The sequence below is a fragment of the Emydura macquarii genome, unplaced genomic scaffold, assembly GCF_026122565.2.
Source record: "Emydura macquarii macquarii isolate MOO-44397 ecotype Brisbane River unplaced genomic scaffold, CSIRO-AGI_Emac_v2 contig_2406, whole genome shotgun sequence".
Taxonomy (NCBI): domain Eukaryota; kingdom Metazoa; phylum Chordata; order Testudines; family Chelidae; genus Emydura; species Emydura macquarii.
This window is the reverse complement of record NW_027132543.1, coordinates 294,663-366,751: the sequence shown is the minus strand read 5'-3', so window position 1 is coordinate 366,751 and position 72,089 is coordinate 294,663. Positions and strand designations below refer to the sequence as shown.

Here is a 72,089-nt window from a genome sequence, read left to right as displayed (position 1 = left end):
AAGTAATATGTTCTCAGTTCATTTTATGTCCATCAAATTGCATTGTCTGTTATGGATGAACTTTCAGTTGAATCTTAGCACAGGGTTCGTATTTAACTCCATATCTATTAGACCTTCCTTGTGTTTCATTCTACTTCATATTTAAATGATTATGTGAAAGCTAAGCACTTGACCGGGGCCCACACAGGTGATTTTTAATCACTAACCATCATAATATACTTCTTCACACCAATTCACTCAACATCCCATCACTTTTGCGTTTGGTGGAAAGAGGATTTTAATAATAGAAAGCACTTAAATCATACTTTCGCCATTATAATTCAGTCATGCACAGGACAAAAGGGCAGAAAACTGTGCTAACAACAGGTATACTTGCTTCTCACTAACAGCAGACTCCTATCCTAAAAAGCAAACTTTCAAATGCATGAGAAAAAATTGATTTATTTTAGAACACTAACTTTTACTATATCCTTATCCCAGGTGGATGTCATTTAAGTATGGTTATCCTCTGTACAGTTTTATAGTAAGGTATTCTCACTTTTCTAACATACTAATGCTTTATGAAAGTTTATATGCTAAGTTATTTTTAGTTTTATTATTGGAGACAAATCTGAACCAAATCCACAGATCCAATCGCTTTCAAACTTCAGCGTCTAAATCTGGATCTGGAACTTACTGGCAGCCCCTATCTTTAAAAAGGGCAAATACACAAATTAGGTCCAAACACTTTTGAGTTATGGTATGTTTAATATATATAATTCCAGATCACTAGAAACAAATAAGGTGCTATTTTTTTACTAAAGTAATTGACCATTGGAGTGACTTACCTAGCGATGTAGTGAAATCTCGATCATTTGAAGTCTTCAAATCAAGATTGAATATCTCTCTAAAAGGTGGAGACTCTGGCTCTATACTATATCTTGTATCATCCCTTCCCTCCCCCTCCATCATATTTACATGGACAACTTCAAACACTCAGAACAGCCCATATGATTCATAATGTTAAGTTGAGTGAATACTGGTGGAGGAGGGGGTGGGAGAGAATTGTCAAATATGGTGTTGAATATTTCTGATCAATTCATTATGAGCACGCCCTGGTTGTGTTCATTCCTATAAACTTATACATTACTGAATTTTACTAGAGGAATGTTAACTTCAAAGTCTCCTGCTCAAATATTTTTAAAAACAGAGTTTTAAATGTACATGTATAAGTATTTGCACCAGAAGTATTTGCTGATTCCCATCCAGTCAAAGAATGAAAACAACTACCTGTGACTTGGGCTCTTTTTCTAACATGGACCATATGAACACAATCTTCTCAGTCCATCACCAGTCCAGAAAAAAATTAATTGAATCTATAGTGAAAAATAAGAGTTGTAGGGGAAAAAAAACCAGAGGAGACCAGAAGGAAAAGACAGGATCTCAGAATGGAAGGCTTCCCAGAGGCTGATTTTCATCGGGCCCAGGCCCTGGAGATCTATGACAACTGCAAGTGTTAGACTCTAGTTAGGAAGGCAATTTGGGAGGAGAGAAAAACTGTCATGAGTTTTTGCCTGAAATTTGAGATGAAAATGGGTGCTGAATTGTACCAAATTAAGAGAAAGTATTCTCCCACTAGGTGCAAAGATAAAACCACAAGATTGTTTTATGTTATGAACTAATCTGGATTTTGCAGAAGTGAAAGGCTAAAGTCAGTTGAATTTTTTGCAAAAGGACAAAACTGCACTTTGATTTAGATAAAAGACAAACTTTCAAAGCAGTAGCCCTGCTGAAGAACTGGATTACTATACAGGTCTATTTCATGTGGGATGCAGCCAACAAGCACTCCCTCATTAAATTATGACTCAGGTTTTCAGTGAGCCATTATGAGTAATTAAATCATCAGAACTATTTATGCATAGCTGCAGTCCTCAACACCTTTTTCATACCATTGTCTATTTTTGTAGATGGGATGTGTTTGCGTATTTTTGTGTGCGTATGTGTATATTATGTGATATATTAATCACAGTCATGCAATGTTTATGAGGAACCTCAGACCCTGGAAGCCAGCTGGATAGGTGATATTAAAATGTGTCTCACTTACTTTGACTCTATAGCAGCTGGTAAAGCTGTTCTTTGACTCATGGGGTGACATGATTACCTAAATACTGTGCTTTACACCAGGGGAATTAATGCTAATGAATTTAACATTAAAAATATTTCTTTTCATATTTACTTTAATGTCTTAAGTATCCTAAGGCATAGGACTTGATCCTGCAAGGTTTTGAGAGCTGTCCACTACAGATGACACACTTCAAAAGAGTGCTCAACTCTTTGCAGCCTGGAGCCCATAGTGTATATTTCCAGGGCAGCCACCTTAGTATTCTGGTTTGCTCACAGTAAATCATATCACTTCATGGGAAAATAATGAACTCTTTCCCTAAAAGCAAGGATACATAAAGAAAAGACAAATTTTAAAGTGAAACCTTAATAAGACCAAAGCTTAGAGCAGTACTGAAAGAATGCTTTATCAAAGTAATCAGAAATAGGTGATTGTTTTCTTCTAGGCATAAGCCTATGTCTTTAAATTAGATATTGAGAACAGTAGTTGAAGTGGATGGATAAATTATCTGTGCCACGGCTTTTTTATTTTTTTAAAAAAAGTCCTTCCTCCATTAACTTAAATGAAAGTATGAAACAACCATTATATTGGTGACTTAATTCATCCTAAGTGAGAACATTTCCACACACCTTGGATCACTGATAACAACCAGGGCCCCTCTCCCTCTAGATTGGAATTTAGAGCAGCCTCAGAGTTGCTGTAAGTTGCACCTAATTGTAACAGACCCATAGAAAGTGGTATGCTGGTGGGGATTGCAAAACAGATTGTGCTCTAGCCATAACTCTTCCCCCAGCAGGCATCCCCTTGACATGCCTTCTATATCTAGGCAAAGGCTGGAAAGAGGCAGCAAAAAGCAGCTATGCCTGCCCTGCTTCAGCTGGGGTTCCGTCACACAGGAAGAATCCCCAGTTGTCCACTTGGGCAGTTTTAAGTCACTACTAAAGAAGAAAATTAGAAGGGATAATTATCTGTGTTACCTTTGTGTTTGTGCCACTGACTTAAATGGGAGCATAGATTTCTTCTTTAGTGGAAACAATATATTTTATATCTAAGTATATGATTCAGTATGTCACCCAAATTACTCCAATACATAGCCCAAATAATCTCTCTCTCCAATTTAAACAGTACACTTTTTACTAACCAAAATAAAGATGATTATCTTTTTGAGATGCCTTTCTGTCTGTAGTATGATAAATAGACTGGGGGGGGGGGAAAGACTGGGTTCCAGGAGAAACCCAAATTGGTAAGGACCAGAGATTCAGCAAAGCATGCCGGGACACAAACAGAAAAGCCTCTCAGCAGGTTTAATAAAATTCTGTTTCTGCCTGCTTGTCAAAGCACTCATTGCTAGTTAAACACCCATAAAAAGTCTCCAGCAGACCTGAGGGAATCCTGTCCTATGAATAAGTGAAATTAACAGAAACTCCTCCTGCTAAATATACAATAAACAATCTCTGAAAGTTACAAAAGAAATATAGAACCAGTTTCTGTTACCCTTACTCATTCTTGGACATATAAAGTGCCATATAAATGCAATAAATAACTAAACAAATATGTTTATGATTTATTGACATTTCTGCATCTTAGAACGAGCCTTATTTAACAAGCACTCTCAATGATTTTGCTATGTACTGAAATAATATTTTTGCATTGCATTATATGCTTAAATGTCAGAGCCTCCATTCATTTAAATCAGTGTGTCTCCATTGTCTTAATTTTTGTATGCTGATTGAGACCAGCTGAAGATCTGGTGCATGGTATATACTATAATCAGTGGAATAAAAGAAAATTGTTAGTCCAATGAGTTCCTTCAGACCAGGAACTGCATTTCAGAACAAGACAGTCACTAGCTCTGAACCTATGAGTGATCTCTACCTCAGGCAGGAACATGAAAAGATTAATCTGTTTTAAGAAAAAAACTAACTTGACCTCAGTCTGCCATAAGAGACAAACTCCAGTCTAATATAGTATTAAGGTCTTGCATGATAAGTTTGATACCTTTTGTGAGGAAAGCTGCAATAAAAGCATAAGCAGGAGTAAAAGACAAAGTTTAAAGCTCAGGTATGATACACATGATTTTTAAATTCCCAGTCTTTCAGCACTATCTTCAGCAAGTGAATTTATTCTGTATTGCCGAACCCTGGCATACTTGCACAAAAGACACAGAGATACAGTAAATGCAAATAATTGTTCTCCTGGGGCTAATCCACAGTGCAGGTTTCTAACTTCATGTTTCTAACTTCTAACTTTCATCTAATGGATGAAAACTGTGTACAGTCTACTAGGAGATCCTCTTGTCCATTCATTTGTTTCAGTTTAAAAAGGAATCTTGAAAGAATCTTGCCACTTAAAACAATCTTAAAATATTAACAGGATGGGGATTGCTGCTTTTAGAATCCCGACTTGATAGGAACACAGCTCTCCATATTTGTTCCATTAATTCAGACATGACTTCCACGTGATATTAGAACATTCTATTTTCTAAGGGCTAGGCTGAGCCTTTAGATTCAACCTTGTCTATGTGGGTGGCACACAGCTGTGCAGCCCTATGAGAAGCAGCTGGAAGGGATTGTGACTCAGAGTCACAAATCCTCCACTGTGCCTCTCTTTCTCTGCAGTTATGGGGAATTAAATTACCTTATCCTTTTTCTCGGTGCAGCTTTCCCCACTAGTGCCTGGCCAACATGTATGGGGGAGGAGTAATACAGCTGCCTCAACTACTATTTCCCACTCCTCCTCCTTCCTCTACTTTGTATGGAATGGTCTCCTCCTTCAATTTACAATCTGGGCAGCCCTAATGCAGCTGTCTGTGGTGAGGGGACCTTACTGCCTTGCTGCCCCTACATGGCTGTATTATGGCTCAGGATAATCCACTCTCAAATATAAATGAAACTTCTGCCTGGCACAACATAATGTTTTAGGGTCTAACTCACTGGCACTCTCTTTAGAAAAAAATCCCACCCGAATCATACCATTTCTCCATCTTATTTTTTCCTTTCTTTTTCTATTACATATCAGTCCATACTGAACAAGAAGAAAAATTTAGCTCATCATTGTTTCAAGTTAAAACCAGTAATGTAACAAGCAGGGTATGGTCAGAAAATGGGAGTCAATTGGGTGTAACAAAAAATTGTCAGATAAGTTTTGTTTTTATGGGGTGGATTACATTTTATCAAACCTTCTAGATCTCTTTTGCAAACCTGGGTGCTTACAGATAGGCTCCTAAATCCATATTTAGACAGTCCAAGAGCAGCAAGCAGTTAACATACCCAGAGCAGATGACTAATGAATACTTTTCTCTAATTTAATTTTCCATTTGGAACATTAGTCTAGAAAAGAGAAAGTTTGTTAAGGAATTCATGCTCATAATTCAGGGCCCATATTCCTTTCATCTTGATTGGTAGTACTTCAAGAAAAGAGTCCTACTGATTTCAAGATGCTGTTCTACAATACATATGGACAAGTAGTTCTAAACATTTTTCACAAAGTGAACCCGTATTACAATTTTAAAAAGTTTGGAAACCCCCTCCCATCTAGCCATAGTGAAAGACAGGGTAGCTATTTGACTCACTGAAATCTGTTCATAACCCCTAGGTTGTAAACCCATGATATAACATACTGAGTTCTTATTTCAGTGAACATCATGATTATTATCCCTGACGGTCAATATTTAAATTTTGTCTCCATTATTCATGATGTTCACTTCAGTTTAAGTGGCCATACAGCAGGAGTAAGGAGACTCTGTTCTGAGAAGCCAGCTAAGGGCTTACTGATAGCAACTGATACAGAAGGGGTAAGAAGGTAAGTGGGTCTGTGAGATCCACTCCCACCCCATTTCCAACACACTGGCCAGCAGATCTAGGAATCCCCAATGCTAGGAGTATATGAAACAGCCTTTAAAGGTGTTGTAGCAAATTACATCCCTACCCCAAACCTAGCAGAACAGTGATTTTTTTTCTGATCCTCCACACAACATCCATCACAGGGCCATCCTGTTCTAATCCATAATAAATATTTAGCTATTATTAAATGGGGAAAAAATCTACTTGTAGGGAATAACATTTATTTTGATATCAAATTCATTAGTAAGGTTAGAGAAATATAAAATGCATATTGAAAGCCATTACTATCTTGACATCCATGATATCTAATATGCACCTGAAACCATTTTTTTGTCTACACATGACTATATCTACCAAGATTGAATTGGAGTTAAAAAACCAAGGGGAAATAGGTTCTTTAAAAAAATTCTATTCATAGGGTTAGATTGTCAGGTTCTAATTTGTAATTCTCCTTTTGAGAATGTCAGAAGCTTTTATTGCATCAGAAAACTTTAATTACTACAGTCGCAAGGGTCATCACTCACTCACTGCAGGGAAGATGAAAAGTAAGGAGCTGCTAAATAAAGGATGTATGTTGGAATTATTTTTAAAAGGAGAATTATGACAAAAGTACTACTGTTCTTTAGGGTGAAATCTTCATGTCTCATCTGAATCTCTCCTTTCATTCAGAATGAAATGTTCTCCTATCTATTTTCTGTACTTAACATCTTTTGAAATAGTCCCATAATTCAAAGTCTTTGTTACCCGCAGTTCAGCTCTAGCTGGACTTTCTGAACTGAGAGACTGAAAATGTGGAAATTCTATACCATTATTTTAAATTAGAGCTGAACAAATAATGGAAAAAGACAAATATTCAATCATATTCAAACATGAATTTCAGTTTGGCCTTATTCACAACCCTTTCCTATTTCATTTCTATGAACATTTAGGTTCTCAAGCATTGCTAGCACACAAGCTCATAAAAATGAATAAAATTTTCACCAGAATTTTCACCAAAAGTAAATTTAGGCTAGTGTATACAGTTGGAGAACTCATAAAAATGAATAAGATTTTCACCAAAATTTTAACCAAAAGTAAATTTAGGTTAGTGTATTCAGTTGGCGAACTCACAGTTCATGCTGTGTTGGTTATTTACATAAGCTCTCCAGTCACGGAACAGCCACAATAGAATATGACTTATGTAACTAACACAAACAATTCAAATTATAAACAAATCTATAATATAAAGTGAGCTCTGGCTGCTGCTGGGTTAAGTAGTAGCTGAACTCTGCACCTTCACCAATATGGAAGTTTGGTCAATCAGTACAGTCAATGGCTGATGATAATAAGGAACAAACACGTAGATTACAAAACATAGGATACACTACTGTAGGTATACCAAGTTAGCAGCAAGTAAGTAACAGTTTATGACTGCTCAGGAGAATGACTCAAATAGATCATCTGATATACAATTAGATTTCAGCACAATTCAATATTTGATGTGCCTTCTAATCATGCAATGCAAATAATCAGCATTAAAGGATAAATGGGTTAGACTATTATATATATCATCAAGCATAAGTCAAATCACAGTTGTCAGAGTGACAACTTCAAATGTGATCCTGGCTAATAGCAAGATTCTTGTTTTTCATGTTGCAAATAGTAATTTCAAGGTTAAACAATTTAGTAAATTAGTTGATCAGATCACCATTAAGTAATCTTTCAGCTAAGGCAGACTAGCTGTGCATCTCAATCTTACAGAAAGTGTTTCATTGGTCTCAAAGAGTCCATAACAAACTGCTGGAAGACGATACCAGGGCTGTGGAGAAGATAAATCCTCTGTCTTTATTATTCTTCGAAGGGTTCAACTTCATACTTTGCAGACCAAGGTTGTCAATGATCCCCCAGAGCTGTGAGATCCTTGTGGTCTTCAGCCTCCTGATTCTGCAAGATACAAGCACCTTCTAAGAGATGATGAGCATCCTCAAATCTCGTTAAGTTCATCTAGCTTTAAAGAGAGTTAAGAATGCTGTCCGGGACCAAGTTCTTAGGCCCAGATCCATATGATGCATAGGTACCTAAACACCAGACATAGGCATCTAAACCCCAGTTTTAGGCTCCACTGCAGTCCATAAAACTCTCTCTCAGCTGCCCTCTAATCCTCTAGACACCTGAACACACATGGAACCTATATTTTCACTGTTAATGTTTCCTAGGTAACTACATTTTTGCATCTGAGCACATGGACTCATACCTCACTCTAGGTGTCCAGATGCGTATCTCCTGCTTAAGTCCCACTGTGATCCATGAACTGGGGAGGAGTGTCTATTTCACCTGTGGGGCCTGATCCAGTAGATTTGCTTGCCAGATTGAGGTTGCTTGCCATATTGAGTCTCATTCAAACTCTGGTTACCAGAGGAGGTGGTTGCAGCAACCTTCTTATAATTTTTAGCCCAGTGGTTAGGGCACTCCCTTGGGATGTGCATAGAACTTCCAACAGCATAAAAAGTAGATTCAGGCATAGCAGTTGTCTGTTCCTAAAAAGGACCTGCAGTATGATTCCACATTGACGTCCATAAACTGTACTATAATCCATGTCAGTTGTTTTGGGAATGCATGCCACTGGAGCACAGGTGAATAGGTGAGAGAATGTGGATAGTGTGACACAAGCCATCACCACTGGAAAAAATTATGATGGAGGGAAGTTTTACAGTGATGGGTGAGTGGCAAAGGGAAAGGTGTGGTGATACTAGTGGTCATAGTCACAGATCTTTATGGAGGCAGCTCACAACAACAATTACAATAGTTTCAGGGAATGCTAGGACTCTATGCAACAGCCCTACCACCTGCTGACCTGAGAAAGGCATAACACTTGTTGCAAGACAACTGGACATGTAAAAGGCTGACATTGCTCCAGTCATTGAAACCAGACTCTCTGACAAACGGAACTTGCAGAGACTGGTGCAGGGTTCACAGTCTTCTGGCAAGGTTGCCCAACTTCAGAGCTAAGACAATTGGATTTTGATTTTGCCACTAGAAACTCATTGCTTCCAAGCTCAAAAGTCTACCTAAAGGTGTAAGTTATTGTCTTCTGGTTCTACAGTTGCCACTGAAACACGTGTGTTATGTTACCATCATCACGCTTATGCTCCTACCATGACAATTGCCAACAATGAAAAAGAAAAGTTCTATAGTGATTTAGACAAACTTATCATGTCTACATTGACGTCAGATAAACTGATTATCATGGGGACTTTAATGCAAGAATTTGCATTGTTTAGCAATGTACCAATTACTACAGCCATACATAGGGAAGACTGCTGGACAAACCATTGCATGATCTCTGCCAAACTGTTATTAGTAATTCAAATAGTGTGTCACAAATCATCATCTAAACCAATCAAACAGCCCAACATAAAGGGATTACAAGATGAAGCTACATAAGCTTGTGTAATAACATTACAGCAGCTTTGTCTGACCATGCTGGCTTGACTGCTAGTGCTAATATAAACAACAAGTGGGCAACTCTTCATATCATGGTATATCAAGTTGCTCTTGCCATCTTGTGTATAACAAAATGACATAATGAAGACTGGTTTGGTGAGAATGATCTAGAAATTCAACAGCTACTCATTAAAAAATATGATCTGTAGTTAAAATCTTGTATCTAATGTCTCTGTAAGCATAGTTATAACATATAGGAATCTGTAATGACATCCAATCTATACTTGCAGTAATGCAGAATCAATTGTGGAAAGCCAAAGAAAAAGCAGATGAAATCCAGGGCTATGCTGACTGTTATGATAACAAAGGTTTCTGTGCTGCTTTGAAAGGTATATTTGATCCTACACAAACCACTACAGTGCCTTTGAAGAGTACTGATGGCCTTACGCTGTAAATTGAAAAAAAAAATCTTGCAGAGGTGGTGACAACATTTCAGTGATCATTTGAACACACCATCCAGCATCACAGATGAGGCACTAATAAGAATAGTGCATCAGCCAATATGTAATGACATCATGGATGCAGCCCCATTCCTTGACAAAGTCTGCACTGCAATAAGTGTCAGGAAGAACTTCAGGGCTCCCATATTTGATGGCTTTCCTGCAGAAATATTCAAGTATGGAGGTGATATTCTGCAGAGGCAACTGCCTGAACTATTTCTCAAAATATGGAGTACCAAAGAGATACCTTAGACATCAAAGACACCACCATTGCCACCATATACAAGAGGAAAGGTGAAAAGTCCAGTTGTAGAAACTTTACTACTACCATTGTGTAGTATCTATTTGTGCAGTATCTCATCTCACCATCACCAGAAAGGTTCTCACTGGTATCTTTGATCATCTGCTACCCAAGATTGCTAATTGTGTGCACTGGAGTAGCAATGCAGTTTTAGGCCAATTCGAGGACAGGAAGACATGATATTTGTAGCCACTTAGATGCAGGAGAAATTCAAACTACAGCAACAGGACCTTTACACTGTCTTTATTGACCTGGCTAACGCATTTGACTGGGCTTTTGCAATTATTACGTATCTTTGGCTGTCCAGAAAAATTCACATTCTGAGGCTATTTCATGATGGAATGCTTGGACAAGTATTCATAGGTGGTTTTGTCTGACCCACTTCAGCAACAGATAGAGCAGTCTGGCAAGCAGTGTCAATGTTGAGGTTACCCAGTTCAAGAGGCAGGCACAGACCCTCATCCCTTCTTTGGCATCAAGCTACCTATGCACTTCATGAGGAAAGGACTGCCACTCTTGCATTGGTCTTTTTAGCCACAACTGTATTCACAAGATGTAAAACCGTCATCAGCATCATCTTCAGTCATAAAGTACAACAACCACCATCAGCACAAAGGGGTCTTCTTAATAGCATTGGCAATGGAATAACTTCATACCATTGGCAACCCCCAGTGCACTCTGCAACAGGATGTGCTGCAGTGAGCTGGGGGAGGAAGTAATATATCTGGTGAGTGAGGGGCAGGAGGGTGCAGAGTGCTATCATGATTCTAGGTTGACAAACAGTCTTATGGGAACGGTTGCAACCACAGTGTACATTGGAACAGATCTTGTGGCTGTTCTTATTTACATAATGGGGCAGTTCAACCTTGAAAGCCCCACCATCCAGAAGATGGAGTGAAGCTCAATAAGGTTGCAGTCCAAAATCAAGGCCAAATAGTAGAAATTGCTGACCTGAAATAATTCAGTTGTCCCTCTGAAACAAACTATTGCTCTCGCTTAACTAGCAAATTAGAATTGTATTTCTCCCAGTCATGTTCCTAGGCACAGATGGGGGAAGTTAATTTTAAGCATACTGTACATTCTTCTTTATTTAATGTTGATTAATTGGCACTAATTCCTTAATTCTTGTAATGAGGTTGAAAAGGATAAGGGAATTGAATAAACAGGTAAGGATAATTATGGATAATGGTTAAAGTAAAAGGGCTGAATAATTCAATCTGTAATTTTAAAATTTCATGAGTCTAAGTGGAGGTTTAAAAAATTTCTATTCAGAAACAGCTTAGTAGTAAAATACTTTGATGTATTTCTATTCATATTAGCAGGTACCAATTACACTGATATTTTTCTTTCAGCCCAATAAAAATGGGCAAGTGCAAAAACCTTGGTGGTGTAGTATAAAGTTATTTGAATACATTCATTTATTATTGTTGTTTATTGTGAGTCTTGCTGTGTATGGTGCTGTAGAAACACATTTGCTTTCACTAAAATATTAGCCCATTAGGAAAATGTTCTCTGAAAGATCATTATATCTTTAATTTAAAATAAAAAAATCCAGTCTCGAAATGTATAGAGTTATGGACTGAATACATAAAGGATCAGATTGTGTCTGTTCAGCACAGCCGTTGTTTGGGGGGATTGCAGCACATACACACACACAGGGAGAGTCCCAAGGAGAGCGCTGAAGCCTTCTACCTGAGAGATACAGAATGCATATTGGAATGTACTGTGTGGGCAGCCCAGGCTTTAAGGGGTACATTCACATCCCCTTTCTCCTCCTTGATTAAATGCATCCTTGTATTCACACCCAAAACACTATTGTAATAATCCTTGTACAAGGTGTACTTTGTGAGGTATCATTTGAAAACTCATAATTTTCTGTTCAGTGTTATTTCGATAAAATATGTGTGGCAACATTGTTTGTGAAATTATAAGATTTCCCTATACGATGTTTCAAACCACACAGTTCTGCCCAAAAAGAAGTCAGCTACCAGGTCTGTCCTAAACAAAGGAATATGTGCTTGTCTTAATTTGCATTTAAGCAATAAACAAAGTCGACAAGCAGGAAGGGAAACAAAGAACACTCAAAGAGGTGAAAAAAGCCAGCAGGAAATATCCTTCCACACAGACCCTTTGTATCTCAGTCCACTGCTGGAAATGTTTTTCAACAGGGAGCTGGAACTATAAAATGTGTCAAACACACCGGCATCTCTCTCCTTGCCCACTGCATTCTCTATGCCTGAGAAGACAAAAGGAAAGAGCTGTTGGACTTTTTGTGGTGGGGTTCTGACCTGAAAGTTTCATCAGTAATTTTCTAGAGCATGTGGTGAGAAAATTAGCTGTGCAATAAAATAGTTTCTTAAGTAGATTCTAGAAAGCATTTTATCTTTATTTTTCTTGTCACCATTTCTGACTTTTATGCCGCATTACTTGTACTTACTTAAAATCTATCTCTTTGTAGTTAATATACTTTACTGCTTTATCTAATCCAGTGTGTTTAAATGGAAGTGTCTGGGATAACAAACTGGCATATTATTCTCTTAAAGGAAAAGAGACTTAATATGTTTGCCCTTTTCAGGGAAGGGCTGGACAGTTCAGGATATACATTTCTGGGGGAAAATCTGGGACTGGCGATGTGTTGGGGACACTCTGCACTATAACCAAGGCTGGTGTCTCAGAGCCAGAGTGTAACTTGCAGGCTGCAGTTACATACGGACACTCAGGGTGTGGCTTGCATGCTGGAAGGCAGTTTGTGAGTGGCCCAGATGGGAGCAACTTCGTTGTAATGCACCCAAGTTTGCAGGGCCAGGATGACAGCCCTCACACTGGTCTGAATTGTACCCAATATGTCACATTCACACGACAGTTCATCTGGCCATCTCTGCTGGCTGGCACACAAAGAGGGAAAATCCATGACTCTTCCAATGCCCCCATTCACTTCAGGACACCACATGCTGTCAGAAAAAAAATCTCAGAAGAAACACTGCTCTCCTGCAAGTACAGGGGCTAGTGTTCTGCCGAGCCCTTACGTGGGCTGTGTAAGTGGGAAGAGATCCTTTCTTGCTCTTCTGCATCCCTATTACTGCACACCTATGTAAAGGGCAGGGAGAATCTAGTTCATGATGAATGACATTGACCATCAAACCATACCTTGTGTGGCATAAGGGAGTTATCATTATAGGTCCAAACACAATTACACATAATTTAGAAGCATAAATTGATGAAGAGAATCTTGTCCAATAAAAGCTACTGAGACAGAAAGTAATCCATATTAGAAATTGAGGAGGACACTGGAGTAACTGCTATCACTTTTATGAAAAATGCCATTTTGATCACTAACGACGAAGAGTGTTAAGAGTGAACACCAAAGAGTGCTCATTTAATGTGCCTACTTTAGCCCTGAGATTTCTCAAAACTGCATTAAATATTATGAGGGTGTCACTCTGCATCACTTTAATTCTACAGTATAATAGACAAGAACTCCATTCACTGCTTCCATTTACTCCATTGTAATAATGGATTAAAAATTGGTACAGAGGCAGGATTGGACTTGGCAGATAAGGAACAACATAAGGCCAGAGTTTTAATGGTATTTTAAATGCAGATAGGGTCCTAGAGTGATTTTCAAAAAAAAGTGGAACCACTTTGTATAAACAGTCACTGGAACAAGAGTTTGAACTGTGGTCTCCTACATCCCAGATGAGGTCCGTAATCACTAGGCTAGAAAGTCATTCGCTCTCACTTTTGCTTGCTCTCGCTCTGTGGCATGACAAATATTTCACACAGAGTGGAACAACATCAACAGGGGAGATTGCGAAAGACCCACACCAGAATATCCCACAGCCCAGTGGATAAGGCACTTACTTAAGAAGTTGGAGACTGGTTTAAATTCATTCTCCACATAAGGCAAGGGCAAGATTTGAATGTGGGTCTCTTCTGGGCTAAAGGTTGTAAGGCTCTGCCTGCTTTGTTTTTTTGGGTTTGTTTGGTTTTTTTTTTCAAAAAAAGGCTTAAGTGCTATAATGGGGTGTATTTGGCCTTTGCAGCTCCCTGCAGCATGCTGTAAATTGATGTAAATCTCAACATGGGTCAGTCTTATCTGGAAGCCTGAGCAAAGGGCTAAATTTAAATTGCGCAGAGCTGGACTGAAGACCCTACCAAGGGTAAAGAGACTGGTTTTTTTGCTGGACTCCTTAATAACCTGAAAAGGGTTCATTTGGCTTTATGACTTGGCTGGAGGGGCAAGCTGCTGAGACCCACCAAGATTGGCTGGAAGCCTGCAGACAAGCCTGGGGACAAGAAAAGGATTGCGGTACCACACCCAGCCTCTAGAAGGTGCTCAAGAAGTGAGGGCTCCTTTACAGGTGCTTAGAAGATTCATACCTATGAATACCGAATGGAGGGAGGTGCCTCCCTCGGTCCCAGTTACGTGCCTAGCAAGGTTTAGGTCTCCTCTTTCCTCAGCATTTCCTATTGGCTAGTTTAGGCAGCTCCTCACTCAGCCTGGTGGTTTTTGTGGCTTACATTCTTAGGCACCTAACTCTTTCCATGCATTGAATAAGGAGCGTGGGCACCTAACTGTGGACTGTGGTTTCCACTAGGTGTCAGGGTGCCTAAAAATGAGATGTTGCAACACTGAAACTGAGCCCTGGTCTACACTGACCCGGAGATTCGGCGGCAGTTGACGGGAGTTATGCAAGCTACAGAGAGTAGCTTGCGTAACTCCCGTTGACTGCTGTGCTTCCCTTCTGCGCGGGGTCTTCACTGCACTGCGACGATGGGAACCGTGTTCCCGTCGATGCAGCACTATGCCACTTGAGGGGGTGATTTACCAGTGTCAACTTCTGGATCGATTGAGCGGGTCTTCACTGACCGCTCAATCAATCCAGATAGGTCAATCTGACAGCGGTGACTTTGCCGCCGTCAGTATAGACATACCCTGAGTCCCCTTTATTGATCTACCCCCTCTCGTTAGGTGCTTAGGTGCTTTTGAAAATCCCACTAGGTACATATCTGCATGTTTAGGTGCCTATATGTCTTTCAAAATCTGGCTCTTAGTGCTTAGGTCTTTTAGGAATGACCCAGAGAAAATATGAGCCAATGCAATAAGTCACTAGGTGCTGCAGCCCACAAACATTTGTGATTTCAAATAATTATGAGTAAGAAAGACTGCATCCTTCCAGGCTACTATAGTCCAGCACTTCTTTATTCAGTGCATGTTACTGTAGTTATATACCCAACCCAGATTCACTGAAGGACTCAAAAAGACATAACAGTTTCGTTTTAAATTAAAATAGCTTGTCTCTTAAGAAATGTGTGTTCCAGTGGACTTTGCATGGCAAAATTGCATTTGAAACTTGAAAATTGAAACTTATAGATCCTCTAAGCTGCCCATTGTAAATGAATGGAAAATCTGAGAGTTCCAATGTCTAATACTTTTCATTTGACAGCTCTGTACAGTGGACTGTATTTTCTAATTATTCCTGACATTTTGCACACACTGTGTTTCAGAAGCATAATGCAGTTTGTCTTCCAGAAAGGGATAATCATGCTGGTAAATCTCATCTATTTTATTAAGTGAAGAACAGCCAGTGAGCTTCAGAAAGTTTAATATCAAGTCATTATTTTTTCTGTATCTAAAAAGGTATTTTAGTTGGCATACCTCCATTTTTTTCTCCTTACTTAATCTCCACAAGGAATGCATGAATGACTGTTTTATGATACATACTATTTACCAACGCAAAACTCTGATGTAAGTAAAATGCAATTCTATGCATATAAGGTATTATCTCAAGCAATCTTCTATTCTTAACCTTTTAAGCAAGGGGGCTTTTGTACATTAATGTGCTCATTGTAGTGAATGGAGAAACTAAAAAAGTACTGTGATACGTGGTACAAAGTGCACTGTGCTAGGGAAATTGAACTATGTATTAGATTACCTACTCATCATTTCTATTGACAGAGATAAACATTACTTTTTCTGGAACTTTAGCCAACCTGCCAGGTTTGTTTGTTTTTTAGTTTATTAAATGCAAGTCATCTCAAGAGGGGCATCCAAAAGTTTGGCTTCAAAACTCACTAATGACTTTTGAATATCTTGTCAAGTTTTACATTTTTAGATAGCCCGTTCTTTTCCCCATATCTTGTTCTGTTCTCCTATGCCCCTTTTTGCAGGTGGACTGTGAGAGAGACAGACATTTATTTCATATGCCTGGCGGCATACTTTCTAGCTGCCTCCCAGCAATGATATACTCTTCAGGTTTTATAAAGACAGGTGTTAAGTAAAAGAGTAACCTATTTTTAATTAAGATCATAGCAATTCCTCTACTGCATGACACCATTCAGCAAATCTCCATTGTTTGAAGTAATGTAATCATAGGACTGTGCACATCTTCCTGAAGCAGAGTTTACTAATAGTACAAGTGCAACTATCATTCCAAAGACAGAAATAAAGTTAGTAGTTTGGCCCTATATACTTACACAGAGAAATAGTATCTACATGCAATTTGTAATGTGCTTCTGTGATTCATGTAACTAGGTATAATCTGTCATATCTTTTCCCCAATAGATAACCGAGAGGTAAGAAAGCTACAGAGATTTTTTCAAGAGTTGCTTTAATGCTTTACTGTAAAGCTTATTTATATCCATAATTTGTTATAATGCATTGACTTACTGCTGAAGACTAACATAATATTTCTAAATATGTGATATAGCAAAATTCAGCATAAATATATTTAAATATGATTAGCTATCTCATTTACATTATAGTATTGCATCAAAGGGTTTTTTTTGCTAAAACTCAGCTTCATTTACACTCTTTGTGGAAGGTTTCAAATCTGGTGTAACCCTAATCAACAAAATGTAGATCATCTTTGTTTTAGATTAAAAATAATGGAAGTAATAGGAATCCATAAACTCCTCATTAATGGCCGGATACAAATGGAAAGACAACCGCTGGCTTTAGTGGGCATTGGACCAGTACCTATATGCTAGAAAGAGGTCTAAAACTGAGATTTTGGTTCATGCGGAAAAACTGGTGTGATAATGGAGCCAGGCACTTGTGGGCATAAGACAGAGCTATCATAACTAGCAACAGGAAGTGTGAGAGTTAAAGGCATTAGAGAGGCTATTTGCTTACTGTGGCTTGTGCTTGTATCAGACACAAACAGCTTAAAGTAATAGTGACATAAGTATGTCGCTCCTCTTACTAAACTTTATTGCTTCCCCTGGTGAGAGCACAGGAAACATTTAATGATCTGTGACCAGTAGCAAGCCACAGGAGACTGAACTGACTTCCAAAAGCACCATACCTGTTCTAGAAAGAATAGAAGGAAAAGTAAGTAACTGAAATGAAATTGCTGCACTCATGTTATTTAGCTTTTCTTTCTTTGAGAGATGCCTGGAGAAGCTGGGGGGACAGCTTAAGGATTTTTCTGCAAGTTAACATGTTTCTGAAACTGTGTAAAGGAGATATGTACTGAAAAAATAAACAGCAGCAGGCTTCAAGAGTTTATTTTGCAAATATCCTTGGTGATCAGCTCAAAAGGGATAAGAGAATTTAGCACAGACAGAGTTACCTAGAGACAAAACATACTTTACAGAATGCCTTGCTTTTCCGTACTTTATTGAGGAAAGTCTTTTTGGCTCTCTCCAGGGTGGGATCCCTGGAAAAGACATCTCACCTGCTAATGAATCGTTATTTACTAGCATGGCAGTAACTCTAGAAACAACAATCAATGTGACCAGGGAGCTACTAGCAAATGGATGGGGGATGGATAAACAATCACACATAGCCAAGTGCACTCTGGGCTTGTTACTCCCACAGTACATTGTAAATACTGTAATCTTCAATATTAGATTGTAGCTTTTATATTTTATCTTCTTCTTTCCAAGCCTTTTCCTAAAATTACACACCTGGTTCTTCTTTCTCGTTAGGTTTGGGATGCTTTGGTGAAACACATTCAGACAGTGTCTGAATGTGGGGGGCAGCAAATACTATAGAGAAAGCTGTGTTGTAGTGTAAAGATAATGTTATTAAGGACAAATAATTTCGTATGTCCATACAGCTCCACTTAGAAGCCTGTGAAACTATCCAAGTGAGTCCAGCCAAGATAGGAGCTATAGAGTCTGCAGGGGAAAGTTTCCACAGGCAGTTGAGGTTGGAGTGTGGGCAAAAGAGTAATACTGTAGTAAGTGTGTTTCTTCTTTGAGTGTTGCCTGTCTGGTTAGTGAAGGCCAGACACAGAGGACATCAATAATGGTTGTGTACTTCCCACTTAGGAAAGTCATAAGTGCCCTCATCTGGTGTAGGCATGGCACCATCACAGGAGGGACATGTGGCCCTAGCCATTGTCAAAAATTCCCAGAGGAATCAGAGCTCCAAAAATATCAAAGATTCAACAAGGTCAGAAAATTGGCAAAAAAAAAAAAAAAAAAAGTCATTAGGTACACTCACTAATAAATACACAAAATTCTGGTAACCTTTCCAACTACCCAGCCCTTGGAGCTACTGATGACCTCCAAGACTCACAGTAACTTAAAAACACGCTCTTCCGGAACTCCAACTCAGTACTCCTGCGGGGTTGTCCATAAATTAAATAACAGAGTAGGGGGAAGTTGGGGGGTGGTTCTTAATTTTGCATGTTTGCTTCAGTGTTACAATGGAGTGGGTGAGGCTTGAATAATCATAAAACTATATGTAAGCACTATGTCACAGCCCCTTGCAGTTGCATTCCAGGATGGTGTGGAAAAGTCAGTCTTACATTCAAAATGGAGGATTCCAGTTTGATAAAGATACATATAGATTAGATTTTATAACTCAAATAGAATTAATAAATTGTATATAGGCTTCCCAAATCATCACATGTAATGATGCTAGCATTACAAAGGCCACAGTAACCTGGGGATTTATTCCTAAAAGCCGATGACACAATATAACCCAGTTACTGTTATACACAGTTTGTTTTGGTTGATGTGCAGTTGAGTTAAGGAAGAGAGTTACACAAGCTGTCAAATCATCCCTATGTCTGAAAATTACTTAAACTTTTGAAAGGGTTCCTTTTACATCTTTTATTTGAAATAGTTTTAGATGTCAGTTTTGATCTTAGATATGCAAATGACTCATGCATCTTGTAAAACCTGAATCAGAATCAGGCCCAACATCCAGACACATTCTTTAAGGACCCAAGCTTGAACACCGTATTAATATAAGTGGTACACGTAGGTCAGTGGGTCTACTCACATCACTAAATGTGACAAAATGGGGCCATAAATTTTACTATTTCTTTAAAGTATACTTTAGTAATTATATCTTACAGTTTAAGTATGTCTTGCATTCAAAGTGGAGGATTTTGTGCTTCAGAATGGACTGTGACAGAGCCATGAAATGTTTAAAGCATTGAAAATAAGCTGAATGGTCTAGGAAAGGCAAGAAAGAAAGTTTATCTGAAGCATTTAAATATACTATAGTATTACTGTATATATTTTACATATGGTAGCAAAAAATCATATAGGAATCAAGTAGACACTTCTTTCCCCTTATTTCTTCATATCATTCAGCACCTTGATAATATTGTCTCTCCCATCAAGCTAAACAATCCTGAAAAATAAATGGTTTCTCAGGTTCTAAAGTGTAAAGAATAGTGAATCAAAAAATCTTGTTTGTCAGTATGTACTGCAAGAATAGAACCTATTTGCCAATACATCAGATATGATAATCCTAGTCTCTCATACAAATATGAAGTTGGGAAATTGTAAAGATAAAAAGAAGTAATACGGTACACAAATTTATGCTTTGTCTTATTTATTTCATGAAATGTACCAATGCAACATGACAATGTTGTCTGTATCAAACATCTAACTTGATTTCTAATTTCCACAGTGTCCAATAGAAATGTAAATTTATGCAACAACTATGTGAAGACCATAATGAAAAGAGCTGGGAAGGGGTCTTTTGTTTATGTTTTACTTATCAATTGCATGTCATATTTGTAACTGAAAGTGGTGAATGTCCATGACAAGCCATTGCCATTTAGATGAGACAAATCCATCAACTCTTTTGGAAAGATGGGAACTGGTAAATGGTCTGTCTGTTTTTTCTTTCTTGCTTTGTAAATCTACAAATCAAGACAAAGATATGAACAACTGTCCCAGATATCTAACATTTTGATAAGATCCAATAAGACATCGAATAGAAACAAACAATTAACACATGATTAAGTGTTGATGTATACTAGTAATGATTCTTAATGGACTAAATAATACTTTATACATTATTTACTTTGAGGCAGGTGTCTTTTAATTTTAAATCTTTAATGTAATGTTTTAAAAATTCAGGGTTTTTTTCTTATCTTTGACTTTACTGAAACCATCCAAGATATTGATTTTACAGAGCATGATTCTTCCACCCTTGTGCATCTTGAGTGTACTTAGACACAATCTCATTGAAGTTAATCAGGGAGTACTTGTGTGAATAAATACCACTTAGCATATGTAAGGGCTGCAGAATTAGGTTTACAGTTCATAGTTCTTCAGTATGTGTGTACATGATTAATAACTCCCATTCACTGGATAACTACTGAGCCCTTCAGTGGATTGGAATTGTACATTTTCCATTTATATGATTCATTTCAGATACATTGTCCACTTCATACTTCAAGTGTCATTCACTACCTCTGTTAGTTAGATTAAATGAATTGGCCTGGTTTTCAGAACTGCCAGCTGTAAAATGGTAAAGATTTGGGTAGCCAGCATTGTCTTGAATATGATAGCACTTCTCTTATGGCAGAAAATGGTAAAGAAGCTCTTATGTTGTTTCAAGTGAGGCTTTCTCATCACTCAGACAGTCCTGCAACCCAATATACTTTGAAGTGGCCATTCATACTATTGATATAAGCACCATTCTGCTTTTTCCAGAACAAAAAAATTATTTTGCTCAGAGATTTCATCCCTGAGAAAAACAATGAAAAAATAGTGCTTCAGTTGATCAACACTTCAGTTGATCTAAACCTCCAGAAACCAGGCAGGATAGAAAGTCTACATCCTGATGAATTATTGTCAAGTGTATTACTTTTCTGGCATACCCAGCTGTTTCACTAAGGGCTCATGTTTACCATCTGGGCTGTAAATCCAATGCACACCAGCATGTCATGCAATAACAGGCAATGTGGACTGTGCTGGTGCACACTAAAAGTTCCCTTATGCATGTTAATGTATTCCGGTTTCAACTATGTCAACATGCACTAGAAACCTTTTAGTGCACACCAGCAGGCTTCACATAGGGCAGCTAGTGGGCACACAATAGGTGTGTGCACCAGCTGGGATCTAAATAACACTTTGTAGACAGACCTTAGTGGAACTTCTGAGAACCAAGCTAATTTGATGATTTGTAAAAGTCCTTCGAGAATCAGTTCAACAGGTTATAGTCTAAAAGGCAGTCCATGTGCAGAGTTTGTTGAAATTCTTCCATGAGAATTTGCAGGGATAATCCAGAGTCAAACTGAAGACCTCGGTCTTTAGGGATTGAACTTCCCCTGACAAAGTTTAAGCAGATAAGATATAAAAAGGATTAGTCCCTAGAGTTCTTTCGTAGTTCTCTAGCAGATTTTGATGGCCTCTTGACAGCAGACTATGCAGCAGGCATTCCTTGGATGAAGAATAGGCAATATACATTGTTGTTTTGCTGTAAATATATATTTCTTTACACCGGTAACTAGTTGCATTCATTAGCATAAGGTAATTAACCATTCAAGCAGTTCATAAACAGTTTACTACAAACTTCAAAGAGAAACACAGATAATGATATTATTACACCCAAGTTTCATTTAAATGTTAATATTCCTTTTTGATCTCTGAAGCAATAGAATATAGTAACAGACAATTACAGATAGGAACTGAATTTTAGCACCTACAAGCTAACTGGATCACATTGTTGATCTTCTAACAAGATATAGGTAAATACAGACAAATACAATTAGTACCTATTCTTAATACTCAAACAATGCAGGTTTACATTTCAAAAAAATTAGTCTACTTAACATGGCTTTGATAACTATCTACAAGAAATTGCCCTGTTTATTACTTCAATATTTCTCTAATATGTCTTTTAATGTTGATTTGGGTCACTTAGCCTGCTGGTTGTTTAACCCCTGCTGGCTCAGTGTCACAACCCACTCAACCCATCATCTCTCATTTAGTATCAAAGTGTCATTTCCCACCTCCGATCAGTCCATAATGCCAATCTCCATCACCCACTTCTTATTTTTTCAGACATTTGTGCTTTCTCTTTTACAGTCCCTCATGCTTGGGAGGTACTCCCTGTAAACATCTATGAAGCCACTTCCTCCTTCAAATGTCTTCTTAAAATGCTCAATTCCCATGATGCCTACAAAAAACTTGATAAGGGCTAAGTCATTGGTGTGCTGAGACCACAGCCTTCATGCTGACTAAAACTGTTTCCTTGTACTCCCTGATCTATCTGTGTCTGTCTATTACCTCGTGTCTTATACTTACGCTGTAATCTTTTTGGGATAAAGACCGTCATTTTGTTCTGTTTGTCCAGTGCCTGACACAATGAGGTCCTGGTCTGTGATTGGGACACCTATGTGTTACAATAAGAGAAATAATAAATAGGAAATGGATGCTTGTGCCTGACATCAGCCTCCTGTTGTTAAGTGCTAAAGGCTGGAATGTTATTGCCACGGTAACACTATCCAGGGGCTACTTTGAGCTGTTACAACTGTTCAGCGTTTCTGTTCCTTAATGTTAATTATAAAGAACAACCAGAGGCACAATTCAGTGACAAAAGTGCTTGGCCAGGTTTTGCCCTCAAGGCACAATACTAGCACCCTGGCTTCATGAGTACAGGTACATTAACATATGAGTGCCCAGTGGCAAGGAGTTCCTCAGTCAGCATCAGGAGTTTCTGCTGTCCCCTAGGCTACACAAAGGGTTAAGTCAAGGTACCACAACATTTATAGGTACCACAACTAAGACAAAAAATTTCCATACCACCTTACATGTTTCACGACATCTGCTTCTTTCCTCACCTCGTATCTTGCTCCAGGTGTCTTGAGAAAAACATCCCTATTCCTATCCCTATCCCTGAGGTTATTCCTGCTTTAAGCAGGGGGTTGGACTAGATGATCTCTGAGGTCTCTTACAACTCTAATCTCCTATGATTCTGTGATTACTTCTGTCATACCCTCTTATCTTGTGTTAGGTCAGAATGTGCTGTGCTAACCTTTTGGAGTGTGTTCACACACACACACAATGTATGTTGCTTCTTAGGAGTGTCTGTGTTATAGCAACACTAGCAATACCATTGCCAAGGTCATGTATCAGACAATAAACTTGTAAGCATCTGTTTTAATACATGGCATGACTTTGGTTCATGGCCTAACTTTACTGTCTATGGTTCAGGCCTCAGATCTTATACAGGTCCAATGTTCCAGGCTCTCTCTTTCTCCTACTCCTTGATATTCTTTGTCCCATTCAGATCAATGCTTCTTAGCTACAGCTGTGCTGTTTAAGTAATTCTGTGTCGACCACCATCTCTTCCTGTGGAATATAAAATCAAGTGTTCCTGTTTCCAAGCATGTATTCTTTGTTAGCTATAATACAGTATGTGATAAGAATCACTGTTATCATTACAAAACAAGATTGCTTGGATATTGACTCATCCTTATAGATGAGTTTTGGGGTCAGAGAGATTAGTGTGCAGTAAAACTTTCATTATGTTTAGGCTTTTTTCATCCACAGGTTCCTTAGAGTGCTGTTACCGTTTGTTGTGTTCTCTTTAAAGTGTACCGAAAACAGGCTCGATCCATGATGACCTGCTGGTTTGGATATGAGTTCAAAGATTTCTTCAATGCATTTTGAAGGGAGCAGCACTACAACCAAAAACTTGAAGCAAGAAATAATCAGTGTCTTAAGGTATTCTGAATGATATATTAAAATAAAAGTTGTTGTATTTTTCAATAGGATAAAGTATTATTCAAAGATAAATAAAAACATTTATTGTTAAGGATCCAACTGCAAAGGAGGGATCAAAGCATTGTTTCAAATATACTTATTGGATTCACAGAAGGGGCCAAATACTCAAAGGGGCCTCCACTTAGCTTTTACTTGCAAATGTGCAAACTTTTCACCCCATAATCCCAGAAGCAGAAATTAGAGCAACCCTAAGTCAGCTCTATCTATGCCAGCAGTAAAAAGCCCTTTACAGGATGTTCTGACAATCCAACTGAATCTCCAAAACAGCGTGTACACCAAGGGTTGGCAGGAGCAGGTGGAATAGAGGAGGCTATACTGGCTTTATGCCCCCAGGAGTGTCCCCTATAGCAGGGAAATTCACAGTTGGCTAAGACAGCTATTCACCTTCCACCCCTTTTTCAGCTAGGAAACAAAGCACATGGAGTGTAACAGAGGGTTTGGCTATTTATACACATAGCACATATATGTTTGATTTTCACACAATTTGCATGTACATAGTGAATGTTATGTTGTTAGGGGAAAACCTCTGGCAAATCTAAAATTCAATGGCCACCTCAACCCCTAACATAGGAATTACAAGGTAGGTCAACATATTAAGAAGTTCTCAACCCTCAACCATCAAGCGCAATATCTCTTAGCACACAATTACAATGATTAAAAGGTAAAACAAGTGAATATTTATTGGGAGGACAAATGAAGTATATAGCTTAGTAGTTTACAATGGAAGGCTTAAAGCCAAGGCCCAAATGGTACCCATGGATAATACAGAATACAGAAAATAGGATATGTGACCACACAGATGACTTCAGAAATGAACAGGTCAGGAAAGGCAGGAACACCAGGTGGATCAGGATCAGGTAGGTTCTGGAAAACAGGAACACCGATGGGCTCACTAACAGATGTGAACAGGAACATGCATAGAAATACTGGGACACAGGAACAGAAGAACCTGAACAGGTAGGTTCTTGATCTGGTATCTTCTTACCAATACAGGCACTACTGTCTCTAGGACAGACATCCCTGAGTGCTGGCATTCTTAGAATATGTATACAGTTCTATTGCTGGGCAGAATATAGAGCAGATGATCTGGTGGTTTCCCACTCTTTTTCTAAAAGTGCGCCAAACTGCCATGAAGAAGGCTACCCATGGATGCCAAACAACAACATTTCCAAAACAAAATGGCAATTGCACAAATATAACTAACAAAGTGTGCAACAATCTATGCACACACATGGTTGTGTATACAAAGGTACAAGGGAACAAATAACAACAATTTGCAGTTCTGGACCATATATTTTATAATTCTCTTCTGTAAGGATAGCATGTCCAAATTCACATACATGATTTGATATACAAATTTTCATCTACAAAAATAAAGAGCATGAAAATCCACTTATAAACACATACTACTTCAAAAGGAATATCAGTCCGGCCTCTTCTAACATGATTATTTTTGTTTAATGTTTATATTGTAGTAACATGTAATAATGGCATCAACCAGATTGCAACCCTGTACAAACATAAATGACAGTCCTTGCCCCAAAAAGTTTACTATCTAAAAGAGATGAACGGACAATTATGAATTACGTGATTCAAATGCAAAATTCTACATGGGAGGAAACAGAGCTGGAATCTATTTGGATGCATATTTGTGTAAAGCAAAATTGGAAAAGGTTTGAAACACGATGTGATGAAGTTTATAACTACAGCTCCAAACCACTGTACTGAAAGGGATTACAGCATGCTGACAATATATCTTTTTATTGTCCTTATTGAGCAAGAACTGATATAAATCAATGTTGATCCATTGAAATAACTGGAGTCATACTGATTTACACATCTAGTGTAATGTGGACCATTTACTTCATTCATGTAGGCTAGAATTTTCAAAGGAACCTCAGGGAGATGAATGCCCAGCTCTTGTTGAAATTGTGTAGAATTTAAATACCTAATTTCTTTAATCTCCTTTAAAAGTTCCAGCCATAATTTGTCTAGGTATAAAAAGGTCTCAACGTCCTTATCACAAAGTACTTTATGAGTTGATTCTGAAGTGTATAGCATCTGAGACTTGTAATTAAATATTAGATCTTAAGTTATTAAATATTAAATATAAATTTCTAGGAGACCTATATATTGACTAGTCAGTGCTTGAACAGCTAGTAAATAAATTTTTCACCATGGTCTACTTTTATTTGAACCTTTTTCATTTTTAATCTCAGCAAGATGGCTTACACATAATATAATCAATATTCTCTTTGCTGCTGTCTTTTCACATATAACAACATCTGGGCAGGTCTTTATCAAACATTTTTCAAGTCCTTAATTAAGTCCTTACTCAGTAAGTTTAAAGAAACAAAGAATGTGAAAAAGAAATGTAAATAATGCTAAATCAACCATGTTTTTTCACTCCCCAATGATAGACATTACATGAATTTTTTGTTATATTTTTCAGCTAGGATCTGGGTTTTATATTGAGGAATCCCAATGGACTGAAGCAAACACGTGGTTTACATTGTATGCATGATAATCATTTTGCCTTTAGGATATGTCATTTGACTACATAATGTATTAGACTTATATTCTGAATAAATAATCATTACTATAATATCCCATACCAATAAATTAAAAGATAGAGGTTAGGACAGGAAAGCAGCAAAATAACATTTCAGAATCAGTTTTCTTTCATATTTCCTGTACTAAGAAAAGACTCAGTTCTTGTCTTCACTTACCTCTGAGATTCGACGGCAGTCAACCAGAGTTACACAAGCTACGCAAAAAACTTGCATAACTCCCATCGACTTCTCTGCTTCTCTTCTGTGTGCCGTCTTCACTGCACAGCGCCGACGGGAACTGTGTTCCTGTCGATGCAGCGCTACGCCACTTGAGAAGATGGTCTTAATACTTCAATTTCTGGATCAACTGAGCAGGTCTTCACTGACCGCTCAGTCGATCCAGAGAAGTCGATCTGACAGTGGTAAATTTGCCGCCACCAGTGAAGACATAGCCTCAGTCACACATCTAAGAAAATCCTAAAGGAAAACAAAATCTATAGACACTTTTTTTCCCTAAAAGACATTCTTCAGTTTGTTGCTTCCCAGTGCATGGCAGGTTATTTCTTTAGCCTTGGATAAAATGTAAAATTGAGGTTCTGATCACCATGCTTATAAAAGGTACTACCAATTTTTTTCACAATAATCCTGTGTTCTAGCTAAATTTCAATCTAGATCATTATATTCTTCCTGCCTGACTTTTCCTTTGGTGTTCACTTCCTTTGCTTTCAACTGACCATTCACTTCCTGTTCTAACTACTGGGTAATGTTAAGCTCTAAACAACTTTTGCATTCTATCCCACCAGTAGCCTTGCTTAAATGATAGACTACATGATTCCTGAATATTTGTAAGGCATTTTGGAATACTTTGATGTGCTACTTCCTTGACAACAGGAGAAAACATGAAAACAATACTTAACAGCTAGAAGGGAACAAGATACTGCAAGCTGCCATATGGCCATTGGTTCTCTACCAGTTTTAAAGGGTCAGTTCTCAGACAAGCATGCTGGAGAAGTATCTTATAAAAGGATTCCCTGCATTAGTGAGTTTCAGGAGACTCTAATCATCTGCAAAGAAAGATTTTTTACAGAAAAGCCTTAATTACCACTTTTTTGAGAGCAAGACATTTGCTTGAAAGACAGCCCCAGGTTTTCCAGGTTGGAGTCAAGCATTTGAAAAAGCTTTAATTTTTTTGTTTGTTTGTTTTGCTTTGCTTTTTCTATAATAACAAGTGCAAAGCAATTCTGGCAGCTTGCTGTTAGTAGTCCACCACCTGCACTTTCCATTATAGGGATGAAAAGCTCTATAGAAATATAATGCTGATTATTTATAATTGATAACAAACTGGCTTAATGAGATGGTTTAGATTGCACTCCTCCAGGAAAGAAATCCCTGACACATTATTCTAGTACAGATAAACAAGTATTGTACAACAGGAAGTAGGCGATGTAAGATGACTTAATAAATGGTATAAAAGAGAATGGTAATGAATTATAAAAACATGTAAAGTACTGAAAATTTCCTCAGGATCTGGAGGTACCACATTTAGAAGTGAAGTCATTGGGAATGGAGGGCAGTCAGCACCTTGCCAGATGAGCTATGTAATAACAAGCAACTTCAACTATATTTCACCTTTTGATCTGGGCCCCAATCTTCCAATGAGATGTGCACAGACAGACTCGTGCACCCATACAGAGTTCCTCTAACTTCCATGAGGGCTCTGGGTGGGTGCAAGGGTCTTCCTGCTTTTACATAGTATGTGGGCAGGATCAGGACTCTAGAGGTTTAGGAGTTCATAGTCAATTACCTGTTCCATGATCCACGTAGTGCCACATTCACTGTGTGAGTGAATTCACATTAAAGAAGAGGGTATCTTACCCCAGTAAATATTCCACTTTTCTGTAACTGATTTTCCACAACCTCCATATGTGATATGCAATGAATCTGTATTTACACACAGAATATGCAAGTATTGCAAAATATGAAATGTCAACCTCAAGCTCCTATATTAGCCTAAAATGAATATATTTTGTTGTTGTAGGGGATTCTCTGCAAAATGATGTTTTGCTGGCTTTCACAGCAACCACCAAGGTGGTGGGAAATGAAATTCATCATGCAATAATCCTTTATAATGGATTATGTATTTTATAAGCTTCATAATATTTCTTAAGGTATTGTTTCCTCAATAAATCAGATCCTTTAACTGCAGTCTGATCATTCCAAAGAGGATAGAAAATCTATGGAATGCCAGAGAAAGATAGAATGATGTATTCCATTGATGGCATGAGCATGATACCAAAAGTATCTATGTATTCTGCATATACTTAGCGTCAATTCACCAGTTATGCAAGGTGCCTGCTATGACCCCAGAAATGAAGGTAATATAGTTTAGGTTAGAAGATGCAACTGTACAGATGTAAGGAATCTGTCAGCATTGTTGTTTGAAATGCCTACTTTTAGACGTATCAGAACTGTCAGAAAACAAGGGCAGACACCCCAACTGGTGGTATATTCTATAATTAGATTTCACCAGGCAAGTAACAAATGTGAACGCGTGGATCACTATACCAGTCTTACCATAGAGTCACGGCCAGTCCCTTCAGACTCTACAGCCTATCTTGCCACCTGGATAAACAGAACTTTGTGATAAAAGGTTACTTAAACCTAAAATCACACCATTTCATGTCCCAATCCCAACAGACCAGTCACTTGCCCCAGATCAATTGGTACCCAGATCTTACACCAAAAACAACGCTGACAGTCAATTCTATATTAAACTAACTGTAGGTTTATTACCTAAGAAAAAACAATGAGAGTTATTGAGAGGTTAAAGCAGGTAAAACATATGTACAGGTGAATCAAAATTTGTAACTCTAAATGGTGACAGCGATGTAATAAATTGCCAGTTTCCAAAAAGTCTTTCAGATCTAACCAGAATAACTCTAGGGATCTCTGTCTTCTCATTCAGTTTTTCTGCCCTGTTAGAATCCAGACAGTCCAGAGATGAAGGATATTTCTCTGAATCCATATTTATAGCTTCTTCACACAGAAGACAAGCTGACAGTCTCTCTACCTATGTGAGCTTTTTTCTTTAATGACAATAGGTGAGGAGTGCACTTAGACTTTTGACTTCTGGTCATATACATAATGGCCACTTGCATTGAAATTAGCATCTTATGTTTAAGTCCTTTTTTAGCATTTCACAAGATTTCTTTGATAGGTAATTTACTTACAATGGTATTTACCATGTACGCTATTGTTTGCTATTACATAAATGTTTGCTATTACATTATGACAGGAACAGATAAGCGAAAGCAGTACCAATAACATTCCACTAGTTTTCATGGATGTTAAACATCTGAATACACACTTATACATTTAACCATTACTTTGATTTACATGAGTGAATTAACCTGAATACATCCTAGCATGACCTGGTCAGCCAAAGTTACAAACTGAATTTGGATTAATTTTCAGTGTTTTCTTCAGATTAATATGATTAATATGTATGACAACATTGGCACTTTCTGAGATTATCTGAAAATTACTCAGCATCTTAAAAATGAGAAAGAGCACCTGTAATTAATACAAGTATTAAAAAATTAGCAGTCCTATAATTCAGTATATTTAAATATATTTTCAACATTATTTTGTATTTATTATTTTAAATGGTAATACTGGAAGTTATATTATTAATCTAGATGATTTAAGACAGTGAATGTTTTTTGATCCTATTATCTATTATTCCAGTTTTGTACAAATTAACTCCATACATGCTGGGTGAGATATGATATTCTTTGAGGGCATATGTATAACTTCTTGCATTAAGATGAAAATGCACCCCAAAGATCTAAAATTTCCACTGACACACTCAAAGTGGACTCAGTTTATATTGTTCAAAATCTTCAATTAAAAGTCCACAGATTTACTTTTCCCCTGTTTATGTCAATGGGAAACAAGCTCATTCCCTAAGTGCAAAAGTAATTTGCATACAGTAAACTTTTAATAGGAACAAACGTGTTTCACAGTAGTCTTTTTAGTAGAAAATTTCAAGAACAGATTTTCATAAACACTAACTCCACTGATCGCATACACACACAGGGCTCCATCCACCTCCCATTAAAATCAGTGTAAGGCTTATAGCCCTGTTGTACATGGAGCAACTTTTTTATCTCTCTGAATGAAAAAGAAATAATGGACACCAGCTACAGTATACAGTGTTAATGTCCCCATTATGGTTCTTTTACTGCATCTGGAGCTTGCCACTGACTTTTCTAGCCAATAGGAATGTACCCAAAAGGGAAACACTGTTGATAACAGAACTCACCAGACCACACATAAGAAAAACTATATACTGGCTTGTAGTTTAAAAGCATTAAATTCTGTGTCTGTTTCTGATCTTACAACCTCTGTGTGCAGAGAACTCCCACTGACTTTAATGGCATAGTCGTATTTTTAAAGCACTTGTAGGTTCTTCAGGAACAAACTACTATATAAATTTCAACAGTTATCAGGAACATCCCATTGCCACAGTGGATCAGAGCAGGTTATCCATCTCCAACAGCATCTAGCTCCAAATATTTCAGTGGAAGAAACCCCACAATAGACATTAAGTTGGAAGGAAGGTTTGTATAAAGAAATGGGATGGATGAAAGAACATTCTTTTGGTTAATCAGTCCAAAACATTTTCCCTATCCCTTGACTTTAAAATAAATATACACTGATTTCCCCTCTTGGCTCTGTCTTATCCTGTATAAATTCCCTGATGTCAGTGGAGTTTTTCCTGATTTACATCTATGCAACTGAAAAGAGAATCAGGCCATTTATTTATGTATACCTATATGTCTCATATACTTCATTAATATCAGTGTGTGGGACTGAGAGAGATTCATCTTTGATCACTACAGAACAAAATACACATTATGCCTATTGCAAATGTACATATATGGCAATGGAAAGGTTTATCAAAAGGCATAAAACATAAGAGAGCACTTAGAAGCTGAAGATGTAATCTTCAAGAAAAAAACAAAGAATCACAACATGATTCTAAATGAAGTGCCTTTAACTCAGAGTAACTAGTTGGTATTAACCTGTCTGACTTTGCACAGAAGAATTGGATGGGGAGGAAATAAGATAAAAGGAAATGGCATTTGAAGCAGATATTTAGAAGTAGAAATATTGTATATGAAGTATGTGAACTAAAGTGTATATGGAATGAAAAAGACTTGCAGGAAAAAGTTAGAGTCAGATTCTGTCCTGTTGTACATTCAGTGTTGCCTTGTTAAGGTGGGTGAATAAACTTTTCTTTCAGATGCATGAGTGTAAATGTGGAGTAACTCCTTTAAGGAAAATGAAGTTACTCTGGATTGACATTGGTGTAACAGAGCAGATGTAAGCCCATAGACACAGATCCTTGGGTGGTGTAAAATGGCACAGTTACAGTAACTTCAGTGGAACTATGCCAGTTTACACAAGACAAGGATCTGGCTGAATGAGTGTTTTTAAAATATCTTATTTGACCATAACTCATAATTCATTTTGTTTATTGGCCATAATCATTCCCAGATCTGCATGTGGAAAGTTTACTACCTACATGAAAGCTGGATTGTGCTGTTTTTGCAGCAGCATGCCTCCTTTGTTAGACCCCCATTGGAGGGCTCCCTGAAGGGATATCTTCATGGGGAAGTCTATGGAGAGGAGGTATGCTTGTGGGTAGGAATACAGGGGGTGCTACTGGAGCTGGTCAGAAAGAAGTCAACAAAAATGTTTTTTCATCAAAAAATGCCAATTCATTGAAACCAAAACGTTTTGCAAGGATATATCAGTTTCAACAAAACTTTCTCAAGTCCAACATTGAATTTCCAGTGCAATACACACCGCCCTAGAATTGCCAATAGCAGAATGGGTAGGATACTCACCTGGGACACAGAATAGGAACTTGAACCCAAGTTTCTTATGTGATCGTGCTATGTCCTAGCCATTAGGCTGTTCTGTGGGATGTACCATCTTACCTCTGTTTCTCTAGTTTTTTAAGGAAAATTTTGAAAGGCCTCAATTTCATCCCAACGTGGAAAAAGACCTCAATTTGTTTTTTAAATGTATGTTTTCCAGACAGCCTTAGGCACTACATACATTGGTTCCCTAATGCATGCAGATTCCTTGGAAACAAGTGGGGAATTATCATAAAATTTAATGCACCTCTATTTTGTATTAACTTTAAATGTCACTGAGGACATTCCAGGGGTAGCTTCCAGCAGGGGAAAACTTGTCAGCAGAGCTTCCCCAGAGCCATGTGCTTGAAGGAGAAAAGAGATGTGGTGGAAGTCAGCTAGACGAGTCACTAAACTACTTACAGTCATTCATTTTTTGCTTAAATACATTTTACTGCTTGCCTCCATTTGGAAGAACTTTCCATCTATCTTTTAGTTGCTATTAGAAAAAGAAAAATCTCTCATTAAATTCTCATTACATATATTATGTACTTTTTATTTAAATCTATGTCTCTTCTGGTTTGTCCAACAATCTCAAGTGAATTATCTAATTTAATTTGTCATTGATAATTATAGAATTATTTCTTCTAAAATTCAGAAATGATCATATTGGTGCTTCCCAGTGCAAAGTATATGGTCTTATATTTTACAGAATTGTGGCGTTATTAGCTGGCTGAGGACAATCAGAGTCAAAATGCCTATTACTCAAGGCTGACTTGCAAATATTTTCAGGTAAGTAGCCCAAGTTGCATTATTTTGTGCTTGAGAAGGATGGGTTGGGATTTTGGGGCTTCATCTGCTTATATGACATGATTACCTGGTGTGTGACCATTATGCTGGAAGAGAATCAATCCTCAAACTCGTCTTGACAGAATGATCATTAAATTAAAAAATGCACTTCCATCTAGAATGCCCATCTATGTTTAGATTAAAGAGACAGTTCTAGGAAGAACAAGTCTTTCTTTCTGTAGTCCTTACAATTACATCTAAAGCTAATATAAAGCTGGTTCCTCGGGCTGTCAATATCTATTTATTCTTTAAGTAATCACTTGATTTGCTACATATTTCTAAAGTAATTGAAGAGCTCTTTCTAACGGATGTGCATATTATGAGATTGTTTCATCTTTATGCCATGCTGGCAGTATGCTGTTTTCATAATGAAGGTTATATTCCATGTGAAGAACAGATGTTTCATATATTTCAAAGAATAAGAACATAAACGAAACTGACCTTCAAAGACACATTTCAATCACAACCTTAACACTGGAGCTACTGTGTAAATAAACAAATGAAAAGAAGTGCAACTTGACCTACTGCTGTTTGTGTTGATGTTTCTGGCAGGGAACATAAAAATACAAAATCTCAAAAACAGAAGATGAAGCCAAAGACTTTCCACTAAAATAAAAGTATACTTTTTTTTCCCCTTGCAACAAAGTTTCTTTTTTCTGAAAACTCCCTATTTTCTGTGTACAGGTACATGTGTACAAGTACAAGTCCTCCCTGTACTCTCCAAATCTTTTATGGAGTGCTGATGGGTTTGTGTCCTATATGGCATTTTTCCCTGCAGATAACTCATAGATGCATACAAGGCCTGTGCAAGAAGTCACCTAGTAATTCCTACCTCCAGTAACAGCAAAACTAGAGTGTGATGAGGTAGTTAATCAGATGAGAGAAACAAAGATATGTGATCACAACTATTGAAAGTAGACTGAAGATGTATATGTGATTACTGAATCCTTTGTGTTGAAACAGGGACGGGGGTGAATGGTGGTGATAGCTGATGGGAAATTGAGACTACAGAAGTGAATCAACGCACTATACAGGTATATGAAATATTGTTATGTGTGGGATGAAGGTAGAATACTTAACAAAGCACTTCCCTAGTCCTCTGCATAGAACACAGACCTGGCAGGAAGGAATCAAGTATTTTAAAACTTGGGATCCAGGAAAGTAACTAAACGTAATCCTCTTGTGTAATGCTCTGGCCTGCTTTCTGTTTATAAAGGTTAAAGTCAGAATAAAGACAACATAATGTGACCCAGGAAATCAATCAAACAGCTTCAATGTTGTAATGGGAATCTAAAATAATAGAAGGAATGCTCACAGTGAGCTGCATGTGAGCAATCTGCTGAGTGAAATGTATGTATTAATCTTGAGATGAATGTCCTGTAACGACTACTAGTGAAAAGTAGGTCAGTTTCTGGTTTCTTTCACTTGCACAGAACAGGTACAATATATTATATAAATTGTAATTCAGCCTGGCATGAACACCAGCTTTTGCTGTCAATTAACAGGGAAAATTAAACACATACAATTACTTCCAATGCATTAGAACAGATGGATTATTTTTACCCCTTCTCTCTCTCCTTATCTCTCATTTGCTTTTGAGGTTTTTTAATAGAATTTAAGAACATTTTCTAAAAGCAGAGACAACTGCCATCTATTGGCTTTTTATCTTTTTTCTCTTTGCTCTGATTTGCAGGTACTGTTATAAAGCCAAATTATCATCTGTCTATTATCTCTCTTCCTTAGAGTTTTGTATTGCCTCCCATCACCATTGTATTTGAGCACCTTTCCAGTAAAACTGATAACAATAATGAAGTCTGAAGTGGACTTCATGGAGTCTTTGGTATTTCTCCCACTTGGGGGTGAAGCTGTGGTTGGTTGTTTGTATTCTGGTAGGAGTTTATCGGTTAGAAGGTGGTGTCAGTGTTGTGAGTGTCATGTGACTACACCAATTTACACCATCTGAGGATTTTCACCCAAATCTGGAAGTCCATGTCATGGCAACGGGAAAATAGTTCTTATTAAAGGGGAAAAGTGTGAAGTTCTGTGTCTCTGGTGCTGAATGTGCTGAATGCTGTGAATATGCTTACAGTTAATACTGGGGAAATTTATCTACAGAGAGTTTATTCACATAAAAATATAATACCAATAACCCTACTGTGAAAATACTTATTGACAAGCCGGAGGTGTTCATGTTCTACTTTAATTTTTTTCAAATCTCACTCAGGGAAAACTGTCATTGATTTCAATAGGAGGTTGGCCTCATTGGAAAATACATGATAGAGCCCCTAAGTTGTATTTTGGAAAAAAGAATCAATGCAGTTAATGTCCATGGGACAGTTCCTTCCTGTCTTCCATCATCTCTGTTACTGTTGGAGCATGATTATCACCATTCTTTGAACTTGGAAAACTTCCCCAAATATTCATCAAACTCTGGGCTGAGGGGTAAATATACTGACACTGCAAAAGTTAAAAAATGTTAGGCATTTTTCATTTAAATTATTGTGCAGTCATATGAGAGGTCTGGGGTATAAGTATCAGAAATATGGCTCTTAAGGAGCATAGCTGCTCCCTCCTAACCCTTCTTGAATCCCTGCGCTTGTGTATCTTGTTCAATGAATAGACTTTAGGGGATATGTTTTCAAATATAGAGAATTGTCTACTTGTCCATTAACAGCAATGGGAGCTGTGTAGCTAAATCCTCATGGTTGAACTGCATAGAAAATGCACTTCAAAAGGTTCTGAGGCTGTATGAGCTCTTGTCTTAAAAAAATCTGATCCTTCAATTGCACAGATATTCACACAGAGAGAAAACACAGTAACTGTACTAGACTTTAATATGTTTTCTTTAGAGAGAGAGAGATGGTAAAAGTACAACCAGTTACCAAAGTAATAGGTAGTTATATGAATTTTTTTTAGAAGTACCCTTTCTATGGGGATTAAATAATTTCTGTTATAGATAAGATTGCTCTCCTCTAACTTTGTGAGAATGCTTTTCACTAATCCAGTTGATTAAATTAAAAGAGGGGGTAGTTAGTACTTAGCTCCAAACTTTGCCATTAATCATCATGGGCCAGAATGCTGAAAGGCAAAGAAATCCAATTATATTATATTTAACTTAAGCAGTGAGTAAGCTTCTTACTGGCTTTTCTTCAAACATCCACTTTTCTTCCGAAGGAGTAGATGGCTGGATCAGAATGATTAGAATTCTTTCCTCGATTATTTTTAATTGTGTTTTTACGGAAATTGTCACATTATTTCATATTCTCTCTCCCTTAATCCTCCTTTACTGCCAGTCACATGCACATATGTGCACACTTGTGATTGTGTGATTTCTTTATCTTTATCCAATATAAGTATAAATACATTTCTAAAAGAAGAAAATAATAAAAACAGGCTAATGAGGACCTCAATCTATATTATATATTAATTATATTATATTATATTATATTCATCAACTGTCACTTCTGAGGTAGCAATGGAAGCCATATAAGTGAAAGACAAATTACTCACTGCATGCAAGTGCACTGAGTACATTACTGCTATTGATCAAAAGAACTCTGCTACTCCTACCTAGTTTACCTTAGTCCAAACCAGAAAAGAAACTATGTGTTGTTAGTAGGTGTCCCTTAGAGCAGTAGTTTTATTCGTTATGTTTCAATGAAATGTTACTGGGATTTCAAGCTCTTAACTGTATTTCAAATGGACTAGGTTAGTGCCGCTGTAGCATTTTAAGTGTACACAAATTGGCCCTGAGAATTTGCTTTATTCCTGTTGCGCCTTCCTTACAGTTTTCAGACTCAGCTCAGTAAGATGACACTTTTAAACATGAAGCATGCTCATAAAATGAGATATGAACACTCACTAAACCTGTGCCAATCCTTCTCACATTTATTTCATTCCTCAGATTATATGATATCTTTTTAAATGTAACAGAAATCTAAAAATTAGACATAGGATTAAGTAGCTGGGGTCTGCAAAAATATGCTCAGAATAATAAGGGAATATGATCCACTGAGCTGATTATGTAAGATCATTCAAGAAGAGGCACAAGTCAACAGTACATTACAAACACTTTTAAAGTTCATAACATTGTAACAATTAAATTAAAATTGTGTTTTGTTCAGCAAAAATACTTCTACACTCTTTTCACTTTCCTACTCCTCTCTCACTTTCCTCTTGTTACAAGTGCTTTCCTCTCTTTGCGCTTTCCTCTTGAAGGGGAGCATTTTAGCAAACCTCTAGGTGCCTAGGCCACTGCCAACGATTGAGATGAACTATCAGTTATTTTGCTTATTCGTATGTGCTAATTTGTAGGAGTAGTTATGCAGTATATTTTCTTTTGTGTGACCTAATTCAACCAAGGAAGAGCCAGAAGGGAGAAGGGGTGAACCAGAATCTCTGTGCCCTTTTGAATCTGACTTTCTGTGCCCTTTTATGTGCGGGGTTGAAAGGTAGGCAGTCGGCACATCTACCAGACTAACTTCTCAAAACCACATGACTGCATCCTGTTTTCATTCTTTGTAACCTGTGCCTTTGCTTGACAATTATTTCCATTTGATCAGCTATGCAATACTTTTATTTGACATGTCTTTGTAACTTTTGGGGTATAAGAGGGAAGTAGCAAGTCTGAGTCAGGTGGATCACTTCGCGGACACATTGAAAAATCTACAGGCACAGACAGAAGGACTGGCTATCTGGAAATCTGTGATTGATTCACCCGAAGACAGCCTCAGATTTATGGAGTAACTGTAAGTGTGGGGTGCTCTAATATCTATTGTATGTGTATGTGCTTAAAACTAATAAGTGGAGACTTCAGATAAAAATAATTCTGATGGGAATTGCTGGGGACCATTAATTAAAGCTTTAAAGTTAAAAACACTTGATTCTGACTTGTCTTTTGTTAGCCATTTAGCAGGTGGAGTTACATCATTTCCTTTGTTTTATTTTCTGATTCTGACTCACAGAGACTAAAAGTTACTGGGTCCAGGAACCCTTGGTAACACTCTGAGTCAACGGTCCGCCTTCGACTTTCTAGTTTGGACACTTTGACACTTCATTGCTTACATCAACTCTTGCTGCCTTTCAGCAACCATCCAACAATGCCCCATACTGGCAGTTAAATCAGTGCAAGCACTCTTGGTGGGGATGCACACTGCCAGCACAGGAAGTGTAGTGTGGACATGTAAAACCAATTCAATTACTGTGACGGCTGTACATCAATATAACTTAGGTAAACTTAATTTTTAATGTAGACATGCCCTAAGTTACTCCCAGGTATATTGTATTAGTGATATAGCCAGCCACTCTTGAATTACACTGCAGAGTGACACCAGCAAAATCCCAGTCCTATACTTTCCCCAGAAATGTATGTCTTGTATTGCCCAGCTCTCTCCTGGACAATACAAGTTCATGTAAATTCTGTCATTTTATTAATAGAAAATGATATGCACAAATCCTGTTACCTCAGGTAGAGTTTCCCAAACACTTCAGTTCAAATACACTGGTTTAGATAAAACAATAACACATGTTTATTAACTACAGAAGGATAGCTATTAAGTGAGTACAAGTAATGAGATATAAGAGACAGAACAGATTGCAAGAAAATAAAAGTAAAATGCATTGAATGCCTAACTTAACAAGCTAAGTGAATTCAAAGTAAAGTCTCTCTCACCACATGTTTCAGCAGTCCTATTGGCTGAATTCCTCTCATTCAGGTTCCCTATCCCCAGACCAATGCTGCTTCCTTTGTTCATTGGATATTGCAGATGCCATGGGTCGAGAGAAAGGAAGAGATAATTTGGACTGTCTACTCTCCATTCTTACAGTTCTTTCTCTTCTTCAAGAAGCATCTACAGCAGAGATTCAGGAAACAGAAAGTCTGTGTGAATGGGGACCCCAAGCTGCTTCTTTGTCAAGGTGTAGATTTTTCACTCACACCCTCTTCCCTGGCTGAGAGTGGCCACTTAACTAGGTGATGACCCATTTGATTTCATTGACACCTGGCTGAAGCATCAGCTTGCCCTTTTTTTCTGAGGAACTGGTTTACGGGTGTTCACCAGACTTGGAACATACCTTAGTGACACCATACAGAGGAATCTTATAAATTTACATACAATGTTGCCATCCATATTTTACCAGGACAATAATGATCAGCAAATTATGAGTTTTCAAATGATACTCACAAGGCATACTTTGTACAAAATTTATCATAGTCTTGGAAAAGAGGTGATCTCAGGGGTGTTGGAGGCCTAGTGTGGCCTGAGTGCTCAGCTTGAGTTGCTTGACTTGACCACTGTTTGAAGCCTAGCCTCAGCAGTCTGACTGCTTTTTAAAGTTGGCAGAGACCAATAGTGCTAAGTACTAAGTAACTTTGTGGTATCTCAGTTTCTGCACACCACAGCGGATAGTAAAATGTGTGGGTTTTGCACAACACAACAAATAGTTTGTTAGTTTATAGTTGTATATAGATAAAGATGAACAAGGACAAGAGTTTATACATTTTTCATTAAGGTGCGTTCTTTCCCACTACCTCTCTACCAGATGTTGTTTTGCTCCAATTATCATGGTGAGAACATAAATATGTAGTTATTATACATAATGGAGTATATATAAATTGAAGGATATGGGAATGTCACCCAAGATAAGTGAATGAAAGGATGCTGTGTACAAAAGAGTATAAAAGGCCAACACCCAGGCAAGGGGGCACACTTCATGACTGACTGATTCCAAAGGAGATGCTGTTGGCCTAATCCCCTGGCAGGGCTCCTGAAACCAGCCTTTCCTGTATGCAGCCTCTTGAGTGAACACATCACTCTTTGGATCTAGTGAGTATAATATGTTGTAGTTAATTTTTGGCTTTTTATTGAACTAACTATAAGAAATCCTTGCACGTTAAACTTACTGATCTGCAAATTGGGTGTACCGTGTCTCACTGGTAACTTCACACTGATCAAAAAGAATGCCCTGCAACAAAAGGTACAGACCATCACAGTTCCTATGCTCAAGTGCATCATTTGGTATGGGGCAAAAGGTAATCTCCTTCCCACCCAAGACTTTGGTTCTCCCCCATGACTTTTCATTGATCTCATGCTCCCTTATGTCTTCTACTTTTTGCCACATTCCCCCTCAAACTTTGCAGGATATAATATAATCACATATACTTTTCTATATGCTGACACAACTACTCCCTCTGATTTTTCTGAAATGATATCCCTGCATATGACAAAGATGAGTAACTATGTGATCTTATGATTGTAACTGTTGATCTATCTCAGTCTGTATCTCCCTGCTTTTTATTCTCACTTTGTGTCATATCTAAATTCTGGATGTAAGATCTTTGAGGCAGTAACCCTTCTTTTTGTTAGAACAATCAATTAATAATTCACCAAATAATTCATCTTTCAGATCACCTCTTTCTGGAGGAACTCCTTACCCTATTTAAGTTAATCTGAATTTTGCCAATGACTTCAATGGGGCCAGGATTTCATATTCTGTATCTGATGCACTTTTGAATTAATATTAGAGATGAAACCCTGGAATCACTGAAGTTTAATGGCAAAACTGCCAGTGACTACAATGTGGTTAGGACTTTATCATGATCAAGGCCAGCCTTACAGGTGGGTGACAAGAGCGACTGCCAAGGGTGCTGTGGTCAGGGGGGTGACATCCTCATGCCACAAGCTAGTGGGCTGCCGGAATGGGGTTGAGTGCAGGCCTGCCCAGCTAAGTGTAGAGAGAGGACAGGATCCCCAGAGCTGCCGTGGACTGTTCGCTCAGGGCATCATTTTCCCTTAGGCCACCCTGACCCTGATCTATAAGTACAGAGTAATGTATGAAGCCCAACTGAAGCATTATTCTGCTCTATAATTGATATAAAATGTAATAATAAAGAAAGAATGCAGGGATATGAAAACTCAGTCCTTCACTTAACACTCCCTGGGTCAGGAAGCCGATCCACTTGAAAAACTGCCACTTTCACCAAAATATGTTGCAGTTATAGGCTTTTAAATTCGAAATGCCAATGCTGTAAATATAGCAAGCAAATTAAGTCTGAATTAATTTACAAAAGATCTTCCAATATATTGAGTGACAGAAGCATATCTGAAGTGAGAAACAAATAAATAAAAAGCACATTAATGGGGTTCTCAATTTTCTTTCCTCCAACAGAAAAAATGAATTCCATAGAAAAGCAGATGAATATAAAGGTTTTAATAGTCTAAGAATGTCAGGGAAGTCTATTTTCTTCCATTTCAAATTATATTTATTCCTTTTCTGTAAGAAAAAAATTATTCTGCTCAGAATCAGAGTTAGCACAAGGCATTAATGTCTAAGCTGACAACTTCTATAAAAGTCAAAATTTGTAGAGACATCTCATAAACCAAGCATCTACATAGATTTCAGCAAAAATGAAAAAGTGTATAAGTGTTATAACTCCTTCCTCAGAATTTCCAAGAAAAAAGTTAAAAATACACTAATTCAGAGCAGGAAATGTGGGGTTTGGGTTATGTCTTTAAGATCAGTTCTTGACACTCATAGAATGTTGATTAGCTGAATGCTACTTTTCAGCTCTGGTAAAATGGAAAAAGCTCTAGCCAATTGATAGTATAATGATCTGCTTTTACTTGCAATTCTTGCTGCTACTGAGGAAACTTATGGCATCAATACAATTTACATTTAGAAAAACAAAACCCATTTTGTTGCTATTTCTGAAAACACAGTGTCTGCATTTGAGTTTCAAAATAGAAGAGCAGATTTTCAACAGATGTAAATGGCAATAGCTCTACTGAAGTCAATTTTCACCAGATGGGAAGCTGTCCTAGGTAGATTAGTGTGCTACCACTCTTACTCATGTTGAGTAATACCTTACTATACAACTCATCCTGGTTTAGTAGGATTGCTTGTACACTCCATCCCCATTGAGAAAAGCATTGAAGTATGTGCTAAGCTTTGAGCATGTGCTTAGTCAATGGGACATTGACATGGGTGCTTTTTTGAAAAGAGATGGATTTAAGCATATGTTCAAATGCTGTGCTGAATTGGGGCTTAAGATATCACTGAGTGTGAGAATGGCAGAAGTGGATCTTATAGGTCCAAATGACAACTATCCCTTACCCTCCCCCCACTCTGGAGTGAATACATGTACCCCTTGAGTCTGGTGGGCATAAATGATGGGCATCACTTCAGACTGTCTCCTGACTCTCCCATTCTGCTATGTGAAAAACTCTTACAGGTTCAGAGATGGCGGGGTAGGTGTGGGTTGAACGGTGCCAAGGAAACAGTGTCATGTACCCCTGACATCCTTGATTATTTCAGCAGGACACCTCTTATGCTTGTTTTTTTAAGGATAAAAATCAACAGTAATGTGGAGACCCAGCTCTAGGTCCTTTGTGCCACTTGAACCCTAGGGGACTGTGGCCCAGTGGCCATCTAGGGGTGACTGTGTAGCTCTGTAAATGCCATGGAAAATTATCTTCATGACAATCCAGCATAGGGTAGTGCAGAAGGTGATGATGGGAGTTGGGGACAGAGGGAGTCAGTGACAAATGGGGTACCTAGAAGCTGGGAGAACAGCTACAGGGGAGCTACCCATCAGCCCAGTTCATTGGTTTTGGTTTGGAGGGGAGAACTGTACATCTGAAATTGTTTTGTTCTCCATGGGTTACTCTAGCTCTATGCATGTAGAGTGGATCTAACTCCAAAGCAATATATTTCAAAGTTAAGTTACGTAGTCATATTTAAGAATTTGAGGCAAAATATAGATGTCTCAAATGTTTTTTCCTTTATCTATTTGTTTAATTACTTGTCTGTTATTCTTGCTGCAGAATACAGCCATAGTTATAATTAAGTTTGAAGGAGGAAAGACAGTTTAATCTGCTTTAACATCTCTTCAGTTCAGTTAAAAGGAAAACAACATGATGATAATGCATATTGTTAGTATATTTCGACTGTGTGGGAATGCCAAATGCAATTTTTTCTTTTTAAATCTGTAATGCAAAAAGCAAAAAGATCAGCATTTGGGACATATGTTACACATAATTGGTTAATGCAACTTGTAAATGAAAGTTAGAAAAAACAAAGGTGGAAGGAGCTATTAGACTTGATCATGAAGAGTATTAGGAACAGATTATTGAAAATGGAGGCATATAAAAGAGAAAGTAATTATGACATGACAGAAAAGTTGACTGACTATTATGGATGCAGATTACAGATTGGACAATTAGCTACTTTGAACACTGGGTTGTGTGCAGAATTTCTAGTGCTTATTCTAAAGGAAGCAACTCAGATCCTGTCTAGACTGCAGCCACTTTGTGCAGTTATAGTGCAGCTATAACACTAGTGAAAAGTAGCATAAATCCCTAACAGTCAGCCATGCTACGATCACCCATCATCATGCTACGATCACTTTTGGAGGTTTAAAGATGATGTAAGGAGTGTGGCCTGGGAAAATGAAACCCTCCATTATGCTGATTCCTCAGTGTTATAATGGCCCCTTGATATCATTGCAGCTGTGTCAAGTTAGAGAAACTTTTAGATTATACAGTATTTGATTATACAAAATAAAATGGGAATACAGAGAAGCCCTTTAAATGTCTGGAGGATAATAAGATATAAGATGCCTATATCTATAGTAGGGATAGATATATACGTATATGTATGGTTTCTGTAATTCAGTGTAGAGAGATAAACTTTCAGTAGCTAATCTAAAACTTCCCTCTCCCCAGGGATGGAGTCTCAGCTTTTGCGCAGCACGACAGACATATATGGTCATCAGAATTGTTTGAATGGTCTTGGAGATCCACTCAGTGTACTCGTTAAATAATGACAGCCAGAGAAGTTTAATGGGACCCAGAATACTTCAGCACATTACAAACTTGGGAAATGTAGCTCATCTTTGCATATGAAGACCTGCCAGATCCTTTCATAGAGAAAAAATTATATCAATTTGCAGATACACTATCTATCTCAAGGGAGAGCCCATGAGTGAGGGCTTTTTTTTCCCCCAAAAGGTCAAAACAGGAGAAAATATTAAATGAAAATGGGGTAAGCCAAGGATAACCCAAATGATAAAGGGATTACAGGAATTTGTCTGAAAAGAAAGTAAGAGAAACTACATCTATTTTCTTTGAAAAAGAGAAGATGAAGAAAAGCTTGAATTGGAGTACTGAACATTTTGATAAGAAGAGAGAGGCTAGATGCATGCATTGATATAAAATAATCTTCTAGCTGCTAACCAGAATGGATTTGGAAGAAGGAAAATTCTGCCTAACTAACCTACAACTTTTTCATGAGCTTATAAGCAAGACTGATAGTAATTTATATAAATTTAGAGAAGCATCTTCAACAAAGTTCTGCATGATTGATTTCTATGTAAGATAAAAGGGTAACCTGAAATTTCAGCGCTAAAGGCAACCACTATGCAATGTAAGGAGTTAAGAAATAGAAATAAGGAAGAGGACATTCATGCAATTAGGCATGTAAAATCATGGGGAAATTATTAACTGAAGACTTATGGGAATCACTGGGTGGACTTTTGCTACAGAAAAATTATTAGAGCTTGATCCAGGATCTCACAGGTGTGGTATACAGACAAAGAAAAATAATCCCTCCACTCATAACTGGTGCCTAGGGAACTAAAACAAAGTTAGTAAGGTGGCTTTTAAATATAGGATGTATAAGTTTCAATGGAATAGGAAGCATCAACCCAATGCCAGGTTTATTTTCAGGGCCAGATAGTATGAGAATGGAACATCATCGGCGATCCTTCAGAGTTGGGGATGATCTCTTTCACAGGTTTTATTGTATATGAGTCCTTTGGTGACTGAGGAATCTGATCCTTGAGCTGCAGATGCATTGGCAGACGTTTTGGGTGGTGTTGGAAGGCAAGGTTGAGCCAAGTTTTGCTGCATGACAGTTGTCTGTCCTTTCTTTGCTGGTGTTGCAACCAGGGCAAGACGATTTTTTTAAAAAGTGGTTGTTCCTTCTCTGACAATTCTTTGCCAGTTTGCCCTGTCTTGGGTTACTCTCTCCCACTGTGTAGTTTCGATTCTACATCTCTTGATGTTGGTCTTGAGGGTGTCTTTGAGGGAGCATTTCTTTTGGCCTCCCTGTTTCCTTTCTCCTTTGGTGAGTTGGGCATACAGCAATTGTTTTGGTAGATGTGCATCTGGCATGCACACGCAGTGCCTGCTCTACCTCAGCAGGTGCGAAAGCTGACTTAGTTTGAGAAATGTAAAATGAATTTTGACCCCAAAAGGTTAACTCTTGTAATATGTTGTTCTGAGCAATATTTGTCTTTGTCAAAATTGTTACTTTTCCAAACAGCCTGCTTTCTAATTAGTATTCCTATTTTTATCTGTACAGCTTTATTAATTAGATACCTAAAGTCTTCTGCAGACTGAAAGCAGCATTTAGAAACCTAATCTGAACTCTGTCTTCGCTACTTAATCAAAGCAGATTTGTAAAAAATTGTGCATGTCTAGGAGACTGAGTATTTTGTTGAAAATAATGTATTGCAAAGAAACGACATCTGAATCATCAAGGACAGAATGTTATTGGATTTTTAAGCTGCCAGGCATCATAAAATAAATTGCCTGCTGAAGCTATGTAATGTAGGTCATGTGATGTCATACTGAATATAATGTAACAGGATCTGGCACATCAGTGATATGATTAAAGAATAATATTAACCTTTGTGCCTTTTTAACTGTGGCACTAATAATAGTTCCCAGGTAGCAATAATTCAGTTCCCAGGTAGATAAATGATGAAACTGTACACAAGTATTTTGTCCACAGGGATTATTGCAAGGAAAATAGCACATGACGACACTTGTCACCATTGGACTATGAATGATATTTAAAAAGCAGTTTTAAAATTGATATTTTACATTCACCTATGAATCTAAATGTCATTTTTAAGGCTTACATTTTAATTCGTTTTAATTAAAATAACAATTTTGTTAACCATGAAATGTTTTCATTTTATGAGAAAATGAGGATGGGGTTGCTGTGAAGATGTCACTGGGAGTGACGCCACCCCATCTTTATTCACCGGAGAAGTCCAATTTAAAGGGAAATCTCAAATGATACCTCTGTGTTTTGCTTCTCAAACTAATATCGTCACACAATATTGTATAAAAGCCATGATTCTTTTGGAGTAATTTGTACATAAGCACTGTGATATTCATTAACATTTATCTATATGCCTTTGTATTGTGCATATGAAGATATGAAACTTTCACAACAAAACCATAGAGCTCTCAATGTTTGGGAGGGAAACCAGAGAGACATTTTAACTTACCGGTCATGTTTCTGACACCAGGGAATGCATTGGTTTTGCTTCCTTAGGTACATTTTGAAGGCAAGATATGTGCATCTAAGAAATGATCCAATCATAGAGACTTAAATCCCAGCCCAATGGCAAAACTTCAATGGGGTCAGGAATTCACCATCAAGCTTTTTACTTAGGTATGCAAAAGACTATTTTGCACATATTTTTGTAAGGTATTACAAAAGGCTGCTAAAAAGAATTGCACCACAATTAACACCACCATTTCTCCCAAAATCTAAGTACTTATGGATTTAATTCAACAAAATTTGGTGACTCTCAATAATATTGCATTTTCTTTGTTTCTCAAAAGGAAAAAAAAAAGTGTCTGGTGAAACATATTGATATTTGAAGGATCCCCAAAGTCTCTAATACTGCCTTGCAAAATTACACTTTCTGGAAAAAGGAATCGTAGGGCAAACCAATTATTAGATTGTGCTGCATTGAAAAACAATGTCTAGGAAAAAGAATCATAAAAGTAATGATTGCTTTATGATACTTTTCGATTGCTAAAATAAGAATGCAGCTTCTATATTTAGAATATAGAATAATCCAATTGTTTTAACTGAGATATTAGAACTGATCTGAGATTGTTTCAGCAATGTAGGAGTCTCGCCCAGTTATATTTGTTTCCATATATTCCAATGGATAGAGTATTGCACTGAGCTCAGGAGACCTTTTTTTTTTTCAGGCTCTGCCGCAAGCCTGCTGAGTGACTTTAGCCAAATCACAGCATTTTTCTGTGCCTCAGTTCTCCCATTGGTAAAGTAGGGATAATTATTCTGACCTCCTTTGTAAAGTTCTTTGAGCTCTAGTGATAAAAAAGTCCTATATAAAAACTGCATAATTTTTATTCTTATATACTTTCAGCGTGAATAACTTTTACTTTAGATTAAGGAAATTGTATCATGTTCAAAACTGTATTGTGTTCAATCTTCTTGTCCTCATCTTCAAGCCACTTCTCAATTCTGCCCCTCCCTACTCATCCACTCTTGTCTTTTATCACACTGCCACCCATTCCCACCTTCCCCACTCTGCCAATGATGCCAGCCTCAACTGCCTATTTGTCCTTTATCTCCATATATATATATATTTTTTTTGCTTTTTTCTCTACTTCCTTATACTTAGGACACCTTACTTAGCTGACCTATTAGTCTTATGACTCTCTCCTACTTAAAATCCCTTCTGAAGACTTTTCTTCGACGTTTACAAGAAATTGGTCAGCATACAGATTCATACATTATTCATAATTTATAAATTCAGAAGGGGCCAGTATGATAATCTAGTCGAACGTCCTGTATAACACTGGCCATAGTTTCATATGACATAAGCTCTGACATTTTGAACATAACAAGTAGCTTGTTTTTTTGTTGTGCTCTTTCTTTCATTTCTGCTTCTGAATCCATATTGAACATGTTTATAACAAAATGTCTAATGTCATCCCCTTCAGACCACCTGGGAACCACAAGACATTTAATTTCTTCTTTTTCAAAGCACTTCTTAGGCCTGGTCTACACTAGCCATGGATTTTGGTTGTAGTCGATGGGAGATATGTAAGCTATGTACAGTAACTTGCATATCTCCCATCGACTTCCTAATGTCTACTTACCGCGGTTTCCACTGCTCTGTGCTGATGGGAAATGCCCTCCCGTCAATGCAGCGCTACGCTACTTTCTGGGATGGATTTACAGAGTCGATGTCTGGGTTTGATTGAGTGAGTCTTTACTGCCACTCAATCAAACCCGCAAAATTGATCCTGTACTGCCAGCGGTGCCACTGGCAGTGTAGATGTAGCCTCCATGTCTTGTTTGTAAAGAGATATGAAATGTTTCACTAATTATACTTGTTATCAATTTCTCAGTAGCCTTCACATCTTGTTTAAACTCCCAACTGAATTTATCCAATAGTTCATATTCCATATAAATTATTTTTTTCAAACTCTTACTTAACCAGTTTTTAAATCCATGACCTCTAATTCTTTCTTCTGAATCTTAATTAACCCTTTATATTCTCTTTCCTAGTCCTCTGCTTTTTAATCCACATTGTGTGCTTTTTTGAAGCCTCACTAAGATGAAACAGCAAGAAACAGGCAACTGGCTTCCAACAACTTTCTAGATAGCCTAATTGTATCTCTATGACAGGAGTTTATCGTGTTGTGGTCATTCCTCAACACAAATAGGCCACATCTTGTATCAACTCTGTACATAGAACTTCCTGGCTTAATAGTACAATTGTCTTCTCTGAGAAGATATAGAAAAACCTGGCTACTGGCCACCACTCCCACCAGCAACAGAAAGGGTCCTAATGCTGACTATAGCTAATTACTAATAAAATGTTTTAGAGAATGATTTTTACACCTTTAAAAAAATGCATGTTTTATGTTATTTTATCATTTTTCTTACCTCATGGTACCATGGAGCTATAGTTTGGGCAAGAGATGTATGGATTGTGAAGTGCTCTTAAGTGTCTCAAGTGAAAACACACTCAGCACATTAAAACTTTTAAGTGGAAAGGTAGTACAAAAACTGGTCAGGTGGCAATCCTACCCATATACATATATACATATACATCTATAGGCACATTTAGGCCTCATAATTCAGGCCAACAGAAATTGCTGTGAAACACTAATATTAAAGAATGATCAAGGAAATATAATGAAATTTATTGAATCAGTCAGTAAATATACAATCAGCTACAACAAAATTATTTCAATCCTTCATCCGTTCTCTTTTCTTAAAGATATGGGTATAAAATGGCTAGTCTTCTTAGCCTTTGATGCAAATGATACAATAACCTGTTTCTTTCAGTTTAGACTGGTATGGAAAACACTAAGAGCTAGACTGCGCCTTTAGCACATGCGAGGAACCAGCAGAGCAAGGCTTCTCACTGTATGTAAGGATGGACAATGATCGCTCATTCCACTAGATGGAGCAATCTGCTTCACCAAGTTCACCAGCCCTGTCCCTTTTCGGAAGACGTGCTTGTCAGGGGCAGGAGCTCACAGTGATTGATGTGCAAGAGGCCATGGTGGGATTCTTGCACAAGTTCCCTCTCCTGAGCACCAGTGCAACACACCCCTTAAGGTAATTAGCTCCTAGAACAACGAAGTGTCAAATGACAAAAACAAGGGGGTTAGCCTGAAAACCTGTTTTATTTGATATTGCATTTCTTAGCCCTCTTGAATATTTCTGTATTTTTTATTTGTTAGAAAAAACACAAATTTGGAATATTTTAGGCAAGTATGGCTTTTGGGACTGCCAACTCTGTTTATTTTGCCATTGGAGACAATGAGGATATGAGTGCTATATCTTTAAATCAGTATCAGGATGCCAGGCACTCGTGAGTCTGGAGAAGGTTTGACACAGATTCTCTACAGTGAAGCAAACAAGAAAAAGAGAGTAGTACTGAGGGACAGTACTGTTCCTCTTATTCGAATAACGTTCCTTGTTCAGTGCTACAAGAAAAATCTTAAATGAAAAAAAGCAAAAATAACAACCAAAAAAAAATCAACTGCTGTAGAGGACTGGTCAACCTTTTTAGCAACCCCAGTGCTTGTCTGCTCAAAAAACTCTCACTAACTCAAAATATATTTAAAAGATAGAGCATCTACTCAATTCCTGTTAACTTTAGAATATATTTACATCACCATTTGAATTGTCACAAAAAATCAATGACTCAAAAAAAAATCTTCAAAGATTGGATGAATTGGATGTATTGGTCATCTTTGATCCTGACCCTTACCCAGGCTGATTAGAACATGACATTCTACCCCTTTCTTGGTATTTGTTAAGCTCAATATATATTAACACACTTGTATATTTTGTCCAGATACTTATTTTGAGATTTGTATTTTAAGATCTGCTAAACTGGGTGTGTTTTTTTTATGTTCTTTTACTTGGTGACTAATTGTGGATCATGCAGAACTATTTATTCCTTTTTATTATTGTGGCTGAATATTTTTCTTAGCTAGCTGCTGGAGTACATGTGAATTTTTTTCAAACAGACAAAACATGTCTATAATGGCACAACCTTGTTTCGCTATAAATTATTACTTGTGGAGAAAATGGCATTTGGTCTTTGTGACCCGTCCGTGCCTCGGGTAGCCACCTGAAAATTCCAAGGTCAGGGCAGGCTGCAAAAGGAGAGCAGATTCTCCTAGCACTGGTGGGTGACACTGAAGTCAGACTTCCCAACAAGCCACAAACAATGCTTCTGATTCCCCACACCGGTTATCAAGAAGCTAACATAAAAATATACACAGCACCCTTCACAGCATTTCAGTCCCTGGCTCCCAATCAGCCACTAGGTCGAGTAAAGAGACCAGTTATTTAAAACTCTATGCTCTTTACCAAAAAGGTTTCTCCTGACCCCAAAGGGTCAATCACAGTACCAGATCAATATAAGTTTGGATCTTACCCAAAATACCACGCTGCCAGCCAATCCTTTAGTAACTAAAACTAAAAGTTTATTATAAAAAAAAAGACACAAACTATAAGAGAAATATTAAAGGATTAAAGCAATCACATACATATATATGGACTTTCCAGTTATTTGTATCAGGTTTCTAATAGAATTGTGGAGTTTGCAGGATTGTATAGTTCCTCTGGTATACATCCAGTACCTGGATGGGTCTCAGTCCTTCATTTCACAGCTTAAGTTCAGTTCAGCTGTACATGAGTTGATCCAGAGGAGGGTGAAAGGTGACGACTGAAGACAAAATGGATGTGGTGCAGCTGCCTTTTACATCCTTTGGCCTTTTCCATGCTGCTTGTGGAGATTTATAGGAATAAGATGGAGTCCAGGGTCACATGAGTAAGTCCTGGTGACTCATCAGGTAGATCCCTGGCTTCTCTCCCTGGGCCCCCTGTACCTATGAATTTCCTTAATGGGTCATTAAGCAGGCTGGTGCTGCAGCCATCCTGTCTGTGGTGTCGCCCAGACATAGCACAATTTGAAATACAGACGTATCAAACATATCCATAACTTCCATTACACATATAACACATGAACATAAACATCATCATCTTGCTTAGCACATTATAGCCTTTCTAACAGTACCTGACACGTCATATCTCATATGAATTATTATGATTTTGACATATTGATGTTAAATAATATAATAAATGCCCCCCCCCCCACCCCAATCTAGCCAGTGTGACAGTCTTAAAATATAGGACCAAAGAATATCTGTTTTTAGTGCTTCTTATCAGATCACTGGAATAGTGACAAAGAAATAGTATCTAATGTATAAATAATTAAAGATTGTGAGGCACTCAGATAATTGGAAGATAAGGGTGGAAAAGTACCTTTTGCAGTTATTAACTTAATTATGAACCCCTATAATTTGAGCCTGGCAAAGAAAATGATTCTTTGCCATTTCAATGACCGAGCCAGAATCAGAACTTAGAACTGTTTGATTCCTAGTCTTGTGCTTATGTTTCCAGGTGCCTCCCTAATTCAATAAATGCCATATCAATTATTTTGAATCTGAAAAGCAAATAGTTGTAGACATTTTGTCTTGACATATAAATATTTACAGGAACTTCAAAAGAAAGCTTTTTTTTTGTCTCTCTCCAGGCATTGTTTTCTTAATTATTAGTTGTAGGAGCCACAATATGCTAGGCACTGTCTACACACACAGGATGACACAGTCCCTCATCCAAAACCTGTAGGACCATATCCTAAAACTGCTGCAGATTGACATAGCTCCAGTGACTATCACAGCTAGGAACTTTCTCCTGTAGTCAGGCACCTAAGCCATTGCTTGTGAGAAGGGTGGTAGTACCTACCCAACTCCCCACAAAATGGGCAGAAAGGTGTGAGAGCCTGGGTCAAGTCCCCCTTCTGAGTGGTGAGGAGAAAGATTTGAAGCTTTGTCTCCCATTCTTCGGGTGTTGGTATCCACAGGGATGTCATTCTCATGTTTTCTCTTGCCCAATGCATCTTTAATTAGTGGAATGGTGGAACAGCTTCAACAGGAGAGACTGAGAGAAAACCATGCTGGGATATTGCATAACCCAGTGGTTAGTGCAGCCTCCTGAGAGATAGAAGACCTCTGTTCAATTCCCTGCTTCCCACATCCTTGCTAAGTTCCTAGTTGGCTGTTTTGAATGGAATTAGGCATTTTCTGAAAATGCCTATTGGATTGGGCCCTGCAGGTCAAGTAGGTGGAACAATACCTAATTTCAAGATCCTATTGGGACTTAGGTATGGGATAGGCACTGGGCACCTATACTGAGGAAGCTCTGCATGTGCCCAGATGCAGAAACTTGGCACCTAGGGGACTGTAACACTGGAAATTTAGGCACCTCAGGGATTAGGTGATTACTGAGGGAAGGTTTTGTGAATGCCAGTGGCATCTAAATTGTGGATTTAGGTGCGTAAGGTGGGAGTTAGGTACCTAAAGCCTTTTATGAATCTAGCTCTAAGAAGATAGGCTGCTTGCAAAGATTAAGGGGAAGAGATACAATAAATTTAAAAAAAAAATAATAAATATCACTTTACCTGATTGGACTTCATGATGTTTTTTGCAGTGTTGTTGTAGCCATGTTCATCGTAAATGTTACCTCATCACCTTCTCTCTGGATTTCAACATGTCCATTATTTGTTAGGTAATTTCTTAAAGAAACCATGGAAAAAGTGGTCTTAAAGAAGGATTTGAAAGAGGATAGTATGTATTACTAATTCAATGCCAAATTCATTGCTATTTTTTCAGCTCTGTAATGTTTTATTAAGTGAGAAAATACTGAAAAGAATACATTCAATACATGCAAATCATACTCTTAAGAAGGTGTGACATCTGAAATAGATTTATGCTTGTGTTTATATGCTGTATGTCTCTGAGTTTCTCTTGTAACTAGATTGATTGCATAGACTCCAAACATTAGATCTTGTGTTTAAAGCAAATGAACAAACATTTTATCTTTGTCACACAGAGAAAACAAACTAGACAATTTTGGAAGTTATATATTCAAAGCCATAAAGCAAACAGAAAGAAAAGCAACTCGAAAGAGTATTTAAAATTCCTGTCTAAAACCCATCATTCAGTTAGACAAAAGATCCCTTCCGTCACCTGAGTTTCATGTACTTAGAGATCAGGAGTTAATTAAAGAACTCTCAGAGATCTTTTTTAGTTTTATGTACTTTAAAAATGTCCTTTTAATGAGCACATTTTAAAGAATGTTTCTTTTTTGATCCACAAATCTACAGGTCTGAAGCATAAGAGAAATAAATATGTAAAGAAATTAGTTCAGTCACATACTATCCTGTATAGATGACTTTAGAGTTGGTGCTGTAAATTATTAAATTAAAACTTAAGACCACAAGATCATAGAATCATAGAATATTAGAGTTGGAAGGGACCTCAGAAGGTCATCTAGCCCAACCCCCTGCTCAAAGCAGGACTAACTTCAGCTATATCATCCCTGCCAGGGCTTTGTCAAGCCTCAGCTTAAAAACCTCTAAGGATGGAGATTCCACCACCTCCCTAGGTAACCCATTCCAGTGCTTCACCACCCTCCTAGTGAAAAACTTTTTCCTAATGTCCAACCTAGACCTCCCCCTGCAACTTGAGACCATTGCTCCTTGTTCTGTCATCTGCCACCACTGAGAACAGCCTAGCCCCATCCTCCCTGGAACCCCCTTTCAGGTAGTTAAAGGCCGCTATCAAATCCCCCCTCACTCTTCTCTTTTGCAGACTAAACAAGTCCAGTTCCCTCAGCCTCTCCTCATAAGTCCTGTGCTCCAGCCCCCTAATCATTTTTGTTGCCCTCCGCTGCACTCTCTCCAACTTGTCCACATCCTTTTTGTAGTGGGGGGCCCAAAACTGGACACAATATTCTAAATGCGGCCTCACCAATGCCAAATAGAGGGGAATAATCACTTCCTGTGACCTGCTGGCAATGCTCCTAATACAGCCCAATATGCTATTAGCCTTCTTGACAACCAGGGCACACTGCTGACTCATATCCAGCTTTTTATCCACTGTTACCCCCAGGTCCTTTTCTGCAGAGCTGCTGCCTAGCTCGTCGGTCCCCAGTCTATAGCTGTGCATGGGATTCTTCCTTCCTAAGTGGAGGACTCTGCACTTATCTTTGTTGAACCTCATTAGATTTCTTTTGGTCCAATCCTCCAGTTTGTTTAGGTCCTTCCGTATCCTATCCCTACCTTCCAGAGTATCTACCACTCCCCCCAGCTTAGTGTCGTCCGCAAACTTGATGGTAATTATTTAGGGCCATAATTTGATATATAGCAGGGGTGGCCAAACTTACTGACTCCTCACCCCTCTGGGCAGAATCCTCTATCCCCACCACCTCATCGCAGGGCAGAAGCTCCGAGCTCCCCATCCCAGTATGTTAGGCGGAGAATGTGGGGTTCATCGGGAACTCCGTGAGCTACACTTTAATTGTAAAAGAGCTGCATGTGGCTCATGAGCCACAGTTTGGTTATCCCTGCTCTATAGCATGTAACTTTGTAGGTAGTGTCACTGAAATGAGAGGAGCTACTTATTTTAGTTAATTACCACTCAGCATGAGTAAGGGGGTCAGAATCTGGATCCAGCTATTTACTGAACAGTTACAAACTATGTTGAACCTAGAAAGATTTTAAATAATTTTACTACTTTAGAAACATACACAATTTTGAGAACAAAAAAAGTCACTTACAGTAGTTACACTGTTGAAATCAACATAATGTTACTTGCCTGTTTTTTCACACACCTCTCAATCTTTTAGTCCTTCAGGAAGAAAAAATCTATCTGTTTGTTGAATTAATTTATAATCATCTAAGCTGAGCAACTGTACCTTTTGCAGGCACATCACTTGCATGAGTTCTTTGTTTGGAACACTTGTATTTGCAACGGGGTAGTTCATCCACGTGACAATTCATTTTTTGACATAAATGTTTGATGCACAGTGACTGAGTGCAATTTTGGCTGATGAAGCCATTCATACCTTATCTTACTGTCTGAGTGAAGCTTTCATATCAGGGATTGAATTGAGGACCTCAGAACTAAAAGTATGAGTTACTACAGCTTGAAGTAAAGAGCCAAGAGCATGCAGCCAGCAGCTATAACAGCTCATATCACCTTTGGGTTGGTACAAAGGGGGACATGTAATGCACCAGCTGGTTACACAGCTACAGCCCTGGAGCCTATGCTAGCAGTGCAATCAAGGCAGCCATCAATCATTGTTGAGTCAACAATGCTAAATGGACTACTTAAGTTAAAACTTTGGCCAGCTCCTCAGCTGGCATGAACCAGCATAGTGCCATTGAAGTTATTCTAATTTACACCAGGTGAGGGCCTAGCCCAACATGTTTGGTCAGGGCTTTGCAGTCTCTGTGGGAGATTCTACTGACTTCTGCTCTTTTTACACGTTGCACCACTGGTCTCACTGCACTGCTTCTGTTCCTGTAGTACATGGAGGAAGAAAACAGTTGGGGATAGAAAAACCTTTTTGTGGAATTCCTAATAGTTTTGCAGACCTGCTGAGACACCCATGCTAGGAATGAAAGCCAGATTCTGATAGCAGGTGGGTGGGTAGAGCACAATTCTATGTTGAGTCCAAACTCCCCCGCTTCCCAGAAATATTCCCTCCTTTCCCAGCTTATATAATTTACAACTTACCTCCCCAGCTACTGTTTGACCAGACTCAGATTTTAAGTACCCCAATGCTGTTTTTCCAGTCTACCCTCTGTCCCCTGATATTTTGTGTTCTATTAATTATCTTGCCAGCTGGCTGAGGAAAGCAATTGAAATGCTTGACAGAAGCAGGCAGGAGATGAAGCTAGCAACAAGCATCTGGTCCATCATTACAGCACTTTTGTTACCACTGGCTAGCTGAGGGCTGACATTTCATAATAATTGCATTCATGCTCCTGGTTGGATTTATCATGTGCTAATCTCCCAATGACATCATCCTAGAACACTATGTGTCAGTGCATCCAAGAAGCACTTTGCCCGCTGCTATTCTCTTGTTTGGTCCCTCTGGTACTGTCTGGAAAACTGAACAGGTTCACAAGCACTCAGCATACTTTCTTGGAAACTGAGCTAAATCTAAGCCTGGGACAATGCCCATTCTTGTTGTCTATAGTGTCAGCGCTGATTGTCCAACTTAAGCAGTCATTTTGACAGTCACTATCTTTAGGCTAAATCATTTCCATGGTATAGGTCCTATCAAAATGACCATTGTAATTTAGTGCATCCTAATTTAGTGGCATATGTTGCATTTGTATGTAGTGATAGAATCTTTTAAATAATTGATATGATTGGATCATTTTATGTGTACCACAAAAGCTCCGTTTGCAGGGTTTATCAGAGAATCAGCTAGATATTTCAAGGAGCCAAATGGTAAGGGACAATGCTCCACAAATCCATACAAATGGGAACAGGAAACATGCAGGAGCTGGGAAATTGTTACTGTCCATGTACCAGCTGACTTTTTTTTGACTCATTTGCAGACATTTCTGAGAACCCCTACTATGTATTTAGTGAATCTTTACTAATTATCTATAACAAATCTTTCATACAGCTCTAGTTAGTAATTTCTGTGGCCCTTTTAAAAAAGAGAATCAAAGCTTTATATTCTGACCTTTTTTTTTAAAGATACTTGCTGATTCTGGAATGGTGGGATATTGTACACCATTTTTGTGTAAATTATATGACAAAGCCAAATCATGTCCTTTGGTTGTATGATTTATGCAAAAATATGAACTTCATGACACGCAACTAGAGGTAGAACCTTGTTTCAAATGTTTAATTATTATAAATAAAAGTTTGTGCTAACCATGCCACATCACAAAATGATGTCTAAAAAGTAGAATGTTGGCAACAGTTTGGGATACTATTATTACTAATAATAATTAATGACTTACTTTGATATAATATTGTGTTTTATGCTTTCTTTTAGTAGCACACCTCTCATTGTCAATTTTTAATCCTCTGTTTTTAAGTTGATCTGTGAAAAAGTAATTTAATTTGATAACAAAACTCTTAATAAAAGTATATTAATTATACTCCCTTCCAAAGTTATTAATGTTAATTTTGGATGAGAAACTTAATTCTCACTGTTATTTTGAATCAAAATTGATTTATCATAGACTAGAATTAAGCTGGCATAAAATAGGACATATAACAGAATGGTGAGTCAGGTCCATCAATGATATGAAAATATTCTTAGCCACATTTTGTAAGGGGACTCTTTGGGCATTCATTTGGGCATACATGTGTCTGAGAGCAAATCAGCAGGATTGTGGTGCTAACTCACTTGTGCCTGCAAATGATAGAAGTTAAATAAGCAAAATCCATTTAAGCCCAGATTTCCACCATCTTTAAACTTGTGAAGTCCTGTATATCTATTCAAATGCAGAACAAAGTGAAGGGAAATGTTGCCATTAATGAAAAGGAGCATAGAATTTTGATTTGGAAGCATTTTAGACCTATTTTGCATAAGTATAAGTGACTATACAGGGTGCAAAGCACTGGAGAATCAGACCAATGTTGGGTTAATTTGGGCTTTATATGAGCATGAAAATGGGATTTACACATGGAAAGTTTTTCATTTGTACATGCAAGCAAATGTACATGCTAAGTAGCATGTAACCACAGATATGCCACTTTGGATATTAGAACCTTTTAAAAACAACGAGAGTCCAGCAGCACCTTAAAGACTAACACATTTCTGTGGGCATTTGTTAGTCTTTAAGGTGCTACAGGACTCTCGTTGCTTTTGCTGTATACAGACTAACAAGGCTACCCCTCTGGAACTTTTCAGAACCTTTAAAGTTTACTTTTGGTATGGCTTGCTTATGATAGCTACATTACATCAACAGATAGGTAAGAAAGAGTAAATGATCAGGAAATGGAAACTGAAGAGCCTTAGTTAAGAGCAGGAATGAACCAAATCTGCAACATCTATGTTATTTGGGGGCATATACTCCCGTTATTACCTAAAAGTAGGTAGAAAAGAAAACTTAATTCAAAAGATGCATGGCTCCTAGACATCTCATTCCACTCATGGGGGCTGGGCTAACAGGTATGGGAATGTCCTGAACTTGAGTGTACATAGGTTAGTGAGAGACGCCTTGGAGCTCTCTGATCCTCTGCGAGCAAGATCCCTGGCTCCATGTCTGTCCCAGCCATTGGCAATATGATTAGAACTTGCTGATGGAAGCCAAGATTTCACAGGGCTTAGTCAAGCCCTCTGTGTATAAGTACAAAGGTACTAGTGTTGCTTTGATACAATTAAATACTAGTCATAATTCTGCATTTCCAGGCATTTCAGTAACAACTATAATTTTTATATTGATCTTCTTTTGTGATGATAAACATATACAGTGATTATTTATTGACTGTGTGTTGTTTGCTGTTATCCTTTATGTTCTTCAAACCCTGCCAATTAATATTCTTTATCTCTAAGAAGGGTAGTTCTTCTTATACTTAAATAAAAGTGGTTTTACAGCAACACTGTAATTCAATTAAAAAATTCAATTATTTTGGAGGCACCAATATGAGTCCATTATGCTTGTGATTTTATAAATTTGACCACAACATATTCAACAGTTATTTAAGGTTCTACTTATTACAATCAGATTCAGTTTCACAACCTCCTCTGCTAGAGTAAAGCATCCATTCAACATAGCTGGAAGAAGAAAATATTTTCTATATTCGGTTACATTCATTCAACACCAGCAGCACTAAAATCTAAATATGTGGAGAAACTACAATGAATATATTTAATTTCTAGAAGGAATATTGCGTCTTTGCCTTTAAGGCCAAAGCCAAGGTGAGGAACTAAACAGGGCTTTGTGGGGGTTAGATTACATCCTAGGGATGCAACCCAGCACTCCACAGATGCTACCTTACTCAAAGATCTGGAATATTATCAGCTGCATATCCATATGTGGATATTCCAGACCTGTAGTCCAATAGACCTATATAATCAATTTACTCTGCAACCATGCCTTGGAAGAAAACATAAAATCTTCACTGATAAATTTTGCAAATGACATAAAAATTGGGGAAGTGGTAATGAAAAGGACAGATCATTGATATAAAGCAATCTGGATTTCTTAGTAAGCTGGGCACTAGCAAACACTATGCGTTTTAATGTGGCCAAATGTAAATGCTACATTTAGGAACAAAGAATATAAACCATCCTTGCAGACTGGGTGGGGGGGGGGGGGGGGCTATCCTAGGAAGCAGTGACTCTGAAAAAGTAGTGACTCTGAAAAAGATTTGATGGTCATGATGGATAATTGACTGAACATGAACTGCCTATGCAGTGCTGTGGCCAAAAGGGCAATGCAATCCTTGGATGCATAAACAGTGGAATCTTGAGGATCAGAGAGATTATTTTACTTCCGTATTTGGTACTATGCCCACTGCTTCCAGTTCTGGTTCTACAATTCACGAAGGATGTTGATAAATGAGAGAAGGTCCATAAAAGAGCAATGAGAAAAGTTAAAGAATTAGAAAACATATGTTATAGTGATAGACTTACAGAGGTCATTTGATTTAGTTTAACAAACAGAAGGTTAAGGGATGACTTGATTACAGCCTATAAGTAACTACCTTTCTAGCAGGGAAAGGTGTAACACTATTCAATGGCTGGAAGGTGAAGCTAAACAAATTCAGACTGGAAAGAAGGCATAATTTTTTAACCATGGGGGTAATTAATCATTGGAACAATTTACCAACCACCATGGTCTCTATCACTAAATCATGATTGCATGTTTTGTAAAAGAGATGGTCTAGGTATTGTTTGGGGGAAGTTTTATGGCCTGTGTCATATAGGAAGTAAAACTAGATGATCACAATGGTCCTTTCTGTCCTTAGAATCTATACCCTTAGAGATACACCCAGAGTGAGGGGCAATGTAGAACTAGAGTACCCTGGGGGGACGCTGGAAGACATTCTGCCTCATAAGCACCCCAGTGCATTGAGATTATCAATTATTTCTATTGCAGTACCATCTACAGCTCCCAATCTCATTGTACTAGGCATTGTACATATACATAGTAAGAGGGAGTGTGTGCTCCAAGACCACAGAGAGATTAAGTAACTTTTCCAATGTCACACAGGAAATCTTTGCCAGAGAAGAGAAATGAACCCAGATCTCCTAAATACTAGTTTAGCATTTTAACCATAATGCCATCCTTTTTTAATCTCTGCCCTATAATATGGTGGTCTCACTCTGTCAGCCAGTGTGAAGATAGGGCCATTGTTATGGCTTCATCTCCCTCATATGCTTCCCCAGGCCTTTGGGGCACTGTATGCCTCCATGACAGTAGGTGGGGATTGCAATAATGTCTGGTCCTTACGTGGAACACAGAAGGGGAGAAAACTCTCCTTGCTCCCTCCTCCACTACTGTTCCTCCATGTTATGGCCAGGCACAATCTAGCTTTATGCTGTGTTACTCTTCCGAGAAAAGCTTGACTTGACAGACACATGCACTGAGGGACATGCTTGAATGTCCCCTGTAGAGCTGTTTGTTAAAAACAATATAATAAAAAATAGACATAAAAATCATGGTATGCAGTTTATAAAGTTTATTATGTGTACATCCAGTTGTTCTAGTCTTCGGGAAATCTTCTGGATGAAAGGTGCAACATGCATGTTATTATAATTGCCATTCATTCGTTAGTGTTAGTGCAAGGTCATAGTATTATTTAAAAGCAGTGACAGTGGGTAAATCCCTTCAAGCCATTCACTGTTCATTTTACATACAGCCAGCTCCAATTATTAAAAAATGATACACCATCCAACCCCAGATTCCTCCTTCCAAAGAGCCCAGAGTTGTGGTCTTTCTTAGAGATGCTGTGTGCCCTCAGTTTTTATCTCTGTCAATGGAAATTGAGCTTTTATCAGCACCAACTGGGCTGTACAGATATTATGGTAACAAACGTGTAATTAGAACTAAAATAGAATAGGTGTTGATATACTATATAAAATATGATTACATAGAAGTGTTGAGTTCTCTAAGTTCCCCCACAGGAACTGTTCAGTATCTTGCAGAATCAAGCCCACATCATTACAGAAGACTGAATCTCTTTTAAATGTAATATCATTGTACTGTATACAGTATACTGTATTGTACTGTATACAGATAAGCCACATTCTTCTCCCACTTGCTTTCAATCAGTGAAATTGTGCTGTGGAACCTGAGTGCTGAACTTTGCCTAGGCAACATATTAACTTATATAAAAACAATCTAAGCAATAATGTTCTGAATATTAGCTTGCTCGTACTTTATTTGAAAATCATCTACAGCATATATTCATCAAGTCCTAATTATGTTTTAGAATTGTTTCCAATAAAGCTGTTAATTATAGAAGGTCAAGGTATTGTTTTCATTGCCCAGGTTCCCATTCCTCAAATGTTTCAAAATAATTTTTTGTTGTGACCTTTTGTATAACTTTTAATTTTAATCTATGTGCATAACTGATTAAGTAAAAGTTGCTTATAAATGAGCTCCTAAATATTATAGATTCATAGATTTAAGGCCAGAAGAGACCTTTGTGATCATTTAGGCTGATCTCTTGTATATTATAGGCCATAGAACTTCCCCAAAATAATTTCTAGAGCCATGTTTTTGTTGATGTCTTGGAATAGCTGTGATTTTTATTATTGATCCCCAACGGATTAGTTTGCAATTTTGCAGTTTTTCAACTTCAATCTTTTTTACTTGCTTGCTTTCAATCCATATTTCTAAACTCTCTGAGTCCTTTTGTATTATATCTTAGTGATCACTGGTGTTTGCAACTACATACCTCATGGTTTAGTATCCTCTGTAAAATAATTTCATTACTGTGCATTTTATTCCCTCTACTAGCTCATTAATAAAGATACTAAATGAGAAATAATCTAACAAATATATGATTCAGTTGTCCCCTGCATCTGTAAGGGACTGGGGTGTAGGCAGTCTTGCCTAGTGGTCACAGATGGGCCAAGCTGTGCACACCAGGGATGGATTTGCACCTATGAGCCCCTATGCACAGGATCTTCAGCCTTCCCCTTCTCCCCCCCCTCCCTCCCACCCGCCTACAGCTGACCTTTGTGTTTTCTGAACAGGGGAGATGGCAGGGGAGAGAGAGGGCTGGCCAGGTCAGCGCCGCACAGGGGATTGGGGGGGAGAGGGGCTGCAGCGACCAGTTCAGCCAGCTCTTGGCTGGGGAAATATGCTCACCCGTAGGCTCCAGTTTATGGCCTGGCCAGGGGGCAGGGCCTCAGGGCGAAAAGAAGAGCAGGGCAATGGGGCCCTGGGAGAGAGGAGGAGAAGCAAGGGGTAGGACCAGAGTTCTGGTGCTTGTGCACAACCCCCAAAATTGGCCAGGACCCCCAGGAGTCACCAGGCCAGAGTTGGAGTAATCGCAAAGCCAGATCCCATAAACAAGAGTCAGGGTCAGAGTCAGAAGCAAAAGGCAAGAATCAGGATCAGAGTTAGGCTGGAGTCAGAGACTGGAGATCACGTAACGTGACGAAGTGCAACTGGCAGCAGGCCAAAGTCTGTATGGTTGCCCAGACAACTTTTTGGGGTAACCCTGGGTGTTAAGTAGGGGCACTTGGCCAAGCAGAGGGTTACAGGATGTTGTCACTCTGGGTTTCATGGGTGGTACTTCCTGCAGTTCCTACTTTCCACAGTGCTCCCTGGCCATGTCACTGCATGGCATCCTGGTGTTACTGTGGGAATGTCAGCCATCCCAGGCTCTGCAGGCCCAATTTCTAATCCCTGGGTCCTTACAGCATCTGAGCGCCACATGGCATGGTTACCTTAACCTCAGTCTCAGTTAGAGCAGACGAGGGACCTTACACAGGTAGAGGTTTGTCATGGCAGAGTCCTTTGCTTTTTCCAATGGAGAGTTCCTTACACAAGGGGGCTTCTTAACTGACCATTCCAAGCCAATATCTGGCAATTTTGGAATTCCTGAGCCAGGCAAAGGAACCATATAATACTGGAGATTATAGCCCCTGATAGCTAGTTTTTTGATCCTTTCAAAAAAATCAGTCAGGTTTGTTTGTACATTCTCCCCCTATTTCACCATAAATAAGCATCTTTTCTTTGTTTTAAGCCCCTACACCATTTAACTCCACCCTACCCATGAGATCTTTTGTTTTATCATGATGTCAAACTCTGCCTTAGCTCTGCCAACAGTGGCAGCCTTTGCTCTCCCTGCATCTCCCATAAACACCTTTGCAATTTTTCCTTTATGAGTGGTGAACAAGTCCCCCAGTGACAAGGTTCATTCACCCCGCACTGGATGAGGAAGGGTTAACTCCACTTTATGGGCTCACTCCCTCACTCGTATTGGGCATGCGCCAAGTGCTTTAGTATAAAAAGGAGCAGCTCAGCTCAGTGGGGGCTGGATGCTGAGGAGGAAGGACCTGTTATGGAGGCTCCAGCCCAGGAACCACAGGAGCACCAAGCTGTGGAAGCTGAAGATGCTGGGACTCTGTTGTCCTCTCTGTAGTCTGCAGACACCTGATGGAGCCTGGAGTAGCAGGGTGCTACGCTTGCAGAGAGGGATATGGAGACTCTGGAAATGCCCAGACCCCAGCTTCAGGAGTCAGGGTAGGAAGGAGCCCAGGAGGGGTTAGAAATTACCTTGTGAGTTGTCAGCACATTTCAGCTAGATCCCCACTGATGCAGTGGCAAAACCCTCCACCACTGTCAGGGCCCTGGTCTGGGACCTGGTGGACTAGGGAGGGGCTGGGTCCACTTACCTGGCTGCCACACATGGTGTAGGTGGCACAGGTGGCAGCCTACCCCATCTGTTCACTATGGCTTACCATCCTGCAGCTAAGGACAAACATTCTGACTCTGGCCACTAGACATTACTGCCCTACGGAGATGGGTGAATCACTGACTCTGGCTGTTAGGCCACACTACACTGGAGCTGGCAAGGGAGATTTAACCACAGGCCAATCATGCCCTGCCCCTTCACTGAAAGGAGGATGGGGTACACCTACCCTGCAACACCCCCTCAGTCAGTCGAGCTATGAGTCAAATCTCTCCTTCAGGTTTACCACGTGTGATGTCTATAGTAAGCATCAGTCTGACAACAGCCAGGCAGGTTATGAACTGAGACGACTGTGTTCATTTTATTGTATCCTCATCCTCGCCAATGTCCCTTTGACCTCCTTCCTGGTTTGTCTGTTGTAATCTGAATGTATGAGCTATTTAAGGCAGGGAGGATTGTGTACTTAGGGCATTATTCTGAGATTTTAGAGACCTAGGTTCAAACCCTTGTTTTTCAACAGATTTTCTGTGTGACTTCAAGCAGGTTAGTTAGCTTCTCTGTGCCTCAGTTCCCATCTGTAAAATTGAGATAATAACACTTCCCTACATCATAGGGATGTTGTGAGGATAAATACAGTAAGATTATGAAGTACTTTGAGATCTACTGATGAAAGTGCTATATAAAAGGTAGGTGACAGTATTTTTATTTGTTTGTGTTACACCTATCACAATAAGACCCCAAGCATGTTTAGGATCTGGCACAGGATGAACTGGTCCTTTAAGAGAGAGTCCTGGGTTCAGTCTCATCTATGATTATGTTATTCCTTAGTCAGTCTAGGAGTCACATGACAGAAGCATGTGACTACAAAGCAGGCCTTCTGACTGATATAAGAGCAGCCTGTGTGCAGTCAAAGGAGAGATCCAATGAAGTAGGAGGGAGATATGAGTTGAAACCTCTAGAGGAGAAATTCTCAGTTAAAAAGGATTATTACATATGAAGGAGTGTAAAATCTTCACAGTAGAGCTATCTGAATGCTGAAGCCTGCTTAAGAATCAAAAGGCAGAGATAGACCAGGGAACAAACTAGGAAGAACTGCTGAGACAGGGAAAAGTAACTGGAAGGTTTTATTTTAACTATTATTTTTTTGTAATAAACCAGACTAGTAGGAGAGTAATATGTGTGTCACCAGCTGTTGGGTGTTTGTTTGCCAGATTGAGGAGTTAAACTGAGGGAGTGGAAGCACTTGAACATATGGGCAAATCCCTCTGACAGGCACCTAGGGCCTACTGTAACAGAAATAATATGTATTACTGTTTATGTAGTGCTAAGAGAAAGCAGTGTGTTGGGCACTCTATAGAATACATGAACTTATAGTTTCTAGTTCAATGAGTTAGTAAACTAAATAGAGAACGGATCTGTATTTGGCAGCATGCATTGCTGTAACAGATGAAATGGCACAAGTCAAGTCAAAATCTCTTGACTAAAGAAGCAGCACTCTATGGAGTAGTAAACTTCACCAAGCTTTCAAGAAGCCAAAGAAACACAATAAAATTAGATGCATATAACCTGTTGGCAAGCTACAGTACTACACACAAAGGAAGCTCCTATGAAAAGTGAGGGAGAACACAGAAACTAGGCCAAATGAATATAAGCATACATTTCATGGATCATAACAGTTTCCTGAGGAATACATGATTAAAGTGCATACCACTGTAAAAATTCCAGTTGAACTGAGACTGATCTTGGAAACAGTGGGGCTAATTGTCAGAGAAGCACCTTCTGTCACAATCATGAAGCATCAGTTAGTATTCAAGCGCTGACACTACCTACTAAATATAGGTAACCCATTTGACGTTTTATACAGGCTTTCTTTTAAAATAAACTTTTTAAAAAAATAACACATAAAAAAGTAGCACAAAATACCTCTCAGCACCATCCTTAGCTGCTACGTATCTCTCATTGGTAAATAATACTTTTGTTTAAGTTCAGCTGCAATCCGGTTTGACAGCAAAATGTGAAGAAAAGGGTCATAAAGTGATTTGGAGAAATTAGACCAGCACGGTTGTAGTTAACTAGGGAAAATTCAGTAGTAAAAATATAAAGTCAGGGAGTGCAAATAGGACAGATAAAAATGGGGAGCAGCTATATCCATTTGTTAAAATAAGTTTACTTTCATCATCTCCTTAATACTATTCTACATGGACCATTTGTTCACATAGCCGATATTATAGGTGCTGCAGCGATGGTGAGATGCAAAGTTTTTACAGGGAGTCCCTCAGAAAAGATTCATCTCAGAGGGTATAAAATGTGACAGTCCCCAGGTAACATAGTTTCTCCCCTTCCTTTCTACCCAAAACTGTCTTTGCAAAGTAAAGGCATAGGAAATCACTAATTAATTCAAAGCTGAGATTCTTCTTTATGGAGAAATGTGTAAGTGTAGGAGGGTTGGCTACCAGGGAATCTGTCTTCTAAAGCACATCACAATGAAAACATTTTGACTTTTGAACATTTTGAGACTAGTGAGAGTAATTTTAATATTGATGATGATTACCCAGTGGAACAATTTCGGTTGTAAGTTAGGGTAGATTCTCCATCACTGGCAATTTAAAAATGGGATGTTTTTCTAAAAGATATGCTCTAGTGCAAATAGGAATTCATTCAGGGAAGTTCTGTGGCCTATGTTATGCAGGAGGTCAGACTAGATGATCACAGTGATCCCTTCTGGCCTTATAAATCTAGGAGAACCAGTGTAATAGATGTCCACTCATCTGATTCTCATCATAAATGAAATTAGATTCTTTGGAATCTAGTTTCTGAGATAGAAGTGCTTTTCAAAAAAATCATTTGACTACGTATTAAGAGGAAAAGAGCAATCATCTACATCTCTAGTAGGACTTTCCACAACAGGGAAAGAGAGCTTATGACCCACAGAGTAAATTACAGACATATCATGTAATATTTTATATTTCCATAGCAGCCTTTAATGCTCCAGCAGGCATTTAAGCCTATTTTTTTAATTTTCAGAGATGTAATAACTTTCACCAGAAAGTTATTTACCTGGTAGACTGTGTGTTTCCTTCAGATTTCCTCTCCCTTCTTTGAGAAAAAGGATTTCAGGATTATGCTCACCGATCTAAGCAATGAGATGTGAAATTTGTTTTGTTTGTACACAAATAATAAAACTTTCAGTTTGGTTCATTTTTATTTCAAACTAAGGCAAAAAAATAAGGAACAAATACAAGTCTCTGGGTATGTCTGCTGCACATGAAGGTGTGATTGTAACACAGATAGGCCTATCCGTGCTAGCTTTTATCTATTTATTTAAAGCATGGGTAACGCTAGTAATGAAGACGTGGTGGCACGTCTTTAACTATGGCCAGTAATCCAAGCATGTACTCGTAGTGCCTGGCGGACAGCTAGTCAAGTGTCTAGTTCAAGTTCAAGCCATCACCAACACATCAATTTTAGTAGATTAAAGCTAGCACAGCTGTGTCAATCTCACCTTCACTTGCAGTACAGATATATCCTAATAGAGAGTGCAAGAGAGAGCACAGTGTGTAACTTGCTCTGTAACAGACATCTTGCATTGACTTTTAGCGCTGCTCCCGACCAGAAACCAAGCAGCCTCTTTACAGTTCAAGGAGTAGAACACAAAATTATAACATCTGTTATATGCACTGCACACCATGGGCCATTTACTTGTTCTTTCTGGGCTGGCCTTTCACTCACTTTATCGTTCACCTCATCCATCTGCAGAGCCCCTGACAGATTATGGCATTTAATTTCCCTGATGACGTGATCTAAACCTGTTGCTAGGAGAAGCTATTGAATGATGTGGTTCATGCTCTTTCCATCTCACCCCTTCTTCAGAGGCCTAGGACTGTGTTAGCCTTTGCTGACCTGAGGTGTAAAAACTCAGTTTTTGTCCATCAAGCAACAATGTTGTGTGCTCTGAGCCTTTAGACTCAGACTTATATAGTTAATCTTCTCAGACATTTTTAATGGTAGACGAGTTCCTCTCCACTGATTCTTGAACAGTGAATGAACAGCATACTTCACTGCTTTTTGAACAGTCTATAATGCTGTTTCCTAAGCATAAAGTTGTTGTTTATTAAGTATAACAAAGTAGACAAATCAGAGACCCTACTTCCCAAATAACATGATAGCTTGACTTTGAATGGGTATGAACTATTGAACAATTTTGATCCATCTTTAATGCATCATACTTTGAAAATAATAATTTGTAAATTCTGTCATTTTCAGATATTTTCCAGTTGTTTATCATCCCCCATCCTCATTTTTGTTTTTAAAAATACCAGAATTGACAATCTGGTTTTCAATTAGAAACAATGGTGGGATTAAGATTCATCTCAGAATTTACAAGAGCACTTTTCTTTTATCAATTTATACATGAATTTATTCTTTTAACAGTGAGACAACTATCATTCTGTTTTCTATATATCTGGGCATACCTTTTAATGGATAAACCACTAGAGTAATATCTGAAATCCTGTATAATAAAGAGACGATATGTCAGAAATTGTTTATTGATTAATGAAAAAAGTAAATGAATTAACAAGGACAAATATCGTTAAAATATTGCTAAATGATCTGGTTTTTGACACACAGAATCGTTAATTATATTCATTTACAATAATTAGGCACAACCTCTAAAACAAAAAATTATTAATAAAAAGCTGAAGTTTGTAGGAGAGTAAAGAGTTAAAAGCTGGACAAGTGCTCAGGCCTAAATTACAGGGAACGGGATCAAGGCAAGGGGAAACCTTGTTTCTGTTAATTGGTGTGAATTTTAGCTAATCTGTTATCTCTCTTCTTCTCCTCCCTTCCTGGCCATCTGCACAGGGGCTGAGTCTATTGCCATTCCTGTGGAAGGCCTTTTGGTGGGAAAAAAACATTATCTTTCTTCTCCCCCTGGCATGCCTTTACTTCAAAGAATGTTAGTATAAAATGTATAGGTTTTAAGATGATGTGCCTGACCTCTGTATGGTAATCCTGTAAACAACAAACAGGGGCGGGTATAATTATATTCATTATGTAGTTGTTAATATTCATTTTATAGGTGTCAATTAACCAGATAAGGGTCTATGGGGAGTTGCTGGAAATGTATACATTTACATACTGTTATGGGTAAAAGAATTGTAAAGTAACCCCCTCGTTGCTCACTCGCAGTGTCGAGGTGGAACGAGCAGGCAATAAAGGGTTCTGTCTCCCCAATCCACCCCTGGGACAACCTGTTTGATTATTTCTAGCAAAGTTGTTTGTTAATTATGATCCATTGAAACATTTTATATTACAGCGTAAGCTTTTGCATTATCTTTAGCTTGCAAGGCTAATGCTAATTACAATACAGATTAATAGCTGTCAAGTGTGTCCTACTTCCAGTATAAATGAATACAAATTAGCCTGATATTTTGGAAATAAATAGACTACATTGCTTATTGAGTGCTTTTAACTCTTACATATATATGCAGTTATATCATTCAGAGCAGCTATTATACCTCCTTGATTTATAAAGAGAATAAAATACGTGTCACAAAACATCACATGCAAAGGCAAAGTAAAGTAACCTTGGCTCAAGGCTAATAAAACAGTAAGCTCTGAAATAGGCAGTGGACAGCTTTTGCTAACTTGATTGACAGTGGATTGCATACAGTTTATATTGTCAGCAATTTATTTCTGACAAGGGTGACTACTATCCATAAGCTGGCAGATAGAATGCTAATCACAGCAGTAAGCAAACTAATTTGTATGTAATAAACGTAGATACCCTCTTTGTTATTTCTTCTTTGGATCATCTCTTGTTCATTGCAAAACAAGACCATATTTTTAAAAATTTGCAAGTTCCCATTTGTCACAGGTCTCCTTACCTATTTCATATCTCTGCCACTGAAACTAAAAATGACTTACTTCGGTATAGTAGATAACAATGTAAACTAGTCTAGCACTTTCCTATGGTATCATTAAATACTTCTGCAGTTAGCACCATCCTTGAAAATTACTTTTATAATCCGCACACTAAAAGCTAAGCTATGGGTTTTTTCAGAACTGATTTGGAAAGAAATTGAAAGGAGAGACAGTGTGGCAGTGTGTGAGAGATTTTATCATTTTTGTATCTCTTCATGTAGTATAAAATAGATTTGATCAGCCTCAAATGACAGTAGTTCTCTGCTTTATCCTGCATCCTACATTTTGTCACTTAAGACTGGCTTCTGCCTATCTCTAATGGCTATGCACAATGGAAGGGAGTAAGAAGAAGTGATTCCACAAGGGGGAAAATTATGAAAAAATCCAATGTGTCTTTAAAACTGCTTGAATCATTTGATTATTACATGACATATTAAATGATGGAATTAAGGTTGTTTGGATGCCTTAATGATTCCTTATCTTAAAATATTTTAATATCTGTTAAATGTAACCTTAACACTGAAGTTTCTGAGTTTCTAATGTTTGGTTTGTGGACAATCACAACAGCCCAGTAATGTTATTTTGCTTCTACTGATGCATACCCTTAATTCCAATTTAATCTATTTTTTTCCCTGGGAATATTTCAAAGTATTCTTTCTCTGAGGACATAAAGCTGGGTATCTCCTTTCTTCTGGGTTTTTGCGGGGGGGAGGGGATTGTTTTTGTTTTTTCTTTTCCCACGTTTCTAGTCCCAAATATGTTTTGTTCCCTCAGGCTGCTGTGACAAGGAACCTACAGATTTTCTGTATAATGCTTACTCTTTGAGCCTGACTCTTTCCCACAAGGGATAAATTCCTTATAAGAACTGCCTCTTTTAATGCAGTTAGTCAACCAGTTACAGGGTTAGAACATATGCTGAAAAATACGTTCTATTTATGTATGTGTTTTATTGACCAAGGTGAGCCTCAGTGTTTATCTTGAGGGAAAGCAATGTCAGTGGGGCACATGAAGCTATCAGCATTTGTGCAACATTTATAAACAGGCCTGTTGATTTTTTCCAAGATGAAGCTGTTGTCTTTTCAGCAAATAGGAACTAAGAGACTCTTATGTTATCATACTTACCAAAGTTACATGTTTCAAAAATAAGTACATTACATATTATCAGAGATAGAGCTCCATTGCAGTGACAATATATGACCATATATATCTGTGTATTAAGTGCACATTTTGATATATATCCAAAATGTTATTTATGTGCTTGATTTCTCAGACTGTGTATTAGGTTTAGAATGGGGATGCCATTAGGAGGGTGCCCCACCTGCCAGACAATTTCAGCCCTCTCACCCACAGGAGGGAGACAGTGATCAGACCAGTGATTATAATCCATTAATGGATCTAACCACCCAAACAATGGAGTAGCTAAGACTGGACATTGTCCTTGATAGGCCTTGCTGGATGCTCCAGTGAGCCAGAAAATAATAATCTGAGGTAGTGGGAGAGTCCATGCCTGGGCTTTGAAACAAAGAAAGCTACAGAGTAATATAGAAATGATTCCCTCTAGAATGGAAGGATTCCCTCTCTTCTGCTTCAGAGAGAACCAGACTGACACAAGACAGGTG

At 38.2% G+C, this 72,089-nt stretch overlaps 1 long non-coding RNA gene across 1 annotated transcript; it reads right to left on the bottom strand.

Moving 5' to 3' along the window:
* Window positions 1-24,842: 24,842 nt before the first annotated feature.
* LOC137161909 (uncharacterized) lies at window positions 24,843-53,430 on the bottom strand. The gene is made up of 3 exons (XR_010922207.1): window positions 53,313-53,430; window positions 39,156-39,333; window positions 24,843-25,020 (listed from the first exon to the last, which is right to left on the bottom strand). It is a non-coding gene; the product is annotated as an uncharacterized lncRNA (long non-coding RNA).
* Window positions 53,431-72,089: the final 18,659 nt, after the last annotated feature.